The sequence below is a fragment of the Zea mays genome, chromosome 7 (assembly GCF_902167145.1).
Source record: "Zea mays cultivar B73 chromosome 7, Zm-B73-REFERENCE-NAM-5.0, whole genome shotgun sequence".
In the NCBI taxonomy this organism is placed as follows: Eukaryota; Viridiplantae; Streptophyta; class Magnoliopsida; order Poales; family Poaceae; genus Zea; species Zea mays.
Genome location: NC_050102.1, coordinates 138,593,892 through 138,665,980, shown reverse-complemented (window position 1 = coordinate 138,665,980; position 72,089 = coordinate 138,593,892). Strand labels below are relative to the sequence as shown.

At 44.4% G+C, this 72,089-nt stretch overlaps 2 protein-coding genes and 1 long non-coding RNA gene across 7 annotated transcripts; all 3 read left to right on the top strand.

The window, feature by feature from the left end:
- The first annotated feature begins 20,754 nt into the window (after positions 1 to 20,754).
- On the top strand, positions 20,755 to 22,132 carry LOC100282777 (polygalacturonase inhibitor 1). Its single transcript, NM_001155683.2, has one exon. It carries the CDS (start codon positions 20,849 to 20,851, stop codon positions 21,926 to 21,928), a length of 1,080 nt encoding a protein of 359 aa, NP_001149155.2. The 5' UTR covers positions 20,755 to 20,848; the 3' UTR covers positions 21,929 to 22,132.
- Positions 22,133 to 28,467: 6,335 nt separating this feature from the next.
- On the top strand, positions 28,468 to 37,024 carry LOC100501430 (O-fucosyltransferase family protein). 5 transcript variants are annotated; one of them, XM_035960701.1, is made up of 15 exons: positions 28,468 to 29,217; positions 29,624 to 29,669; positions 30,013 to 30,147; positions 30,301 to 30,889; positions 30,973 to 31,086; positions 31,341 to 31,605; positions 32,228 to 32,388; positions 32,806 to 33,258; positions 33,385 to 33,466; positions 34,168 to 34,223; positions 34,372 to 34,541; positions 35,775 to 35,939; positions 36,120 to 36,287; positions 36,375 to 36,547; positions 36,630 to 37,011. In XM_035960701.1, the coding sequence occupies exons 11-15, from the start codon at positions 34,416 to 34,418 to the stop codon at positions 36,790 to 36,792; spliced, it is 795 nt and encodes a 264-aa protein (XP_035816594.1). In that variant the 5' UTR covers positions 28,468 to 29,217; positions 29,624 to 29,669; positions 30,013 to 30,147; positions 30,301 to 30,889; positions 30,973 to 31,086; positions 31,341 to 31,605; positions 32,228 to 32,388; positions 32,806 to 33,258; positions 33,385 to 33,466; positions 34,168 to 34,223; positions 34,372 to 34,415; the 3' UTR covers positions 36,793 to 37,011. The 5 variants fall into 5 exon arrangements, with proteins under 5 accessions (XP_035816594.1, XP_035816593.1, XP_035816592.1 ...); XM_035960700.1 differs by having other exon boundaries at positions 31,341 to 31,616; XM_035960699.1 differs by having other exon boundaries at positions 30,973 to 31,189; positions 31,341 to 31,616.
- A 2,178-nt stretch (positions 37,025 to 39,202) lies between these two features.
- On the top strand, positions 39,203 to 40,286 carry LOC103632937 (uncharacterized). The gene is made up of 3 exons (XR_556229.4): positions 39,203 to 39,724; positions 39,822 to 39,891; positions 39,980 to 40,286. It is a non-coding gene; the product is annotated as an uncharacterized lncRNA (long non-coding RNA).
- The last annotated feature ends 31,803 nt before the right edge of the window (positions 40,287 to 72,089 follow it).

Below are 72,089 nucleotides of genomic sequence, written 5' to 3'. Positions count from 1 at the left end.
CAACTCCTCCACGAAGATTTCTGACAACAGGATGGCTATAGGACCAACGTCAAGTCCGCTTTATGCCATATGGGGAGAATTACCATGCACTTATCACCATACTTATCACTGTTTGGACAGCACCTCCATCAGACAGGCTCAGGTACGTGTCCGAGCCCCAGATCCTGGCCTCGGCTCTCTGCTCGGTCAAGATGCAAATACAGGGACCGGACGTCCTCCTCCTGGTTCAAGGGTTCGGACTCGCCTCCTCTCCTTACATGACAAACCATGGCGCTCCTAGGATCTGTTCATGAGGCTATAAAAGGAGGAGTCCATGGCTTCATTTGGGAAGGAGAACACTTCATGAGTTTTCACCTCCACGATTGGTATTGGCACTTGCCTCAATCACCACTAGGGACTTGGGATCCTCTCCCTCTCCCGACTAGCTTATACCCCCTACTACAAGCACTTGGGTGCAAGATAATATAAGTCTCGTCCTCCCTCTGCTGGAAGTACAACCTTCTCTTGCCCGAACCAGGATAAAAGCTTGTGTCTTCTTGCATCACCCATCTGGATATGGGCACACAACACTGATTCACTAGTTGGTAGGTCTCTCGGGTCAACACACCGACATTTACTATTGTGGAAAAGTTGTCAACCGTCAGCATACACCGAACAGTCTGGTGCCACCAGACCGCACCACATCTATGCCACATTAGCCGACTGTTGGTCCTATTGCTGGTCTAGTGCTCACTAGACCTCAGTCTGGTGCTCCATTTGACTAGTATATCAAATCAAGCTCTCTAGAATTTGGGTCCGGTGCACCACCAGACTTGATCTAGTGTGTCAAGTTGTCTGTGTCCAAAAACAAGTGCTTTAGTCTAGCGCGCCAGTGTTTGATTTCTCTCAACTCCTCTACAAATTTGGTTCGGTGCACCCAGAACAACCCAACTTAAGCTAATTTTGGGCTTTTTTTGTCTTTAATAGACTATACTCTTGAAAAGTTCTGTGACTTAGACAAACATCTCCTTAGTCTATCTAAACACTCTAAGTCATATGTCTTTATTGTTTTGATCCTCGTAGGTCCATATGCTCATTTTCCCTCAAACTTAGCTTCTTTTGACCCCTGTAACACCATTTTCTAATTCTAGTCATTCTAACCACTCTAAGGTGTTCCAAATTTTTATGACCTTTTAGAACTTATCCAGACACTCAAACCAATCAAATGTTATTTATTCTAAATTATGACCTTCTTCACTAAGTTTTAAGTTGTTCCTCACTTTAAATCTTCATATTCATTCTTATGAACCTGTGACCATAGACTTAGCAAACTAGTTAGTCCACAATGCTATGATAGTCATCAAACACCAAAACAAATATAGAATTGAATTAAAGCCCATTGACCTTTCAACAAGGACTAAAAAGATTGCTATATGACCATTCATATTCATGTATATTATAAACAATGAGCTTTGGAATTGTTGATCAATTAAATAACATCATAATCTTAAACATTAGTCACATTATATGCACTTGTTATGAAAGATGAAACTCTATTTTATACCTTACTCCTTCTAATACCTTCAAAGGGATGGAGGATTCTCAAATTGGTGGAGTTGCCCTGTTGTTGTTCTTTCTAGAATTTTGATAGGTACCTAACGTTTGGTGCCGACCTTCGATCAACTCATCAACAACCACGATCATGTGAAAGGGAAATAGGCTCAAACCTTTTCCCAAATGATTTTTGTGGTTGAATTGCCCAACACAAATTATTGGACTAACTAGTTTGCTCTAGAATATATGTTCCACAGGTGCCAAAGGTTCACAACAAACCAATACAAAGTTATAAGAAAGGGTTCAAATGAAAGGAGCAAAGAAAACCGAAGGCTGCTGTGGTCTGGCGCACCGGACAGTGTCCGGTGCACCACCGGACAGTGTCCGGTGCACTAGGGTGGATCAACTTCAACTTGCTAGCTTCGGATTTTTAGGGAGCCTCTCCTCTATAATTCACCGGACTGTCCGGTGTAGCACCGGACTGTCCGGTGCACCATGCGGAGCAATGGCTACAGCGCCAACGGTCGTCTGCAAAAGGTGAACAGTTGGCTACAGTGCGCGGACAGCGCGCGTAGAGTCAGAGCAGGCATCAGATGGCACACCGGATAGTGAACAGTGACTGTCCGGTGCACCACCGAACTATCCGGTGGCCCCACATGTTAGAGCTCCAACGGTCGAACCCTAACGGTTGGGTGACGTGGTTGGCGTACCGGACAATGTCCGGTAGCGCACCGGACTGTCCGGTGCGCCCATCGACATCAGCCTTCCCCAACGACCACTTTGGTGGTTGGGGCTATAAATACCCTCCAACCACCACACTTCAAGGCATCCAAGTTTTCAGCCAACACATTCAATACAAGAGCTAGTGCATTCAATACAAGACACAATTAGAGTGAATCAGAATCTCTCCGAGTCTCAATTCCACTCAAAGCAATAGTGGCTATAAGAGAGAGTTTTGTCGTGTTCTTTTGAGCTCTTGCGCTTGGATCGCTTTTATTCTTCCTCTATTATTGTTCCCAAGACATTTGTAATCAAAGAAAGAGACACCAATTGTGTGGTGGTACTTGTGGGGACTAAGTGTCCCATTTAATTGAGAAGAGAAGCTCACTCGGTCTAAGTGACCGTTTGAGAGAGGGAAAGGGTTGAAAGAGACCCGGTCTTTGTGACCACCTCAACGAGGAGTAGGTTTGCAAGAACCGAACCTCGGTAAAACAAATCACCGTGTCATCCGCTCTTATTTGCTTGTGATTTGTTTTCGCCCTCTCTTTCGGACTCGATTATATTTCTAATGCTAACCCCGGCTTGTAGTTGTGCTTAAAGTTTATAAATTGAAGATTTGCCTATTGACCCCCCTCTAGGCGACTTTCAATTGGTATCAGAGCTCGGTACTTCATTAGAGCCCAACCACTCGAAGTGATGTCGGGAGCACATGCCAAGAAGGAGATGGTGACCGTCGAGAAGCCCGCCACAAGCCACAGGAAAGCTCCATCGGGGGAGTCCGGCAACAAGAAGAGGGAGGAATCACCTCCCCGCGTTAAGTCGCATCGGAGTGGCGATAAGAAGAAGAAAATGAAGAAAGTGGTCTACTACGAGACCGATTCTTCGTCACCTTCCACCTCTGGCTCCGACACGCTGTTCGTCACTTGTAAGCGCCATGAGCGCAAGAAGTTTAGTAAGAGCCCCCTACGCTACCCTCGCATTTCCAAACATACTCCATTACTTTCCGTTCCATTAGGCAAACCACCGACTTTTAATGGTGAAGATTATTATAAGCAACTACTATACTCCTCACCTCTCTAAGTCGAGAGGAGTATAATATGGTGCAAAGGTTGAAAAGTGCCAAAGAGATTTGGGACGTACTAAAGACCACGCATGAAGGAGACGAGGTGACCAAGATCACCAAGATGGAAACGATCGAGGGGGAGCTTGGTCGGTTCATGCTCAACCAAGGAGAGGAGCCTCAAGCCATGTACAACCGGCTCAAGACTTTAGTGAACCAAGTGCGCAACCTCGGGAGCACAAAATGGGATGGCCATGAAATGGTCAAGATTTTTCTTAGATCACTTGTTTTTCTTAACCCTACTCAAGTTCAATTAATTCATGATGATCCTAGATATAAGCTAATGTCTCCCGAGGAAGTTATAGGAAAATTTGTGAGCTTTGAATTTATGATCAAAGGCTCAAAACAAATCATTGAGCGAGGCGCTACCTCCACACCCGAGGTACGACCCGTCGTCTTCAAAGCGACGGAGGAGAAGAAAGAAGAGTCAAATCAAGTAGGCTCCCCATCGACGCCTCCAAGCTCGACAACGAGGAAATGGCGCTCATCATCAAGAGCTTCCGCCAAATCCTCAAGCAAAGGAGGGGGAAGGATTACAAGCCCCGCTCCAAGAAAGTTTGCTACAAGTGTGGTAAGCCCGGTCATTTCATTGCTAAATGTCCGTTATCTAGTGATAGTGACAGGGGCGACGACAAGAAGGGAAGAAGGAAGGAGAAGAAGAAGTACTACAAGAAGAAGAGCGGCGATGCCCATATTTCTCGGGAGTGGGACTCCGATGAGAGCTCCACCGACTCCTCCTCCGACGAGGACGCCACCAACATCGCCATCAAAAAGGGTCTTCTCTTCCCCAACGTCGGCCACAAATGCCTCATGGCAAAGGACGGCAAAAAGAAGGTAAAATCTAGAGCCTTCACTAAGTATGCAACATCTAGTGATGAGGATAACTTGCTTGCTCTTTTTGCCAACCTCAACATGCAACAAAAGGAAAAATTAAATGAATTAATAGGAGCTATTCATGAGAAGGATGAACTCTTGGATAGCCAAGAGGACTTCCTAATTAAAGAAAATAAGAAGCATGTTAAGGTTAAAAATGCTTATGCTCAGTAGATAGAAAAATGTGAAAAATTGACTAGTGAGCTAAGCACTTGCCATGATATTATCTCAAACCTTAGAAATGAAAATGCAAAATTAATTGCTAAGGTTGAGAAGTTAGATATTTGTGATGATTCAATTGTTAGTCTTAGAAATGATAATGATAGTTTGATTACTAAGATTGACAAGTTGAATGCATCTCTCTCTAGCCTTAAGATTGAGAATGAAAAATTAATTGCTAAGGCTAAAGATTTGAATGCTTGCAGTGTTTCTATTTCCAATCTTAGAAATGAAAATGCTATATTACATGCTAAGATTGATGAATTAAATGCTTGCAAACCCTCTACATCTAGTGTTGATCATGTCACTATTTGTACTAGATGTAGAGACATTAATGTTGATGCTATTCATGATCACCTAGCTTTAATTAAACAACAAAATGATCACATAGCTCAACTTAGTGCTAAAATTAATGAGCATGACTTAGAAAATGAAAAATTTAAATTTGCTAGAAGCATGCTCTATAATGGGAGACGCCCTGGGGTTAAGGATGACATTGGCTTCCAACAGGGAAACAATGTCAAGCTTAATGCCCCTAAGAAATTGTCTAACTTTGTTAAGGGCAAGGCACCCTTGGCTCTGGATAACGAGGGTTACATTTTATACCCTGCTGGTTATCCCGAGCGCAAAATTAGGAGAATTCACTCTAGGAAGTCTCACTCTGGCTCTCATCATGCTTTTATGTATAAGAGTGAGGCATCTAGTTCTAGGCAATCCACTCATGTTAAATTGCCTAAAAAGAAAACTCCTATTGCATCAAATGAGCATAACATTTTATTTAAAACTTTTGATGCTTCATATGTTTTAACTAACAAATCAGGCAAAGTAGTTGTCAAATATGTTAGGGCCAAACACAAGGGCTCAAAGACTGGTGTTTGGGTACCCAAGGTGCTTGTTTCTAATGTCAAAGGACCCAAGACTGTTTTGGTACCAAAGAACAAGGCCTAAATTTGTTTTGTAGGTTTATGCATCCGGGGGCTCAAGTTGGATTATTGATAGCGGGTGCACAAACCACATGACTGGGGAGAAAAGGATGTTCTCCTCCTACGAGAAAAACCATGATCCCCAAAGAACTATCACATTCGGGGATGGAAATCAAGGTTTGGTCAAAGGACTTAGTAAAATTGCTATATCACCTGACCATTCTATTTCCAATGTTTTTCTTGTAGATTCTTTAGATTACAATTTGCTTTCTGTTTCTCAATTATGCAAAATGGGCTACAACTGTCTTTTTACGGATATAGGTGTTACTGTATTTAGAAGAAGTGATGATTCAGTAGCATTTAAGGGAGTGTTAGAGGGTCAGCTATACTTAGTTGATTTTAATAGAGCTGAACTCGACACTTGCTTAATTGCTAAGACTAACATGGGTTGGCTCTGGCATCGTCGACTAGCCCACGTTGGGATGAAGAATCTTCATAAGCTTCTAAAGGGAGAGCACATTTTGGGACTAACAAATGTTTATTTTGAGAAAGACAGGATTTGTAGCGCATGTCAAGCAGGGAAGCAAGTTGGTGTTCATCATCCACACAAGAACATCATGACGACTGACAGGCCGCTTGAGCTACTCCACATGGATCTATTCGGCCCGATAGCTTACATAAGCATCGGCGGGAGTAAGTACTATCTAGTTATTGTGGATGATTATTCTCGCTTCACTTGGGTGTTCTTTTTGCAGGAAGAATCTCAAACCTAAGAAACCTTAAAGGGATTCTTGAGACGAGCTCAAAATGAGTTCGGCTTAAGGATCAAAAAGATTAGAAGCGACAATGGGACGGAGTTCAAGAACTCACAAATAGAAGGCTTTCTTCAAGAGGAGGGCATCAAGCATGAGTTCTCTTCTCCCTACACACCACAACAAAATGGTGTAGTGGAGAGGAAGAATAGAACTCTACTTGATATAGCGAGGACCATGCTTGATGAGTACAAGACTTCGGACCGGTTTTGGGCGGAAGCAATCAACACCGCTTGCTACGCCATCAACCGTCTCTACCTTCACCAAATCCTCAAGAAGACATCGTATGAACTCCTCACCGATAAAAAGCCCAATGTTTCATATTTTAGAGTCTTTGGTAGCAAATGCTTTATTCTTGTTAAAAGAGGTAGAAAATCTAAATTTGCTCCTAAGGCTGTAGAAGGCTTTTTACTTGGTTATGATTCAAACACAAAGGCATATAGAGTCTTTAACAAGTCCACTGGACTAGTTGAAGTTTCTTGTGACATTGTGTTTGATGAGACTAACGACTCTCAAGTAGAGCAAGTTGATCTTGATGAGCTAGATGATGAAGAGGCTCTGTGCGTCGCGCTAAGGAACATGTCCATTGGGGATGTGTGTTCTAAGGAATCCGAAGAGCCTCCACAAGCACAAGATCAACCATCATCTTCAATTCAAGCATCTCCACCAACCCAAGATGAGGATCAAGCTCAAGAGGATGAAAATGAAGATCAAAAAGATGAGCCACCTCAAGAGGAGGACAATGATCAAGGGGGAGATGCCAATGATCAAGACAACGAAGATGATGAGGGTCCAAGGCCGCCACACCCAATAGTCCACCAAGCGATACAACGAGATCACCCCGTGAACTCCATCCTCGGCGATATTCATAAGGGGGTAACCACTCGATCTTGTGTTGCTCATTTTTTTGAATCATTACTCCTTTGTGTCTTCTATTGTGCCATATAGGGTAGAAGAAGCATTAAGGGATTCAGATTGGGTGTTGGCGATGCAAGAGGAACTCAACAACTTCACAAGGAATGAGGTATGGCATTTAGTTCCACGTCCTAATCAAAATGTTGTAGAAACCAAGTGGGTCTTCCCAACAAGCAAGATGAGCATGGTGTGGTGACTCGAAGGTTTGGATTTCGGTGAAACCTATGCACCCGTAGCTAGGCTTGAGTCAATTCGCATATTACTTGCCTATGCTACTTACCATGGCTTTAAGCTTTATCAAATGGACGTGAAAAGTGCCTTCCTCAATGGCCCAATTAAGGAAGAGGTCTATGTTGAGAAACCTCCCGGCTTTGAAGATAGTGAGTACCCTAACTGTTGGCCTAGTCCTTAAATGCTATGAGTTAAGAACAAGGCAACACAGAAATTGTTAAACGGTAAGGTCCTTCGTCCTTCGAAACATTATTTCCCTTGAGATATAATGAGTTTCGGACGAAGGTTATGAAGGACATACCTTCATCAGTACAACAAATAATGAAGAAGGATTCAAACAAAGTATGATAAATAACATAAACACTTAAATATTATTATTAACTCATTTTTATTTTATTATTATGGAAAATAGAAATGATAACAAATTACAAATGTACCTTCGGCTTGAAAGAAGGACAAAGTACAAGCATGACGCAAAAGCAAATGTCAAGTCAGCGTGAACAGTACGGGAGCACTGTTCATCTATTTATAGGCACGGGACGCAGCCCATGTAAAATTACACCCATGCCCTTTACATTTGCTAATAACTCTATAGTAACCCATCGAGGTCTAAATAGCCTTTTTATCTTTAAGTCGGTTTCCGTTTCCGCCATCATGCCGAAGCTCCCCTGCGCATAGCTTCGGCCCTGCATCATCCTCCGTATTCCTTGTACTTCTTCACACTGTGGTTTTGATCCAAGTCCGAAGGTACCTGTTCATGTATTATACTCCAGAAACATTGTTAAATATGTTTTTGAGGACCTTCGGTAGCCGAAGGCCCCCAACGGTAGCCCCTCGCAATATTAATTTGTTAGAATAATAAATTCAGATTGCGATATGGACGAAGGCCCTAAGCTGAAGGTCCGAAAAAACACCTTCCCTTTGCTAGAATAACAACAGTCAATGACAAGCGGGGCCCTCCTGTTTTCAACGTACTAGGCGTATAAATAAGAGCACACCACGAGCTCATTTGGCACGCTTTTTTGCCATCTGCTCTTGCTTGCTCAAATTTTTAGCTCTTGCGCACCAACACTTGCTTGGTTTTTTAAATTTTCTAAGCTTCGGCTTTGGGAGCACTATTTCCGAAGATGTCTCAAGATAAAGAAGCTGTTGCTGAAACGAAGCTGAGCCTTTCTGAGGAGAAGAATCTTGGTTTTCTTGAATCAATAGCGAAGACAAATACAGAGAAGATTACTAGAGAGATTTTAGAAGGTTTATCTGAAGACACCGGTGATAGTGACAGTTATGATGTGGAAAGCGGTGGTGAAGACTCCGAAGATCGACCTTGGCGACCCAGTCATACAGTTTTTGGAAAATCAACTATTAAATAGAGTCATCTCGGCAATATGAGGGGAAGATATTTTCGAGATGTGTCTGTCGTGAGGGCTGACAACGGAGACAGGACTTCTCCTGCTCCCGAAGAGAATGAAGTCGTGATGTTCCGAAGCTTCTTCAAGGCTGGGCTTCGGTTCCCCCTAAGCAATTTTGTGGTTGAAGTTTTGAAAATATATCAAATTTACCTTCATCAAATTACTCCCGAAGCAATCATAAGGATGGGGATCTTTGTCTAGGCCGTGAGGAGTCAGGGCTTGGAGCCAAACGCAAAAAGTTTCTGTAGTATGCACAAACTGTTATATGAGACGAAACCTTGGGGCAAAGAGCAATACCATAATAATTTCGGCTGTTATAGCTTCGTTGCTCGCTCTGGGTCAAGCTGCCCCGTGCCGACTTTTCGGAAGAGATGGCCCGGAGATTGGATGAAGGAATGGTTCTATGTGAAAAATGATTTAAAAGCACGAGAGGATATTAAGGAGATCATTATGCACCCTATCTGGCAGCATTTCGACCTTCGAAAACCGAAGGTGGAAATTGATGAAGCAGCCGAAGAATGCCGAAAGGCCTTTGGCATAGTTTGCTCTTTTATCGAGATGAGGGATTTAGTCCAGGAGCATATAGCCTTCAGAGTGTGGCCACTGTAGAGAAATGGGAAATGCCAAAGAAAACTATCAGCAAGTCTGACGAAGGTGGGCTGGTTAGGTTGAAATACACCTTCAGATATGAAGGTAAGTTTGTTGAGCCAGATGACGATTGGCTGAAGTGCATCGAAGCTACAAGCGACGAACTGCTTGGGCCATATTCAAAGGCAGAAGATAACACATTATCTGCGGCCTTCGGAGGCCAGAAGAAGAAGAGACTGAATAGAGTTTTCGATGCTATTGGGTTTATGTACCCTGATTACCGCTACCCGCTGAAAGGGCAAAAGAGAAAAAGTGCAACTTTTGGGAAAGGTGATGCTTCAGCTGCTCTAAGTGAGCCCGCGCCAAAGAGGAAAAAGGTGAAGGTCCTTACTCACCGACCGCGCTTTATTGAACCGGCCACAGTGCCCGAATTTGGTGGTGAGACCTCTTCGGCTACTGAAGCCAAAGGACCTGCTCTTACGCAGAAGAATGAAGAGCCGGCTATGATGCCGAAGGCCGATAATATTGAAGAAATAGAGGCCGAGAAAACAAAGATATTAAAAGTTACAAGCCCTTCGGCAGGAATGACAGTGCCGAAGGCACAAAAAGATCTCACGGCAACTCCCAAGAGAAAAAGGATGGTCAATGTACTAGATGTGCTGGAGACAATAAAGTCTTCAAGCACCACTCCGAAGAAAACTATCGAAGCGCCGAAAACGCAAATTGAGACAAAACCATCCGAAGACGAAGCTGCAAAGAGCCAGATCGAGGCCGAAGCTGGGCCTTCAGAGCCCGCCAAGGAGAAATCCTTGGAAACTGGAGAACAAGAAACGAAAAAAGAGGCTACAAAGCAAATTCTGCCTGAAAAAACTCTCTTCAACTCCCGAAGCATCTTCTAGAGTGCCTGATTATATTGTACGACATGCTTCGGGCAAAAGGCTATCTGAAGAGGAAAAGCGAGAAGCTCAATATTATGCCCAGAAATTAAAATATCCAAAGGGGGCATTAATATTCAACGGCAGTGGAGAAGAAGATTTCTTGTATTGTCTCCCAGACAACAAGGGAATTTCTGTCTGTCGGGAGATGAGCAAAAGCTTCGGATTCCCGATGCTAGAAGATGGGCTTTCAGTGCTATTGAAAGATGAACTGGCTTACAGCATAACATATAATAGCATAAAGGTATGATAATTTTTTTTGTATTAAAAAACCAAGATTTGTTTTATTTGCTTATACTTAATACCACACTTTTTTTGCAGGGCCTGATTCTTAGCAACGCCCTCAGGGCGCAAAAAAGTGCTGAAGACGAAGGATGCACTATAGCTTTGAACAACCTTCGTTCCGAAGTAATTGAACTAAGGAACGAAGGTCTTGAAAAAGATAAAATATTAAACTCATTGCTGAATAAAATAAAAGAAGACGAAGCTACTTCCAAAGCCCAAGCTGAAGCCCAGAAGTGCGAAATTGAAGATCTTCAGAAACAGCTGGCTGAAGCGAAGTTAAAATGTGCTATCGCCGAAGCTGACCGAGACGCCAGTGACTACTAGAAAAATTACTGGGAAAAACAGCCGTGGAGCTTCGTTCTTCAAAAGAAAGATGCTATGAAAAATCTGTAGCATGTGTACAAAAGATAAAAACCAGCTTCGCCAATATTGGCGCATATTCGAATGAAGACAACTTCGTACTGGGCGATCCCGAAGGTCCAATCGAATGGATCAACGGCGAGGCCGAAGCCTTTGAGGAAGTTTTGAGTGGCCGTGGAGATGACTGCGCCTTCTCAGGTGCCAGGGGAATTGTGGCTATTTTGGAGAGGGTAGGATGCGAACATGTGAAGATTCTGGCCCAAGCCAAAGCTGCGTTCTCTATTGAAGATACAAAAGACCCCTCGGCCGAGGCAAGCTTAGTTGGCGGAAAGTTTTTCACCGACATCTGAGAAAATGGCGGCCGAGGGATGGCCCACGAAATTATAAAGAAAAGTGAAAAAGATACTCACGATGCTAGAGAAGCGGCAAAGGCAGCATAGAAAGCTGCGGAACTCGAAAGACGAATAGGTATTGCCTAATTGTTTTTAACTTTACGTTTTATTTTTGTGACTTCGAACTTATTTATGTTTTGTATCGCAGCTGAACTATCTCCTCCCCCGGAGCCTTTCGAGTCATTGGCCGACCCCGAAGCAAAAAAGGAAGATGAAATTACTAAGATGGCCGAAGCTATTATGGACGAAGCTGTGACTCAACTACTAAACGAAGCCGCGGAAGCAGTTTTAAAAGAAGAATAACTATTGTTGTAAAAACATTCAGAATATTGATGTAATATTTGCTGAACAAAGTGTGTAATATTTTATAGTTTTGAATGTAATATATAAGCTGTTTGTAATTCAGTTCTTTACGATGCATGAAACTTTACGTACAGACCGTTTTTGAGCCTTCGGCAAAAAAACACCTTCCCTTCTTTTCATGCTTCGTGAAGAATATCCATATTCCATGAAAATATTATGCTTCGTAAGCAATAGATCTCCTTTGATATTAAAGTTGATAAAGTTGTACTTCTTCAAAACTTATTTTGTGCCTTGGCACTTCTTCGAAACAATTTCCGAAGATCAACATTGTATCCCCTTCTTGTGCCATTAATGCAATATGATGTATGATGTCATGTTATGCGAATGATGTGATGATGTTATGGTATGCGAATGATGTTTGTGCCGAAGATACACACACATTCCCACAGTAGAACACACAATCTCTTTGTCGTTTACTTTTCGGCTTCACCGCTTATTTTTCGGTGTATAAGCGCTGACTTTTTGCTGTAAGCCTCCCTTAGGAGCTTCTTCGCCTTCTATTTCGGCGGTATTCGCGTTGACTTTTCGCGCTTCACCTTATACTTCGGCGGAATCAGCGTTTATTTTTCGTTGTAAGCTCTGCATTCCCTTTGGAACGACTTTTGAGCAGAAAACTTACGCTGCCTCCCTTAGGAATGACTTTTTGTTGTTTCGGCAAACTTACACTGCGTTCCTTAGAATGAGTTTTTGTTGCTTCGGCAAAACTTGTAATATAATTGTGAACCCCGCGTTCTCTTGAGAACAACTTTCGTGCTTTACTGACTTTTGGAACTTCGTGAGTCTGTGAAGAAGGTATATTATATCATGACAATGACGAAGCTATTTCAAGAAATTGAAAACAACAAAAGAACTAGGCTTTCAATGATTGTTCCTTATTAAAAAAGAAAACGATGACAAATGCAAAAACTGTTTTAAAGGTAGGATATCTCTTAGTAGATGTGCTTCGATTCTGGCACGGTACTGTTGACTGTGCGAGCTTCGGACTGCTCCCTGAAGTCTCGCTGCTGGTGAGCGTGCTGGCTCCCTTCTGGCTGCTGGCCTTGGGGATATGCGGGTTGCATTGGTGGTGGAGGTGGAGGCTGTTGCCAAGATGCCTGAGGTTGGCTTGCCGAAGCAACAGAAGCTGCAGGATGGTTACCCATATACTCTGGTATGTACGGTGAATGATACGAAGCAATATGCATAACTTGCTTCGGCTGGTTTTGTTGGGCTGCAGCTTTTGCTATCTCCTTCTGTTTCTGAATGGTGACATGGCACATCCTTGTAGTATGGCCCTTGTCCTCACCGCAGAATAGGCAATAAATTTTCCTAGGCTGATCCCCAAACCTTCCACCGAAGCCCCTGGCGCCTCTGTCCCTTGGAGCTGGAGGCCGAGGATAACTTTGTTGCTGCCCCGAAGCCTGGGAGGAATATTGCGGCCTCTGCTGCTGACCTCCTCTGTCGTCATTCTGAGCAGAGTGGATTGATCTGACGTGCCTTGGGTGGACTCTCCCTCTGAAGCCCCTGGTCATTTCGGAGAACCTGTAAGCTTCCTCCCTTCTCTGCCGAAAGTCATTATCAGCACGGATGTATTCATCCATCTTCTGAAGCAATTTCTCCAGGGTCTGAGGGGGCTTCCTGGCGAAGTATTGGGCCGTAGGTCCTGGCCGAAGCCCCTTGATCATGGCCTCAATGACAATTTCATTGGGCACTGTTGGCGCTTGTACCCTCAGACGTAAGAACCTTCGGACATACGCCTGAAGGTACTCTTCGTGATCTTGCGTGCACTGGAACAAAGCTTGAGCAGTAACCGGCTTCGTCTGAAACCCTTGGAAACTGGTGATCAGCATGTCCTTCAGCTTCTGCCATGATGTGATTGTTCCTTGCCGAAGAGAGGAGTACCAGGTTTGTGCAACATTCTTGACTGCCATGACGAAAGACTTCGCCATGACTGCAATATTGCCTCCATATGAAGATATGGTAGCTTCGTAGCTCATCAGAAACTGCTTCGAATCTGAGTGTCTGTCATACATGGGGAGCTGGGGCGGCTTGTAAGACGGGGGCCAAGGTGTAGCCTGCAGTTCTGCTGACAGAGAAGCATCATCAAAAGCAAAATTTCCATGATGGAAATCCTCATACCAATCATCCTCGTTGAAGAAGCCCTCTTGGTGAAGCTCTCTGTATTGGGGCCTTCGGTTTTACTCATCTTGAGTGAGATGGCGTACTTCTTCAGTGGCTTCGTCAATCTGCCTTTGTAGGTCAGCTAGCCGAGCCATTTTTTCCTTCTTTTTTTGTACTTGCTGATGAAGCATCTCTATATTCCTGATATCTTGGTCCAACTCATCCTCTTGGGGTGTTGGACTAGTGGCCTTCCTCTTCTGGCTTCGGGCCTCTCGAAGAGAAAGAGTTTCCTGGTTCGGGTCTAGCGGCTGCAGAGCGGCAGTCCCTGTCGCTGAAGCTTTCCTTGGCGGCATGACGAAGGTCGATGCTTGCCGAAGGTGGTCGAAAAGGGTTCACCGGAGGTGGGCGCCAATGTTGGCCTAGTCCTTAAATGCTATGAGTTAAGAACAAGGCAACACAGAAATTGTTAAACGTTAAAGTCCTTCGTCCTTCGAAACATTATTTCCCTTGAGATATAATGAGTTTCGGACGAAGGTTATGAAGGACATATCTTCATCAGTACAACAAATAATGAAGAAGGATTCAAACAAAGTATGAGAAATAACATAAACACTTAAATATTATTATTAACTTATTTATATTTTATTATTATGGAAAAATAGAAATGATAACAAATTACAAATGTACCTTCGGCTTGAAAGAAGGAAAAAGTACAAGCGTGACGCAAAAGCAAATGCCAAGTCAGCGTGAACAGTACAGGAGCACTGTTCATCTATTTATAGGGACGGGACGCAGCCCATGTAAAATTACACCCATGCCCTTTACATTTGCTAATAACTCTATAGTAACCCATCTAGGTCTAAATAGCCTTTTCATCTTTAAGTCGGTTTTCTTTTCCGCCATCATGCCGAAGCTCCCCTGCGCATAGCTTCGGCCTTGCGTCATCCTCCATATTCCTTGTACTTCTTCACACTGTGGTTTTGATCCAAGTCCGAAGGTACCTGTTCATGTATTATACTCCAGAAACATTGTTAAATCATGTTTTTGAGGACCTTCGGAAGCCGAAGGCCCCCAACACTAACCATGTCTATAAACTCTCTAAGGCGCTTTATGGGCTTAAGCAAGCCCCAAGAGCATGGTATGAATGCCTAAGAGATTTCCTTATTGCTAATGGCTTTAAAGTCGGAAAAGCCGATCCTACTCTCTTTACTAAAACAATTGCAAATGATTTGTTTGTATGCCAAATTTATTTTGATGATATCATATTTGGGTCTACTAACAAATCTACTTGTGAAGAGTTTAGTAGGATCATGATTCAAAAATTCGAGATGTCTATGATGGGGGAGTTGAAGTATTTTCTAGGATTTCAAGTCAAGCAACTCCAAGAGGGCACCTTCATCAGCCAAACGAAGTACATTCAAGACATACTCACCAAGTTTGGGATGAAGGATGCCAAGCCCATCAAGACACCCATGGGAACCAATGGGCATCTCGACCTCGACACGAGAGGTAAATCCATAGATCAAAAGGTTTACCGGTCGATGATAGGATCTCTACTTTATTTATGTGCATCTCGACCGGATATTATGCTTTCCGTATGCATGTGTGCAAGATTCCAAGCCGATCCTAAGGAAGTTCACCTTAGGGTCGTAAAACGAATCTTGAGATATTTAATTTATACTCCTAAGTTTGGCCTTTGGTACCCCAAGGGATCCACTTTTGATTTAATTGGATATTCAGATGCTGATTGGGCAGGGTGTAAAATTGATAGAAAGAGCACATCAGGGACTTGTCAATTCTTGGGAAGATCCCTGGTGTCTTGGGCTTCAAAGAAACAAAATTTTGTAGCTCTTTCTACCGTCGAAGCCGAGTACATTGCCGCAGGCCATTGTTGCGCGCAATTGCTTTGGATGAGGCAAACCCTTAGGGACTATGGTTACAAATTAACCAAAGTTCCTCTCCTATGTGATAATGAGAGTGCAATCCGCATGGCGGATGATCCCGTTGAGCACAGCCGCACTAAGCACATAGCCATTCGGTATCACTTTTGGAGGGATCACCAACAAAGGGGGGATATCGAGATTGCATATGTTAGCACCAAAGAACAATTAGCCGATATCTTTACCAAGCCATTAGATGAGAAAACTTTTACCAAACTTAGGCATGAGCTAAACATTCTTGATTCTAGAAATTTTGATTGATATTTTGCACACATAGCTCATTTATATACCTTTGATCATCTCTCTTTCATGTGCTATGACTAATGTGGTTTTCAAGTGTATTTCATGATAAGTCATAAATTGAAAGGGAAATGGAGTCTTCAGCGAAGAACAAGGCTTCCACTCCACTCCATCATGATATTTACCCTTCGTCGTCACTCCACATCGCTCTTCACTTTAGTATAATCCTTCACTCATATATTATTTGCCAAAGGGGAGAGAGTTTGAAAAGGGCTTATATTTCACTCACAAGTATCCGTTTTTGGCGATTCATGCCAAAGGGGGAGAAAGTATTAGCCCAAAGCAAAAGGACCGCACCACCACCCATTTCAAAAATTTCGGAAAGTTGTTTTCAAATGGTATTTTTCAAATTAGTATTCCTCAAAGAAATTCTATCTCAATTGGTATATTTTAAAGAAGAGTTTTTCAAAAAATTAGTATCTAAAATATTTGATCTTCTTTCAATTTGAAAAACCTCTTGAACATTAAGAGGAGAATTTCATTAAGGGGGAGTTTTGTTTAGTCAAAGGAAAAGCATTTGAAACAGGGGGAGAAAATTTCAAATCTTGAAAATGCTTCTCAAAATCATATTCATATACCTTTTGACTATTTGCAAAAAGACTTTGAAAAGAATTTCCAAAAACATTTGCAAAAACAAAACAAGTGGTGCAAGCGTGGTCCAAAATGTTAAATATGAAGAAAGCAATCCATGCATATCTTATGAAAATGTAAATTGGTTTAATTCCAAGTAACCTTTGCACTTATCTTATGCAAACTAGTTCAATTCTGTACTTATATATTTGCTTTGGTTTGTGTTGGCATCAATCACCAAAAAGGGGGAGATTGAAAGGGAAATAGGCTCAAACCTTTTTCCAAATGATTTTGGTGGTTGAATTGCCCAACACAAATTATTGGACTAACTAGTTTGCTCTAGAATATATGTTCCACAGGTGCCAAAGGTTCACAACAAACCAATACAAAGTTATAAGAAAGGGTTCAAATGAAAGGAGCAAAGAAAACCGAAGGATGCCCTAGTCTGGCGCACCGGACTGGTGTGCCACCGGACATTGTCCGGTGCACCAGGGTGCATCAACTTCACCTTGCTAGCTTCGGGTTTTCAGGGAGCCTCTCCGCTATAATTCACCGGACTGTCCGGTGTAGCACCAGACTGTTCGGTGCACCATGCGGAGCAATGGCTACAACGCCAACGGTCGTCTGCAAAAGGTGAACAGTGAGCTACAGTGCGCGGACAGCGCGCGCAGAGTCAGAGCAGGCGTCAGATGGCGCACCGGACAGTGAACAGTGACTGTCCGATGCACCACCGGACTGTCCGGTGGACCCACATGTCAGAGCTGTAACGGTCGAACCCTAACGGTTGGGTGACGTGGCTGGCGCACCGGACTGTCCGGTGCACCCATCGACAGTAGTCTTCCCCAACGACCACTTTAGTGGTTGGGGCTATAAATACCCCCCAACCACCACACTTCAAGGCATCCAAGTTTTCAGCCAACACATTCAATACAAGAGCTAGTGCATTCAATACAAGACACAATTAGAGTGAATCAAAATCTCTCTGAGTCCCAATTCCACTCAAAGCAATAGTGACTAGAAGAGAGAGTTTTGTCGTGTTCTTTTGAGCTCTTGCGCTTGGATCGCTTTTATTCTTCCTCTATTCTTGTTCCCAAGACATTTGTAATCAAAACAAGAGACACCAATTGTGTGGTGGTCCTTGTGGGGACTAAGTGTCCCATTTAATTGAGAAGAGAAGCTCACTCGGTCTAAGTGACCGTTTGAGAGAGGGAAAGGGTTGAAAGAGACCCGGTCTTTGTGACCACCTCAACGGGGAGTAGGTTTGCAAGAACCGAACCTCGGTAAAACAAATCACCGTGTCATCCGCTCTTATTTGCTTGTGATTTGTTTTCGCCCTCTCTTTCGGACTCGATTATATTTCTAACGCTAACCCCGACTTGTTTTTGTGCTTAAAGTTTATAAATTTCAGATTTGCCTATTCACCCCCCTCTAGGCAACTTTCATCATGCCACCACAAAAAGATAGAGTTGTTGGTAGAACTAATAGTGTCAGCAAACCTAAAGAACAAGATTGCAATGAAGGCATCAACTAGGTTAAAGCTATCAACCAAAGGCAAGAGATGTCAAGATGGAGGGGCTAGAAGCTATCTAGAGACACATCGAGATACAAAAGAAGAAATTGCTCCAGACTGCTCAGCTTTGGTGATAGATAGATGAAGGCTTTGAATATCTTTATCACATCAGAAATGAAGAAGATTTATAATAAAGATAAGAGCATAGTAGATACCTCAACAAAAGCACCTTTTCCAAGAAAACTAAGATTATGTCGGTTTCATTTATGATAGTACATCTATGCTTTCATACAACTAGTCCCTTGGCCTACTACATACAAGCCACCCTAGCTTAAAACCATTACATCCCTATTTCCCGTTTGTTGTTGAAAACAGGATTTGGTGGTTTCTCGTTTGCCAAATATCGACTGGTTTCAAATTTCAAAATAAAAGAATAAATTTTGTTTCCCTGTCTGGTAAAATCGACCGAGAAACCAATAAAATCTATCGTTTTTCAGTGTTTCTCGATAAAACTCATTTTTCTCGGCATAAATAAATTTTAATTTATAAACCAGACGGGAAATTAAAAAATGGTCAAGAAACCGGTAAAACCGACAGAGGAACCACATTTTTTTACGAAATTCATTGTTTTTACTAAAAATACTAAGGAAACATATCTCGTGCACATTCACCTTTGGTGCACATGAACTAATAAAGTTCATAAAAATCTGAAAAAATGCATACATGTTCTTTCTATTGTACTTCTATTATATACAAAATTTCAAATTCGTTATATTTAGCCATAATAAAAAGAACATTTTAGCCGTTTTTCTAATTTAAACTTGTCAAAAAAATATCTTTTTATTACAAGTAAAGTATAATAAATTTTAACTTTAAATTTTGTATATAATTGAAGTAAAATGGAGATAATATGTATGGTTTTTTCAGATTTTTTTTGTGAAATTTGTTAGTTCATGTATACTATATATGCACCAAAGGCTCATATGCACTAGATATGTTTTTAATTATTGTTATTTAAAAAAGTAAAAATTAAACATGGCATGCATAGGATTACTTAGAAAAACATATATTTTTATCATATTTTTCTCTATTTTTATATTTCTTTGAATTTTAAATGATTTTAAAAAAAAATCGGCCGGAAAACTCGGTGGGAACGTGAAACCGGACCGGTTTATCGCCTTCTCGGTGTTCTCGAGCAGGATTATAAACCCTGGACCTCACCCATACTACTTGTATACTCGGTGTCGACCAGTTTCGACAATCATTTGATTCTTACTGCGAAGACTAGAAACACAGCGCCTAGACACTCTGCAACTGATCCTGATCGAGATGTTCGGTGACCTAACCGACCTCTAACTTTCCTGTACTTGAGGAGCGTGCTCAGGCATCTCTGTGGAGCCAGGCACGGCTTGAGCAATTTTCATTGGCCGGTATGCGAATCACGCCCCATGCATGCCAGCTGCTCCGATCCTTCACGGTCAGTTGGTCATAGCGCCTCCTTGGCTTCACATTCTACCCTTTGGGATATAAAAAATACTCAATTTATAATTCACGTTCTACATAAATCCAAGTTTATATACTTCCTCTGTCCTATGTTATAGTCCCGATTTTTGACTTTTTTATCAAATTTGATCGACTGGTCTTATTTTATGCTAAATTATATGCTAAACGATATTATAGTAAAAAAATAACACTAACTATGATTTTTTAATAAGACAAACCGATTGAACTTGTGTAAAAAAAGTTAAATAAATTATAAATTAGAACCGAGTATGACATAAAGCCATTCAACTAAAAAGCTTTACATACGAGATATGGGAAATACTTGTATCGTATGAGATGCACAAGGATGCCCCGGCGCACAAATGACAAATCGAACGTGAGCCATTGATATGTGATCCAACGGATGATACACAAATTGCAAAATTGCTCTCTCATACTCTCTGCAGTATTCTTACTACTTTTTCAAGAAACCCCGCCCGACCCTTTTTACCCAGGCGATGGACATAGGTGCTCTCTGTCTTCCTGTTGCAGGGAGCAACGTCGCCGCCTTTCTATCATGTTGCATGTGTTCCGTTGGCTCATTTGGAGCTAGCAACTCTGAAATGTTGTTTGCACATTCAAGAAAATGGATCTGTACAACTAAAATTCAGTTAATACAGTGCCAAGCTGCCAACAGAGCTAAAATTCAGAGTTGGCTATGAAGATTTGGTTCAAACAGCAGTGCCTAGCACATATTAGTCTCACGTGTTGTTGAGCAATGTCAGCCAACAGATAGTTCCAAAAAAAACAACAAATAAATCTATAAAGTTGTCTCCGTCATCAATTTCTTCGCATTCTTTCCTTTGCGAGGCTTTGGTAGTTCTTTAGCTCTATTGATTCTTTTACTCCTCCCCTTTGATCGAACATTATTTGGAGGATGTATTTGTATTTCTTATGGCATTGTGCAACGAATAAAATTCTCATATTCTTCTTGTACAGGTTACAACGTGCAACATGCATGCTCATGCTAGGTAAAAAGGGTCGCAAAGGTACAACGTGCAGCATGCATGTTCATGCTAGGTACATTTGATCATGCAGCATGCATGTTCATGCTAGGTACATTTTGCAACCAATAAAATTCTCAAATCCATGCAGCATGCATGTTCATGCTCGTCAGATTATTTGATCGATATTTTTTTCTCATTTTCTCATAAATATATTTTCTTATATTACCTCCTAGTAAGAAGTAATATGTGCTAGTGCTATATATGAAGCGCACCACAGATTGTGCGGTGGCGGCCAGAGCAAAGGCGATCACGGCAATGTCGTCGAGCCCATCGCTGATCTGCTGCTCCATGTCGCTCGGCCTGCTCTCTCTGCTGCTGCTTCTCTTCTCGGCCTGTTACACCGCCCCCACCTACGCCACGGACTGCGACCCCGCGGACCGCGCCGCGCTGCTGCGGGTGAAGGCGCAGCTCGGCGACCCGGCGCAGCTCTCCTCATGGCTGCCGTCCACTAACTGCTGCGCGTGGGACCCGGCAGTGTTCTGCAACGCGGCGGGCCGTGTGACGGGGCTGGCCCTCTACGCCCTGCCCGACGTCTCGGCGCGAGTCCCGCCGGCGCTCGGCGACCTCGCGGCACTCGAGATCCTCCAGGTGGACTCTGTGCCGGGCCTGGCGGGCCCCGTCCCGGCCTCCTTCGCCAACCTCACGCGCCTCCTCGACCTCGACATCAACGGCACCTCCATCTCCGGGCCCATCCCGGGCTGCCTCCTCGCCGCTGCCGTCAACCTGAGGACGCTCGTCATCGCCAACAGCAAGCTGGCCGGGCCCATCCCGTCGTCCCTGGCCGCACTCCCCGGCCTCCGGTACCTGGACCTCAGCGGCAACATGCTGAGCGGCGCCATCCCGCCGGAGCTGCTGCACGGGAGCTCCAGGTTCCTGATCCTGTCCAACAACCGGCTCACGGGGGAGATACCCGGAGAGTACGGTGACGGCGACGTCGACACCATCGACCTCTCGCACAACCAGCTCACCGGTGACCCCTCGTCGTTCCTGTTCGGCATCACGAAGCCGGCGGTCAAGATCGACCTGTCGTGGAACCAGCTCGAGTTCGACCTGACGGAGGTCAGGTTCCCGCACCACCTCAGGTTCCTGGACCTGAGCCACAACAGGGTCAGGGGCAGAGTGGCCAAGTCGCTGATGGACGTGAGGCTGGATCACTTCGACGTCAGCTATAACGAGCTCTGCGGCGAGCTCCCGGCGGGAAGGTTCATGTCCATGCACGAGGCAGAGTGCTACGCGCACAACAAGTGCCTGTGCGGCACGCCGCTCCCTCCGTGCAACTGAATCACTGCACTGGTTCAGGCTGTGCAATGATCACTGGTTTAATCTTGTGCGAACAAGTTGTTAGTTGTACCAGAACAGCGAATCAGTTGGTCGGGTATCCACGCTCAATGTTGGCTTTGGTATCGGATAATCTCTCTTGATCTGCACTTGTTTCAATTAGATTAGCTATAACATACGTGCAGGGACGTAAACGGTCGAGAAAACATCTCGTTCTGTTCGATACCGATTTTCATATTTACCCCGCTCAAATTCGTATTTTCGGACAAATGTGAAAACGATACGAAACGGGATAACAAAAATGAAAATGGAACGAAACAATTTAGGCTATATTATATCCAGGTCATTTTCGTTTATCCCGAATTACTCAAATATGGCATATCCAATTTTTACATTTTCATTTAGCCTACTACCCTATCTATAAGGTGTAATCTCATATTTCTACCTGTAAAATTATATCCCATATTTCTGTATATAAAATTATAGTATGACATGGACAGAGAGAAAGGATCCAAAGTAGAATGATTTTTAGCTTGAGTTACAATGTTATATGGTTGAATTTTGTGAACTACCAGTGTGCTTGTGATGTTGACTTGTTACATGTTTTCTAGACCTATTATCAATATATCGAGGTATGTACTTATGTTACTCATATTAATATATAGTTGTTGTTTATTGATGAGATTATGTATTATATGACTGATGTTTTCGTTTTTCGATTTCCGATTGCTATCGATGTATTTCTATTCGGATTAGTTCGCTTCTGTCATCCTGCACATCCCATTTCCGATAATTTCGACCATGAATCTATTTTCGATTTAAAATATAAAAATAAAATCGAGAAATAGTTTATCCAAATCGATTCTGTCTGTTTACATCCCCTACATGCAGTTTCCTAAAGAGCAGTACCCCGAGCCAGTGGCAGAGGACGAAAAAAATTTTAGGTATGACTCTACTCCTCCGCTTGAAGATTCTTAAATTCGGACCCGTTGTCGCTCCTTATCTTCTTCACCTTGAGCTCAAACTCATTTTGAGCTCTCCTTAGAAAGCGCTTGAGGGTCCTTTGGGTTTCAGACTTATCCTGCAAAAAGAACACCCAAGTGAAGCGAGAAAAGTCATCAACAATAACTAGACCATACTTCCTCCTATGCTCAGATAGGCGACGGGTCCGAAGAGGTCCATATGTAGCAGCTCCAGAGGTCTTGACGTGGTCATCACATTCTTGCTATGATGTGCTCCTCCCACTTGTTTACCTGCTTGACAAGCTGCACAAGGTCTATCTTTTTCGAAAACCGTGTAGTATTTAACATACAATCAATCAAATTGTTGAACAAAAACGCACAACATATACTAAATCGTTGATGCACATTCGTACGTGTAATTTATGCACAAAAGCACAATTAACTACACTATACACAGATCTAAGCAGTGAGACAATTAAAAAATAATGATCTATACTATTTCCCAAAAAAGTATCTTTATTTGCCATTCCTAAGTTTCCGTAAGTGAGAACACTATTGTTCAGAGACAACCACCAGAATACTTCAACATTGAGTAGTTTCTACACATTTATAGAAAGGGACTAATATAATCCTAAAACAGGTGTACAGATATATACTACCTTAGAATTGATGTGTATTTCTCAAACTTAGGTATGGCCAAGCTATACTAGGCCACAATAGGTTCTCCACCCCTGCCCCGAGCACATCTCTTAAATTGAATGGTAAAATGCATTTGCAAATTGGCACTCTGTAAAATTTCTGCGCTCGTGAACTACCTTCTTATCATGGTTGCACAAGCACAACTGTGCAAGATATGTGCATGCACGCAGGGTAGTATATAGTGTAAAATTGGATTACATCTTTTCTTTTTAGAAATTTAGCCCTTATATCCATATTATATGATGTGATTGTGATTTCATTCTTATTTTTTAACCTTTTGATTTTATTCTCTGTCTTGATGCGAAGAATCCATTTGCCCATTTACCTCTACTTTACAATCTGTTCGCTTCGGATTAAAGCCGGCTGTTTGAACTTTTGTAGAAGCAGAGCACATTACCTTATCTCTTCTATCATTTTAGAGCAATTCTAATGGAGGGGATTTGGGGGACCAAAATTCCTTACTATTCAATTCTGAATAGTAATGGATTTTGGTTCCCTCAACCCCCTCTGTTACTCTTGGTCTCAAATGAGCCATTAACTAAGGTGGAGGCGGGCCAGCACTCGTCAGCTGCTACTACTAGAGATGGTAAAATTCTTGGTGAGGCAGGCCCTGTAAGGCTCTGATCTATTTGGGTGGATACAAGGACGATTTCTCCCCTGTCGAGTTAACAGAATGGAGACGGGAAAGAAACTACCTTCGAATCTGATAAAAACCCCATAAACATCAATGTAACACCAATAGAAAATAGTTAATTTCAATTCATCACTCATCAATTCACAATTCACATACATGTTCATTTAACAATATATGCTTATTCAGAAACTTAAGCTCTCTAATAGTCACATGATGAAGTGATTATTATGGAGCTTAAGTTTCTGATTTTGTCTTGTTTCAATGATGTTAAGGTGATGTGTCACACCCGGATTTAAGCGACAAAGCCGGGTGCGCCTCATATATACGTCAAAGAAGACAACACATATAATAATAGTGTGTATAGAGATAAATGTCATAATATCATAAGAATACTTATTACATATTGTAAGTCTTACAAAATAAAAGATAAATAAACACGAACTAATGTCCATCCTTGGCGCCATAAAGTCAACTGGGAGACACCATCTAGATCAAATCGAACTCTTCATTGTGTGGCTCCTCTTGAACCACATGTTCTTCTCCTGTAGGGTGTGAGACAGCAAGGGTGAGCTCACACATGTTCATCGCTCAACAAGTTGTGGGGAATAATGTGCATGAACTTACCAAAGGTGAGAGTTTATGTGATGTGTAAGGCTGATCAATGATAGGGGGTTAAAGCTGAGCATTACTTTTAATAAGTTGGTCAAATTTTATTAGCAATTACTAGATGTAAGTAAATACCATACCATAATAAGAATAATAGAACAAAATTAATAAATAATCTCATGCAAAATCATATGACAAATTGAATTTAGTTTCATAATTTAATCATGCGAGAGTCCTGAGCTGCTTTTGACCGTGAGATCGGCTAGTATACCAGTTTTACACTTTACAGAGGTTGTACCATGCACCCACAAGTCGTGTATCCCATGTCGCCAGGGTTAGCTAGACCCTTAGACAGTACCAAGGTGAATGACTAGGGATCCACTACGAGGCCTTTACAAAGTTCCACTAGCTTTTGAAAACCCGGTACAGTTTATGGCCCTGTTTGGCACAACTGCTGCTTGTTAAAAAAGCAGCTTATCTGATAAGCTGATAAAAAAGTAGCTTCTGCTTGTTAGCTGCTTTTAGTTCATTTTGAGAAGCAGCTGAACTGATAAGCTGCTGCAGAAGCTGTCTGTTTGGCAGAACTTCGGCTTAAATTTGTGAAGAAGCTGAAAATAAGCTGTGCCAAACAGAGCCTATGGGAAGAGCACTTGCAGAAATCACTCGTCTGACCGCCATCGCAGCAAAATCACTTGCAGCAAAATCAACTCTCAAATATAATTTGAGATATCCGAATTTGCTATTTTATATCTTCATGTATTTATTATTATTATTATTATTATTATTATTATTATTATTATTATTATTATTATTATTATTATTTTCATATATATTTTGGGCCTTACATGATGTTTGCGTCTAGAATGTGTAATAAGGTAGCACATCATCTCGCTGCTATTGATTCTGATAGTCAAGAGTTGATTTGGATGTATAATTTTTTAGACGTTGTATTAGATTTTGTCGTCAGCGATTTAATGTTGTGCGAAGGTTAATGAAGTTTTCATATTGCTATAAACAAATGTGACGCGAAGCAATCAACGAGTCATGGAGAGAAACATTCTAAGAGTATATATTACTAAATGTACCAATCTAATTACTACTTCATCGTAATAACGCACGATAAATTTTCTAGTACATATGCATATAAAAAAGAAAAGTGATAAATATGCACATTTTATTATTATTATTATTATTATTATTATTATTATTATTATTGTTGTTGTTGTTGTTGTTGTTGTTGTTTGTCACACCCGGTTTTAGAAGGTAAACCGAATGCGAACCATGTACGTGCCAGGATCAGTTATTCACGTACACAGCAGTTACATAATATGGACATCATCACACAGTGCTCAAAATAGTATTAATAAGGGAAATAGTCGATTACATCATACGTCTAAGACGTCCATATAGTTCTTACAATAAATCAAAGTGCGGAAAAGAAACATAGATAACACGGCCTTCACAGGCAGCCGACTGGGGGTTGCCGCTAACCCACACCTAGAACTCGTCGTAATCTTGGAACTCCTGGAAGTCTCCTTCCACAGCCTCATCTTCGCCTGAGCAGTGGTTGCAATGCTGACAACCTGGGGGGGGGGGGGTTTGGTGTGTAGAGCAAGGGTGAGTACACATCAACATACTCAGCAAGTATCCTGTTTGGCTATAGTGGACTAGCTTTATGTGGGGATAAGTCAAGCAGTTGCTTTTAGTTGGTCAGGTTATTACTTACTAGTAGAAAGCCAGGTTTTAACATTAACCCAAGTTATTAACCCGATGTACCCTTTCCAAACGGAAAGAATACCACTTACCAGCACCATAATCATAACCAAAACCATCAATCTCATAACCACCTGTACCACAATGTCTCTGATCAAGTACCACTAATCACTGGAGCTCCCTTGGCCGCTCATAACCGCGAGCACGGCTGATATATCAGTTTCATAACACTCTGCAGAGGTTGTGCACTTTACCCACAAGCCGTGATTCCCTCTTGCCTCGGGCCGATCAAACCCTTAAACACTACCAAGGTGAATAGGCAGGGTTTCACTACGTAGCCTTTACAAAGATTCCCCGGGGCTGTAGCCACCCGTTAGGTTTCCTAAATGCACCGCACTCCTCCCCAAGGGGCGAACCCAAACTTGGCAGAGCGAGCCGCATACACCGAGCCCCATTGACGGCACGACGGCTAAGTGAACTACACCCTGGATCCTCTAATTATTCAGCTAAGGGCACCCCATTCCACCCTCATGGTTGCACTGTTTTCCCGGGCGGTCATCCATAGAACAGGTCCTTACGGAGAGGCACTCGAGAAACCGCTCGAGTCCCCTTGAAAACCACAAGTATAATCATAAAGAAGAACGGGAAAACAGCGTATCATAGATAATCACATCATGTTCATTGATTAGAGTTGAGCAATAGCATCAGACTAAGTAGTAATAATCCGACCCAAATAGGTAAACAAGGACATGGATAACAAAAGCTAGTCAATCCTTAGGTATAAATGTGTAATGCGGGAGGTGAATTAAAGAATGAATAGGACATAGATAGGTCAAAGGACACTTGCCTCCACCAAACGACTGCTGCTCAGGGGCTTCTCCTGCGAATTCCTCGGGCTCTTCGACCGGATCGTTCTCTATGCGAGCGCAAACATACATACATACATCCACATATTTAATACAAAAGAACAGTACACCATACAAGATAACAAATAAAGCGAATATGCATCAAGTATGACATTCGATAACGCATTTGTTATGGTTAGAAAGAAACGGGAAAGGTCTCGCAGGGGGTTAAATCTTATGCACTAATGACACAATTGGTTTTTAACAAAATAATTCTGTTATATAAATTTATATATACTAATGGAAACCTAATCACTTTTAGTTGATCAACATTGCACAGGGTAAACAATTAACTACGTGAATCAATAACATAACGGAATTTTAAATTAAACTTCCTATTTTCCCATAGCATGAACAGTGATCAGCCTACTTAAAATACAGTAACTATGATCACAGAAAGTAAATAAAATAAAATAAAAAAAATAAAAAAAACAGAGGGGGGGGGCGGTTGAACCGGCCCTAGGGCGGTTGAACCGGCCCTAGGCGGGGCGCGCAGGGGCCTGGGCCGGCCGGGGTCGGCCCACGGCGCGGGAGAGAGAGAAAAAGAGGAGAGAAAAAGAGAGGGAGAAAAAAAGAAAGAAAAGATCTTCTCCACGTTTTCGAAATCCGATCTTTCTACATGAATGCAATTGCGCTTTCAAAGCAATCAAAAGAAATGCAAGGTTCGGCATGGTGCATCAAACAACATAAAGTATTTAGGGTTTTTCCTACACGGGAGATCCAAACCGAATCCCGCTTAGAACTTTGGAAAAGGTCAAGGTTTAGCGAAGGGAAAAAGAAAAGGGAAAGGTAACGCCCGAATTTTGGCGAGTAAAGAAAAGAAAAAAAATTCAACTGCAAAAATTCGGGGCGTTACATTGTTGTTGTTGTTGTTGTTGTTGTTGTTGTTGTTACATACATGTATATCTATTACTACCTATTAAGGCTGCAAGGGGTAGGCTGCCTCCCCTGGTTCTGCCTTCGGTGAATGTACACCGTCCAATCGCTTCTGTAAATCTACACCGTCCGCCCCTGCTTACGCCCACGTTCGTCCTCGTCTCCACGCCCACGTTCGTCCCCCGCCTCCCCCTCTCCCACCCCGCGTGAGCCGCCGCCCCTGCTCCCCCTGTTCGCACCCGCCGCCCCTGCTCCCCCTGTCCCGCGCCGCGGTGACAGGATCCGAGAACACCCCTGCGGACGCGTCCAGGATTCAAGGCCTCCCCCTCCCTTCCCCTGCCCTCACCCCCTCGGCGATGCCCGGATTCATGGTGGCGCAGGCGCTGGAGGCGTCCACAGGGGGCGACACCGTGACCCTGCCCCCGTTCGACATCAGCGCTCCTCCCCCCGACCACCGTCGATTTGGTGTCTGAGCCCTCGCTAGATCTCGCACCCTCACCGAAGCCCTCATTGGATTCGACGCCCTCACTGGAGGTTGCACCGCGATGGGATCTAGGAACCGTAGATGGCCTCGACCACCCACGTGGGTTGTTGCCTCTGCGGATGAGACGCAGCGCCAAGGGGCCAGAGGAAACGACGTGATGGACCTCATATCACAGCTCATGTCATGGTTCATGCCTCTCATCGCCTCCCGCCGTGGTTCGCCGAGGCCGCCCCATGCTGCACGCCATGGGCAGCGATGTCGCCTTCACGAAGCTCGGCATGGAGTGCTACCCCAAGGAGGCCACCGCTGTTGGGGTCAAGGGATTCCCCGACATGGAAAAATAACCGACGACGAGATCAATGCCGCCTCCGTCACTTGCTGCCGCATCTACCTCAGGTCCGAGTCTGAACCTGGTGAGCCCCCACCCACACAAGTTCAGAATTCCCAGATTCATCTGTTGCAGTCCTCTTACTTTCCCTGCTCATTTTGGTAGTAAAAGATGGTGCCATTCTGCCTCCAAGGCACACTAATCATAACCACTAATCCACTATTTCGAGGAATAATTCTGAACCATCAACTCAATAGTAAGACAAGCCAACAGTTGCTTTCCCTTCTGGACATGGCTTTGTTGGGCTCACATGTCTCTCACCGATGGTAGGCATCCGATTTGGTAGGAAATCTGGGCGCTGATAGATCCATTGGCAGATTTATTGGGTAATGAAAACAGTGATTGGCGAGAACATGTCATGTAACCTCATGTCAGGTGGGGTGCTATCTGTTTGGTAGGATTAAAAAATAATTGTTCTGTCTTCATCCTAGGTATATCGCAAGTTCTTCGGCGGGTACTGCAACTGCTCATACCATGGTTAGTCTTAGTGAACCTCTCTTGGTGTTCTTAGGTTTACCTATAGCTATTATTTATCTGTAGCTATTATCTACTGGGTTTCTTTCTTGGTGTTGATAGTTTGTTGGAGATTAGGCATTTGATTTCCTTTACAAAATAGGTTCAGTTTGAAATTGCGGCCAAAGCAATGTTTTCATGTGGTTTCATCAATTTTAGTTTCTATATTTACATGTGTTTGATTGTCCCTTGCCCTCGTTTAGATAGAGATTTCTATCAAGAGTATAGAAAGTTGGTGCCTGACAACTAGCTGCTTGCATTCATCCACCCCCTATAGTTTCAATTTACAGCTGAGTTCTTTCTTCAGATTGCAGAGCTGAGAACACCTTGAAGCTAGGAGATGTCATCCAGTACCATGAATGTGGTTACCGCATTCTCTATAAGAAGCGGGCACCGATCCATGTGTAGTACCAGCAAACTTCCCATTTTCTATGACTCCAAGGTCCGCTCAACTGCATTGCCTGTTGTGACATGTTTAATGCATGCACATTCTTTCTATTTCTCTATCAAAGGAATTGCTTTGTATCATCTCCATAGATCTGTTAAGCATGCTCCAAAAGGATTTGATCTTTTAATCAATTATCTTCTAATGAAGGCCTTATGTCATCCAGCAATGGCAGTTGCCGTTCAGTTTGGACTATAGAATTCAATTATGAGTTCAGTTTGTTGATATTAAAGGAAAGATACAGGTCAGCCTCTTTTACTTAACAAGGTAAGAGCTCTAAATTTATGTTAGTATAGTAGAAGTTTTTTTGTTGTAAATATCACTTGCATATACGCCAGCTAGATGCTCACTATTTGTCCTCTCTCAAGGTCTCAATCTGTCTGATGTTTATTCAACCGATTAGCTATCATCATAAACCTGAATAACATTTTGCTTTGTTCATGTTCAGGATTCATACTTAAATACTTAACAAGGTAAGAGCTCTAAATTTATGTTAGTATAGTAGAAGTTTTTTTTGTTGTTGTAAATATCACTTGCATATACGCCAGCTAGATGCTCACTATTTGTCCTCTCTCAAGGTCTGAATCTGTCTGATGTTTTATTCAACTGATTAACTATCATCATAAACCTGAATAACATTTTGCTTTGTTCATGTTCAGGATTCATACTTAAATTTATCTGATGCAATTTTTCAACTGAACGTGAACTTGGCAGGGGTGAGTACGGAGTAGTGTACAAGGTATGTCCATTCTTCTATCGCTCCAATTTTCAACTGATGGAAACAGTAACAGATAATTAATGGCTCACCTACTTGCAATGAAGCGAGTTCTGCATTGAGCTGTCGTAGAGAGCGTAGACAGACACTCTAGCCAACGTTGTTGGCTGGGATTGGAACACAAAAGCGAGACAAGGGATGAGAAGCACAGGAGGAGCCAGGTGAGGTGAGGTGGCGACACACAGGAGTCGGGCAAGCTCAGCTCATCTCATCTCATGCTCTACTAAAAAGGATTAGCCCATCTCAAGAGAAAAGAGTAACATTGTCAGCCCACTGCAATAACCACACTATTACCAGTCTTGAAATTCACTTTTTGTTTGTTTGTCATAGAACCAGGGATTCATGACAGGAAATGATCTCCTTCTCAAGATAAGAAAATTGCATTTAAGTTACTAATCAGTGTATGGTTTACTAGTTTGGCGGAGGCCTCAATCCGGGTCTAGACCAAGGTCATGGTGGCGACGAAGGTGGAGGCCGAGGTGGAGGGTGATGCTTCCACTCTCAGTCTTGGGGTGGGGTCGTGGGGATGACATATGAGAGTGGGGTGCAGTGGTGGCTCGTCGACATCAGCCATTGGCACCCTTCCCCTGCCCAGTTCGATGATGCACCCTCCCTCCTACTACTTCACGATGGCACCACCATCTCCAGGTACCGTGCCGATGGAGGAAAGGAGAAACAAGGTATTTTGAAGGTACCGAAAAATTTAGTTGTCTTCTGTAATTTGAATAGGCCAATGGCCTTTGTTGTTGAATGATTATGTTTTCTATAATTTGAACTAGCCAGTGGCCTTTGTTTAGTTTGTGTTTGTACCATTATGGTGAATGATGTGGTGGATGCACCTAAATTCAGATTGAACTGCATTCATTTTTATTGTCATTTCAAGGCCCTAATTTCAGATTGAACTAGATGCTTCTGTGTTGTCTGTTCATTATGGATGTCTACACACTAATTTAATTTCTGCCTGCTTAAATTTACAGTCGCCAGATACCTAAAACATCAATATGTTTTCGTAGGAAGTATAAGGGCTCTTTTAGTCTGGCATTACCTGTACAGTCATAATTTGAGCACTTCCTATTTTGTTTGGTGGAAAGTACTCTGATCACTTCCCTTGCCTCTGCTTTGTTGTACCATGTGATATATTGTGTTTTTGTTGAGAATAACTCTTTATAAATCAACTACATGAAACAGCATATAAAGAAAACTGAGCTGATTTAATTAAGTATTGTTCATTTCTATAGGCTGTAATTGAATTGATTCTGGGTATTTCAAGAAAACTGCTTGTTTCTTTTAAATTTCCAACAGATTAAGAGTGATGCCACATACTTAGCGATGGGGTGCTTGATATCCTAGATATTGTACTAGCTTCAGACCTCGCCGAATTGACACCTTCGAAGAAATGAAGTCGCCAGATTGGTAGGCTTTGAGTGTTTCACCAGAGGAAGTATGTAGTGCAGTTAAGGAAGGTAAAATCGATTTTCTGCCATTCTAATCATTTACATGGATAGGTCTTCCTTTCTACAATGCTTCTTCTGTGTAATCTTAAATTCTTAATGCATAGTCTTGTAACTGCATATTTATTCTACATTTTTTTAAAGTAGTAGTACTCATTTATGATGCAATGATGTTAACTTCTCCATCTTCTGGTTTACAGCTTCTCTTGTAACATTGGATATAATGACGCTGCTACATGACTATTATTTTGACATCATAACCTACATATAAAGATTAGAGACTAATCTGTTTTTTTCTGAGCTAAGGTGTTAAGACATTTCCAAATATCGAACATCTATCTTTTAGTATGCAAGCATTTTAGTTTCTCAGAGGTATACTGTTCCCCATCTCTGTATTTTATTTCATCCACCGCCCTTGCTAATTTGTAGGAAATGAACTTCCATCAGACTTGATAGACACACTACTAAAGTGGATCCCAAGCAATGATGAGGAGCTTAGGCTTCGACTGTCCTCCCATAGCACCGCCACACCGCATGCGTCCGCGGCGGCGTCCGCCTCGGCGCCGGTCTCGCACACCGCTCCCTAGCTGGGGAAGTTCATCGCCTCCGAGCCCTTCAACGTGGGGGGATTCGATTGGGCGATCTACTTCTACCCCGATGGGAAGAGCGGCGAGGATGGCGTTGTCTACGTCTCGCTCTTCATAGCCCTGGCCAGCGAAGGCACCGATGTGCGCGCGCTGTTCGAGGTCACGCTCGTCGACCAGAGCGGCAAGGGGCAAGACAAGGTGCATACCCACTTTGGGAGGTCTCTCGAGAGCGACCCATACACCCTCAAGTACCGCGACAGCATGTGATGAGTCTATGTACAGGTTGTTTCCTACGGTAAGTCTGTTAAAACTCAATTGTTTGTTTCAATATATTTGGAATTGTGCCTTTAAACTAGAGTGAAATTTCCTCTACTTATTTCTTCTGTTGAAGTGACATGCTCTGAACTGCTCTTGGCTTCAGGTATGCTTATCTATGGTGGAAAGAAAAAGTGATTGACTCATACTTGAAAAGAAAAGATGGCCTTTGCCCATTGACGCCTGAGGTAAGCCATCAAGTTTTCTATTGTATCATCATAGGTCCCTGTGCTTCAAGCGCAATATCAGTGCCTCTACTGTACATATATATTTGTACATTTGAGAGGCCATTGTCATCCCATACATGCAGAATTGAGTATTACATACATGGAACATCACTTTAAGTCCATGTGGATATTTTATCATGTCATATGTTAAACGCATGCTGAAATACTTGGGAATGGATGCAAATTGTGTTTGTGGAGAAAGATATTTGAAATGCCATCACAGACATCATGAGAGTATTGTAGATAAATGTGGATATAAACAAGTTATGCAAATCATCGTTCCTCTCTTTTACAGTTAACTTTGTTCAGCTAGGCCTCTCTCTTTTTCCCTGCATACACTTTTCTTTTTCTTTTCTCTTGTGTGTGTGTGTCCACTAAAGTTATATAATTTTCAGCCTACACTTTGTGGTTCTGTTTTCTTCCTTGATATCGATAATTGTACAACACATAGACTGCATTTCCAATTTTTTCCCTTTCTATACTACTGTATTAAGAACGGAACGTCGACGTCCACACCTAGCGTGCCCCCGCCTCTTTTGCAGATAAAGCTATGCAGTTGTTTCAAGTTTGAATTTAAACCACATCTTCATCTGTGCACATTCATCTTTTGCCTTTGGAAGTTTGCCCCAGTTGACATACTATTGCTCACTGTTTTTTTGCAGACAACCAGAAATTTGCCATGACCTCGTTCCTGACCAAGAAAAACTGTCAAGCACAGGTTAGATTTTGCTTTGTTGCTATTTATGTTTCTATATTTTCTTGTCTGAGATGCACGTGGTATTTATAGTTATGTGCAAAACATAAGGACATAGACCTTCTCCCCACTTAAAAAAACAGCTTATAACTTGACATGATTTTTGACTCAGAATCACAGTTGATATATTGGGATTCCAAGGTATCAGAGGCTGATATGGATGCAATGTGGAAACATCCTGATGTGTATAAGGAGTGGATAAAATCTGGTGAGAGACGTGGAAATGTACGATTCTCCCATGATGCAAAGAACATGCCTTACCTTTCTCGCGTCGAGGTGAAGGTAAATAGGATTATAAATATTTGCAATAACTTATCTGCTTATGTCTAAAATCTTGAGTAATATATGTTCTTGTATAAATAGCATATGTTTTTGCATAGAGTTACAGCCTTGTGCTTGTACATACATTCCCCCCAATTTCTTTTGATTACATTGTTAACTAGGCAGTCAGTCAGATACTCAGATTCCACCTAGCACCAGCACATCCTTTTGAAATAAAGGTAACTTGGATAGTTGGGATATCACGAGAGCCGTAGTCAACTACAAAATGTTGTTGCTTCACTTATGAGTTATTTTTGCTACCATATCGCTAAGCTGAGTTTCTTCTTTTCATCATAATATAGTTCTCCCATTAAGGGGCATATTAGTTTTCTTCTAAGTTCTGTAGAATTGGTCATAAAGATTAGCATATTTCCCATTATTATGCTGGCTGAAGACAATTTTTAATTTAAGTTGTGACTGTTTTGGCCCCAGAACCGATTAAGTTGTTGATGAACATTTCAATACTGTACTCCTGAACTGTTATGATGCAATTGGTATAATGCTTATGATCAGAATAATTCATCAGCACCAGGTGAACTTTGATTTACCTTATAATATGATGGAGCACCTTGTGATTTCGACATTTATCTCTACTACTACTTAAGAAGTTATTGTAGGCGTCCACAAAAGGTTTTGGTGCACGGTTCTGCCCAGGATCCTCGTACGCGATACAATGCAAGTTTGCCGAGGCCGCCATCAACGCCATCCTCCCGCAATCCCCGCCGACTGCCTTGCCTACCCCTTCCATCCTCCTCCCCACCCATCCGCCGACTGCCTTGCCTGCCTCTTCCATCCTCCTCCCCACCCCTCCTTCCATCCTCGCCCCGCGCGCTCCGCACGCGTTCCATCCATGCTAGCCTACAGCAACAGATGAAATTAAAAGACTTTCATGATTGGTAACATCATCAGCTAAGTAAATCTTCAAAATTTTACATATTTTCCACTGAATAATATTACTGCTACATCTTTTGGAGGTGGTTCTGACAACCCTCACTTGCCACACAACCATGAAACGGATCAAGTTGTGTACACTGGAACATTTGATAACGATACAGTTAGTTTCAAAGTTTTTGGTCAACTCAATGCTTATAACGTTTGGGAACCAGGGATCCACCATTATGTATTTGACTCTTGTGGTGTAATATGCTGTCAGTGTGCTGAAGCAAGTGTGCATCTGTTATTATTATCTTGCAGGATATGATTGCCTTCTCATGTTGTGTATATGATGGTGGTGATGAGGAGAAGGAAATGGATGCAGCCAGAGAAATAGGTTGGAGAGGGAAATTTACTAAGAGAGGACGTGTAATAAGACCAGGAATTATTAGAATGAGTGGAAAATGTCCTCTTACACCTTTGGAGGTATGTCAGGATCTAAAAGCAGAAGGTAGAACAACTGATGTTATTACCATTTCAGAAATTTGCACTCAAGCACATTTTGAGGGTTCATGCTGTGCTCATTTTTATTTTTATTCGGTATAAAACAAATGATTTAGGATCATGGCATAATTTGTCTTGAGATGCTTATCTCGTGATCTTTAGGTTGGGTTAATGCTTCGTGGAATGGATTTCAGCAATAAGACTGCAATCTTTTTGGCATCTGGAAAGATTTACAAAGCAGAGAAGAACATGGCTTCTCTTCTTGAAATGTTTCCTCTCCTACAGACAAAAGAGACACTGGCATCAGAAGAGGAACTTGCTCCATTCAAGGTAGGAACTGCAGGAATTTTTTGTTCTGTACTTCCATATGTTGATTGTTCTGAAATGACTCAGTATTGCCAGAATTTCTCCTTCTAGATGGCTGCTGTTGACTATAGTATTTGTGCCCAAAGTGAAGTTTTTGTGACCACACAAGGTGGAAATCCCGCATTTTTTATGGGTCACAGGAGATACTTGTATGGTGGGCATTCAAAAACAATTAAACCAGACAAAAGAAGGCTTGCTGTACTCTTCAATAATCCACGTATAGGGTATGATAACACTACTTGTCCATCGAGTTTTAAGCACTTGACCATCTTATTTGTTAAAATAACAATTTTTATTCATCCGCAGGTGGACGGCATTGAAGCGGCACTTGCTTAATATGAGAGCATACAGTGATGTCAAGGGGATCGAAATGAAAAGACCAAACGAATCTATATATACCTTCCCGTGTCCTGACTGCATGTGCCGCTTGAACAGAACAGAACACTCGAAATCCAAACAGAGTAGATAGTATATTTCGTATGTAGACCAAATGGCTAAAACCATCCAATATTTTCATAGACTGAAAATGCAGAGAAAGCAACAAAGGTGTATCAATACAGTCGTACAAGCTTAGTATCGGATGGTTTTTAATTTGTATAGCAAAGCACGGGCACATACCTATATATCTTTTAATGTATGTAAATATTCTTAACCTTTAAAAGATACTAACAAGCAGGTATAACGATAATTAATGTTTCTATATCTTAATATATTTTATCATTATATGTTGATTCCGTAGCAACGCACGGTCATACACCTAGTTTATAAAAGAAATGGCTAAGTAAAAGAAAAGGTCCACGTTATTGTCTCGTAAAGGCCTGCTGTTCTGCAACATAGGCCCATTTTGTGGCGTTGGGCCGGCCTGCTTTGCTGCTTGCTAGGCTGCTGGTTCTGCCAACCGCCAAGTCACCGAACGCCCGCGGTGGTCTTCCCGGCCGAGTCTCGGAAAGTCCGTTCGTTCAGCTTCGATCCTTCCAGGGCCGGACCGGCAAATTCGGATGGACTGTACTAAGGGCTTTTTGGTTCTTCAAGTCAAAAATAAAAAAGGTTAAAATTAAATGTGAACGTATCTGGCTAATTTCTCCATGCAACCGTGTAAATTTCTAATCTGAACCACGTGATGTTGATCTAAGGGAACGTACGGAGGAGTGGGTGGGGGATTTGAAAAAGTGTGATTAGCAGCAGACGGTTAAGTGTAAAATTATTCAAGCGTCCCTTGAATCAACGTCATGTGGTTTAGATTAGAAATTTGCACGGTTATACGGAGGGATTCATTTACACCGGATATGTTTCCAATTAAGTCAGTGGCTAAAGTACCCATCACAAAGGCTAAAACAATTTAACCTCGTTAGTCCATATGTTAGAGCTAAAGTGGGCTAAAATGTTAGATTCCCACCATATAACCTCCCCCACCGTAACAACAAGAATGATGAGGGGGTACTTTGATCTTTGTAGACAATATTTATTGTTTTATTAACTGCTTTAGTAAAATGAAAGCTAAACGGTAGCCTATGTATTTTAGTCCTTTCACTCTAGGCCACGAAAACCAAACAGGGATTAACTTTCAAAACAGAAATTATTTTCTAGAAGCTATAATCGAAATTATATTATGATTGAATATATAAAAAAACATGCATATGTAATTCTGAATTGCAAAAAACTACTAGACAACATTAGTGACTATTTATAATAGATGTATTTAGCTTTTTTGACTCAATTAAATTCTAGAAAATAGTTTCTGTTTTGACGATTATAGTAACTTGGATCATATTTTGTAGATGAATTTTTGGAAGACGTGATTTTTGACGCTCACTGTTTGTACATTTACATATTTAAAAACCAATCAATATTCATTGGGACCTTATGGTAATCAAGTGGCAGCAAGTGGAAGTGTGGAACAAAAAGGAAAGAATTTCTTAAACGTAGAATCACATCACAGCGCTATCAATTCACTTTGTCAGGTTGAGACTGCTCGTAACCACTAGGGGAGAGAATGAATAGGGACCAGTACAAAGCCGTTCCGACTCCCCTTCCCATGTTGGGCCTGTTCAACTTTTTTTTGACCAGTTTTTTCAAGAATCTAGCTACGGGAGAATCTGGTTATGTAGAGAATTTAAGTATCATTAGGATTACGTGCGAAGGAAAATAAAGTTGTCCATGAGGCTCAGGATCTATAAAGTGACGGGTTACTATTATTGCGACGACTCAACCGATTATATGTTTATGTTGATTTTGAATGGTTTTTATCTAAACGAATTTTATAGAAACTGGCTGAAAAACTGAGTGTTTAGCAGTCCGCAGCAGCTTTTGGTGGTCAGAAGCTGCGAAAATCCGAAACAAACAGGGGCGTTATTAGGTTAGACCATCTCCAACCATTCCTCATTTCTCTCACTATATGTACTTTCTATTATATTTTACTATATCGATCTAAAAGATACTCCTCCTACATACATGACATCTCCAATCATTAAAGTTTTAAAAAAACATAGATTATTTATACTACTAGAATACACATTGTTTTCATATTACGATACTTAAAATGAGTTAATGTCACAAAGTAATGGAGTAATTAAAGTGTGGGGAAGATTGAAACTCACCCCATATGGCCATATATGGTGGGGAGTTGCCTCTCTCTCCATGCATATAGAGTGGGCTCTGGGGGAACCCTTGGAGGGGTTTTCGCCCTAAATGTCACCCCCACGTGGGGTGGGGGTACACAGGGGCATCGTTGGAGGTAGGCATGGCGACCCGACGGGTGCGGACGCGGGTGCGTTTTTTCACCCGCGGGTGTGATCCGAACCCGACCCGCACCTTTTCGGGTTCGGGTCCGGGTTTCTCACTTCACCCACGGGTACCCGAACATGAACGCCAACCCATTAGTCTCCCCAGTCTCGAACTGCTGGCCCAAGCCCAATTAGCCAATTCACACAATAACACTCCCGGTCCCGGCCTACAGGAACTGACCAACACCACCGAGACCTAAACCTAATCCCCTCCCAGCAGCTAGCATCCCCACTCGGCCACTCTCTTGCTCGCAGCCGCCGCCCACCGTAAGTCACACCGAGTGACCGCGCCACCGCGGTCAGTCGTCGTCGACCCACCGTCCAGGCGTCCACGCCTACGCCGGAGGCCCACCGTCCACGCCAGCGCCGGAGGTCGTCCAACAGCACATCAGAGTCGGAGGTCGCCCACTCGCTTGTTGCCGGTTGGCCGCTGACCTCGTCGACGGCCGATCTGCTGCCCAGCCACGCGCTGGAGGTCGCCCGCGCCATAGGTCTCTCACCAGCCTGCGCCAAGCACTGATGTGCATGCAAGTGTGGTCACGTGCTGACATGCTAGGTGATAAATCTTGCTTTATTAATGCATTGATGACTTGTTTGGAAGATGAGGAGGATGAAATGGTAAGAACAAACACTTACCCTTTAGCATCTTTTATTGTTACATTTGTTTGTTAAATATTAACATGGATTTATCTATTTTCACTATTTTTACTGTTAGGATGATCCTAATAGTATGATAACTGACTGAAAATTGGAAAGCAAGCAACAAGTCAACAATCTACATTCAGGTCAGTTTTCCCTAGTTTTTTGTTCATTTAATCATTTTTGACCTTCAAGCAGGTTATTAAATTATGCAACATATTTTCTTTGTTGCAGGTCACCTAGAGCTGGAGTGTATTGTGGACTGTTGTTGCTGCTATGCTTGAAGTATGGGTGTATCTGTGTATGATGCCTGAAGCAGAAACTCTCTGTGTTTGTGGGGTGTGGACAGTGGAGAGTGGACTGCTGCAGTGCTGCTGCTATTGTGCTTGTTGTGTCTTATTTCATCCAAGCGACCAAGCCAATTAGCCAAGCACTCAACTGCTATGTTTGTGGACAACTACCTGTAACCTGTGTGACTGTCTTTGTGAAATGTGAACTCTTTTATGTATTATCTGTCTTCAGTCTGTGTTTAATTGTTTTATTAGTGGACTCGCCTGCTGTCTTCAGTCTGTGTTTAATTGTTTACTAGGGGAGTGTCCGTGCGTTGCAACGGAAACATATAATAGTTAAGTGCTCGTACGCTGTGACTTTTTTAGGAGTTACAAAATCAGGTTGTCTATTCTCGATGTATTAGCGTAACCATGGTTATCATGAAGATGCTTTATATAATACCATCAATTGCCGAACTATCATCTAGATGCAATGCAACCACCACCATCTACCAGTTTACTACTGTCAACACATAGTAGTTGTAAAGCCAAGGAACTTCGGCAAAAATTCAATCATGAGTATCATACAAGCATTTTTTAGGTGGAGGGGAATGGGTGTAAAAAACAAAAGTGTTGGTATCTTTACATGTACATGTATCATAGGTTGCACATTTTTCCCTCATTCCAGTCGCTTGCATCTTCTGTTTCTGTTCTTTACATCGTCTGGCTTACTGACGTGGAATGCTCCACCTAGCACATCACATAACATGGTAAACTTCTCGGAGATTAGAATGTCAAAGAGAGAGTTGTAGCACATTGCCTTGTTGGCTTCCAAAGATGAAGATGTTTCCATCTTTAACTTAAGAAGCAATGATAATGCAGAAAATGGAAAGGATGCAAACTATTGGTGAACTGCTCAACTACAACAATAGATTCGATTTAGTGCTCCATGAAACGATTAAAATAAAACTGACCTTCTAGAAAGTGAAAGAAACTCACATTGAATTCCTTTTGATGACTTGACCACCCACAACATCGATCTAAAATAAAACTGGGCACAAACATTAGCACATTATTTACATGTTGAATTTGTGCATTGTGAATAACATAGAACGAAGCAGAAGCAATGCATAGGATTGAAGAATACATACTTTATGATGCTATATAGTGATGCCAGGCATAACGACCTTCTCCTGACATCAATAACACGGACTGGATTTTCATTACCACTTAGCCAGCAGCATGGCCAAGCTCCATTTCCAAACCAGCAGTTACCTTCTAGTCATCAACATCCCGGGGCCCTTAGTAGCCAGCCAAATATTCCTGGAGTTGGTGGGCCTTTATATCCTTCCAAGCATCTGCCTAGTGGATCATTCTCTGCTGAGACTAATAACATGGATTTTATGAATTTACCTGCTCAAATGCATCAAGGTAGAGCAGGTACAAAGTACTAGCAAAAGTCAGTTAGTGGTCATGTAGTTCCAAATCATGCTGGTCCATCACCAATTCGACCTCCAATGGGTTCTGATATGGGTAATAGTGATGGACACTTTGAAAGAGATGACCCTCACACTTATGGAAGGTTTGATGGAGCAAAGGCTCTCCAGCATCAACCAAAGCTTACTGCTCTCCTAACTTCACAAAATCCCATGGTAATAATCTTGGTACAGTAGTGTTGAATCTTAATGAAGCGAATAGTTCACTCTTACACTGCCTAAATTTATGTACTACCATAACAATAAGCTATAATTTTTCCTGTACATTGTAAGGTCTGATGATATTTTCACACCATATCATTAAGTCAATATGCTTGGTATTTGAATAGAACTACTTGTTAAAATGTTGGCAACGATGCCCATTAGTTTTCTGATGTATTCAATGCTTTCTATATATTATGCTCATGCTAACCTTAATTCTAAAGGTCTAACATTCACCCTGATTTGCATAAACCTGACATTAATAACAGTGACCGAGGAGGTAAAAATGGCTTTCCTTATGCATTCTAGCTCTTGGCTGCTATCTTCATCAACTCCATTGACCACACTTGGAACACGCCAAGTGCCTTTAGTATATTTTCTAAACTCCATGATGCAAGTTCCAGCCAAAGAAATGCTAAAAATCATTTCCTCAAATGTTGAGTGTGTCTACACCACAAGAATATTCATTTACCTGTAAAACATATGGGCAATTTAATGCATTAGTCTGCTGAGGAACCAAGGGAAAGAATAAGAATTTTGGACCAAACATACATGGCGGGACGATGTCCGGGCAGATCGGCACACAGATCTACCATGCATTGCATTTGCATATCAGCGGTGTTACCGCCGTCGGTCGCCGTGTGAGATCTCGATCAGTTCGTGGAAGTCCATCCCTGCAACCACAAGCCATGCGTGAGAAAACAAGATCACCGACTGAACCCAAGCCAACTCACCCTGACCTTCCAGAACCTAAAAAAGTTCCCACTACTGCACAACATAGCTGCAAGTAATTTCAGAGATAGCATACAAATGGAAGAGTAAGGACAAAAAAATTTCAGATCACATTTACTCTATAGGCTATAAAATGTAATGTAGTGCTTGAAAAGATGGACTGACATTGTCATTTTTTTCCTGGAGACTGAAAATATTATTCCTTTCCTCCTCTAGAACCTTCGCATTTCCTTGCAGCTGCTTCTGTAGACCATTTAAGTTTTCAAGATTTGAGAGACAGATCCTTTTGTTCTCCTCAGCATGAGCCAGAAGTGCAGGTTTTAGTACTGTTTTGTAACCAGTACCTAGCATCTCAGCAGGAGAAGATCCTTTTGAATCTATCATGTACTGAAAAGCAACAGTAGGTTTCAATCTGAAAAGTGGCCCAGAAGTGTGAAAATGAGCACATAATACAAACAGAACTAACAAACCTTACTCATTTGAAGCAAATACAAACAGCAGAATCACAGTAAAAAATTAACATTTCAAACTTGTTTGTTTTTTTTGTTTAGTAAACACAACAACAACAAACATAACACGATGCCAGCTGGCTATTCGAAGCCCCAAAAGTTTAGTGAAATGTTTTCCCAAAAAATTCTTGAAAACTAATCATTGGACTTCAAAATCAGTCAATAAGTTTGAGTGTAAAATTAAAGGATTGAAAGGATTATATAAGAACAACCAATGGTTATATATAGTTTTCTTCATCAGAATTGAAAGGATTATTTGCTACCAAAAAAAGAACCAATAATAGGTAAATAAGAATGGTACGGTTAGCATTGGTTGTTCTTAGGTGTACCTATAGGCAATTTCTAATAAATTGGAGAAATAAAATTTAGAAAATATAGGAGATGCCGCGACATGTTCGTACTGTTTGAGGGCCTGGTTGAACTGATGAGCATGCCTCTCAAGCTCCTCAAGCTTGGTAACCAGCTTAGCTTCAACTTCCCAGAACTTATCCTCCAGTGCTGCTTTCCCCTTCTCGGTGTTGGCAATGTCATCTTCAATAGCCTGCATCTCCCTACGCAATCTATCCACATCCTTCACATTCACCGGCTGAGCATCCACTTGTTTCAATAGATCCTGAATTTCAGCAGCAGCGCACTGGGTGTCCGACACTTTTGCCTCCAACTCTTTCTCCAAATCCCCAACGATTGTTCCCTTTCATTGTCCATGCAATTACATTTGTAGTGGGTGCAAGGGCTGCTCCGACCGTACTACTTGACTTAGGGCTCGTTTATTTGGTGCGCTGGCCTGGTGATGCCGGCAGATAGGTCCATCTAGCTATCAGGTGTCCGAAATGGACGGACTTGAGAAGCTCACGACATCTCCATTGTCACGCTTCAGCAGTACATGCTTTTGAAGTCTCCCACCTGAGTCCTGCATGTTTAAAGAGAAGGTTAAAAGGCAGAGGCTTAGTAGTATATTGATGATATTAAACCAATAAGATGGTAAGCAAAAGCTAACAATCAGCAGTGCATGTTCTAATATTCAATTGTGAAAATGATTATGTGGTCCTTGTATGTACAGTTGTACACCTTGGTCTTTTGGCCATCCAGTTCTGCAGCAGGTACACTGGAATTCTATGAGCGAGCAACTTCACCACATCAGATTCAGTCCACCTCAAGCGACGGGCTGTAACCACAGACCATACCAAAATACTATATGCATCAGGCTTGCGCGTCACTATTACCAGCTGCAGCATGCATGCATGCTTCAGAATTAGATAGGGCCGCCGGCCGGCCGGGCACAGCAGGTACGTACTGCACTGAGGAGTGGAGAAATACATGCATGGCCAGAGCAGAGCAAGAGCACCTCATCAGCTGTGTGTGGCTTGCTTTGCTTGACGATCCATCATCTCCATCGTCGTCGTCCTCGCTAGCTGGTCCATGTCCCATGGCTCTCGATCAGCTCTATGCCCGGTGTCCAAATTCAAGGACAACTAAGAAAATATTGAATGTGGTAATCTGCACACGACAAAAGAAAGTTGGAGAATTAAGGACACAAAAAATGCTAAGCCATAACGACAATTGCATCGCATGGTCATTTACCTATCCTCTAATAACCTTAAAATATCTAAATAGTATGCGCCTTCCAGTTGGTGTTTTATGCAACCAGTGTCGATAACCAGTTCTAAAAGATGTGTACTCCTTTTAGCTGAACATAAAGTTCTTATCTTCTACATGAACTGAATAATTACAGCTTCAGTATTGTTGGCAGACATGTTCCTAGGAAGAACGACATTGCACAATAGATCAGAGACACCATCAGTATACAGAATACAAATAGGGTATCTTGTGAAAAATGTGCCAAAAGATATGTTTATTCAGTTTCAGTTGCAAAAGGCTCCGAAAGGCTTCTTACTGTAGTCTAGCATAAGAGCAGTGCAATTTGTTTGAAACGGCTAACTTATTTACTTGAAAATGCTAACATATTACTTCTGTGTTCCAAATTATCTTACCCACTGCTATACTTGTGATCCATCAGTGACTTCTGATTCTCTGTTTGTTGTTTAGGTTATTGTTTCGCCAGGCACACCTTTTTTATTAGCTTATTTACTCTGCATGGTTAATGATCAAAATGCAAACTGAACATCATAAAGAATCTTTGGTAAACTCAAATTATTAACATGTAGGAAAAGCAACAACAAGCAGAACCTTTGTAATTGACCAGACCTGTGTTGTGACCAGAGTAAGGACCAACATCGCAACAGGATCCCTTTCACGTGGACCTGGACCCACTCGGTTCCTGGATTTATCACTCAGCTAAGACTACACGGCCGCCATCAAAATGGATCTTGTAAAACAAGCAAGGAAATGATACCGCGCCCACTGCCGAGAAGGCCCAGCAGCTGCCGCACTGCCGCTGGTCCTTCACGGCGGTGACGGCTCCGTGGTCTCTCCAGTCTGTAATGCAGAATAAATTAACGGCATTCACGGCGGAGGCGGCCAGCTGTGACACGACTCGTCGCTGGACGACACGCGCACTAAACATAATAAGCATATCAAAGGGAAGCATTAGTGTTACTAATCCAAAGCTCGTATACTATATGGTTTGATTCGCTCATGCAAACAAACAAATGAGATATGACCTCAGGTACACATTGCATAAGGTACAAATATATTTGAACATCGACCAATGGCTAAACAAAGCAATCAGTGTTACTAATCTTATGTCAGAGCTCCAAGATATATGCAAGCTGAACTTAGTTCTAGCTCCTCCAACAGCCGAAATAAAATGCAAGATGCACTCAGTTCTCAATAGAAAACTCTACGTTAAATTAGCTTCTCACTGGAAAATGCACTAAGGAAAGACAACAACTCAGACTCAAGATATATGGACAACCAACAATGGATAATAGTTTCATATTTTTTAAGGATGTCATGATAATAGTTGTAGCAGAACAAATTAACCAAGAGAAACTGCTTCTAATTATTAAATATACAATTTGGATTTAGGATTCTGGATTCCTATAAAATTTTCAAGTAGCATTTCTCAACTAACATGCACCACATAAAACCTATTTGTTCTTGTTGTTTCAAATGACTTATTTCCATTGCACCACAACCCCCCGCCATAATAATGCGACCACAACCCCTGCCATAATAATGCGACCAACCTATCAGCAAACAACATGAATTACTGTTCGTTTAAAAAATGAAAGGAACGGTTTAATAAAGGAACCAGTAAACTTCTTGTTAACGATTTACTCTCTTTTGGAATGACATTGATATTTGAACCAAGATCAAAGTTTCTCAAGCAAAATAGAAGGAGCTGGTAACTTACAATTGTTGGCCCAACCAAGTAGTCGAATTTTGTGGACAGAGATTTGTGCATGGTTGAAGCTGAAGCCAGGAGCTGGTAGCTTACAAATGCTTGTTTGATCGAAAAAATAAGTGTAGTTTCTGCACTTAACTGAAAACCTTGGATAAAACAGCAGAAGCTGCTAACCACTGATTCATTATAGGTAGCCAACAAGCAAAACCCAACCTATCAAACATGACAGTTACAAATAGATCAATATTATTTTATAAAGCCCTCTAAACTTTCCCATCATGGCACTATTCAGATTCGCATTGTTCTTATCAGAGGCCTTATAAATAAGGTTGAAATCTTTTATTCCTTTGGTAAAAACCCTAAACAAGCTACGAGTAAGCCTTTATACATACAGGCATCCCCTTTATTTCCTTACATAAAGAAAGCAATCGCACATCTAAGAAAACCCATTTATAGTATAGTATTAATCTGCTATCTCCCTGCTGCTATCCATATCTGAAGGCTGACAGCCTGTCACTGATATTGCAACCCAACAAAATTATCTATAACATTTCCCCCTTCCCCAATTCTGACCAAAAAGAACTTGTAAAAACTGTATCTCTATCACTAACAATAGAACAAGGGAGACCATGTAACCGGACAATGCTGTCAAAAAATGCTTGGGATACTGAGGCAGCCGTGTAAGGATGGCCCAACGGAATGAAATGGGCAAATTTAGAAAATCTATCAACAAATATCACTGATTTACCACCCACTTCCGGAAATCCCTCAACAAAGTCCATAGAAATATCACTCCAAACCTTAGAAGGCACTGGAAGAGGCTGCAACAACCCAGCTGGATGTAAGTGCTTAGATTTGTTTCTTTGACATATGTTGCAACCTCGGACAAATTCCTTAATTCAGACAACCGTGTGTGAATTATAAAATGAAACTCGAGACCAATTTAAGGTCTTTTGGACACCCTCATGGCCACTGTCATGAGCGTCTGCCAAAAGAGTAGCCCATAATTCCGAAGCATCAGGAATGAAAATCTTCCCTTTAAACAACAGCAAGCCATCTACCTCTGTCCAACCAGCCCGCATGGTACCATTAGCCAACTTAGTACGTATTTCAGCTGCCTGTGTATCAGTAGTCAGTTCTGCTCGTAATTTGTCAAATAACAGAAACGTCGGCAGAGTCAAACTGAATACCGAAGCAAGTTCCTCCCTTCTGGACAAGGCATCTGCAGCACCGTTTAGGTTTCCCGGCTTGTACTCAACCACCAGATCATATCCGAATAACTTACTGACCCATGTATGTTGTGGAATAGTTGAAAGCCGTTGATCAAGGATGAACTTTAAACTGTAATGATCAGTTCATACTGTAAATGGCCGACCCCATAAATAGGGTCTCCAATTGCAACTGCCTTGACAAGACCAATAAGTTCTCTCTCATATGCTGGCAATTTCTGATGATGTGGTGCTACTGCCCTGCTGAAGAATGCAATAGCCCCCATCCCCTTGATGTAGAATAGTGCCAAACCCCATTCCTGATGCATCACAGTCCACAATAAAACGTTTGGAAAAATCTGGCATATGTAGTAGTGGTGCAGTCATCAAAGCTTCTTTCAACTGAAGAAAAGCAGCTTCTGCTGCATCAGACCAATGAAAAGCCTCCTTCAGTAGGGCTGTTAGAGGTCCTGCAACCTCTCCATATCCAGCAATAAACTTTCGATGATAACCGGTGAGGCCCAAAAATCCTCGTAAAGCCCGTAGAGACTTAGGTCGTGGCCACAGTTTTACCGCAGCAACCTTCTCCAGATCCATTGCAACGCCCGCTGCTGAGGTAATATGACCAAGATAAGCCACAGATGTCTGACCAAAGGAACACTTGGACCTTTTCAAGGCCAGGTGGTGTTCCCGCAGCACTTGGAAGACTTGCTTAAGGTGCTGCAAGTGTGCTGCCCATGATCTACTGTAAATTAAAATGTCATCAAAGAAAACAAGGCAGAATTTGTGAAGAAACTGGTGCCTCTTGATGTTACTTTCATCTGTTCCAACCGAAAGGAGGAGCTATTTCTATCTTCCCCCTCAGAAACAGGTTTGATTTCCCTCGCGCATCCAGCTTCCAAATTGTGGATCAGCTACAAATGATATTATCTATCAGCACGTAGAGAAACATGGACAACATCCAGATGAACTATTTCTACGTAAACACAAAACGTTAAATGGCACCTTCAATGTATAAGGATCATTCCACGGCCCTTTGTTCGACCCTAGACAACCACCCTTGTCACTACATGTGCATGAACCGCCAAGGAATTTTGGTAACTCACTGAGAAAAAAAACAAGCAATATTAAATGTTGGTATCCTGAAGCTAGGAAACAGCTAAAGGGAACAAGTTCAGCTGAACACAGCTACGAGTACCTCGAATCTATTACTTCAAGAAGCCTGCTCTGGTGTTGGAACTTGCTATCAGTCGCAAGAAAGCCAACAGGGGTGAACAGTGTGGACAGTAGGGTTACGCGTGAGATGGCAAATAGCTCTATTCACCAGGCCTCTCACGGGCACTATGCGGGGGTATTTATAGGTACCTGAACGCCCAGCGCCTTGTGTTAAGGACGCATGTGCCCTCAGCTACCTAGGTTATCCCCGGAATATTCCCATAAAGCAGGGTTACAGACTGTAATTACAGGGATGCCTTTACAAATTAGGCCCGTAACACGCGGCGGCCACGCAGGGCCCGTTACAATGGGCCGGATCGCACGTGGGCCTCTGAGCTGGACGAGACCGCACTGTGGGAGGACCTCGTCGCAGGCCTTCGTCTGGCGTCGTACCGAGCGAAGGGTGTCCCTGCCCGTTTTGTCTTCGTCGGACCGGTGGCACCGGCGAGGACTTCGAGCGGAGGGTGGCGGCTATGCCTTCGCCCCAACATCTGGTAGATCGAACCAAGCACCTACAAGAAGAAACAAAAACTAATGATTGTGCTACCAAACAAGTGTCCACTAAAGGATGATATACAATTTATGGGCCTTACATGAATCTTGGATGAAGTTTTTGGGTCAAGGAAGCCCTTCACGCCGTTCCAGATTCACTTAAATCCACTGCCAGCGTTCACAACAAACATTTGGTGGAGTGTCTACATTCATCACATATTACCTAACTGGATCAACAGGGAAAATACCATAACATATTACCCATTGAAAAGAATAATTACCTCGGGATATTAGTCGCTATCAATCTTTTGCATCCGGTGCACAAGTTCTCTTGCAGTCTTGGAGAAATTCTTAAACCCCTGAAGAAATCAATAACAATCAAACTGAATAAACTACAAACAGATTTGTATTCTGTAAGCACGAGTAACCTGAACCAAACCGTGAGTTTCAAGCACTGGCATAGTGGCATTCAACAAACCGCGTCCAAATGCAGCGCATGCAAGGAAACAGAGGGGTGGACTTTAATGTGACCTGAGCATCATGTGGTAGTCACCGTGCTTGTTGGGGAGGAGGCCGTGCGCGGCGAGGCGGTCCCGAAAGGAGGCGATGGCGCGCTCCTCATCGGCGTCGCGAACGTCCTCGATGGAGATGGCCGCCGGCGGGAAGCCGAAGTCGATGTGGCGCCTCCCTCGCTTCTTGAAGGCGTGGATGGTGAAAGAGAATTAGGCTTACACCTATTTCCTAAATGATTTTGGTGGTTGAATTGCCCAACACAAATAATTGGACTAACTAGTTTGCTCTAGTGTATAAGTTATACAGGTGCTAAAGGTTCACACTTAGCCAATAAAAAGACCAAGTATTGGGTTCAACAAAGGAGCAAAGGGATAACCGAAGTGTGCCCTGGTCTGGCGCACCGGACAGTGTCCGGTGCACCAGGGGACTTCACGCCGAACTCCTCGCCTTCGGGAAAATCCAGAGGCGCTCCGCTATAATTCACCGGACTGTCCGGTGTACACCGGACAGTGTCCGGTGCCCCATGGAAGAGCGACTCTAAAACTCACCAGCCTCGGGAAATTGCTCTGCTATAATTCACCGAACTGTCCGGTGTACACCGGACTGTCCGGTGAACCAGCGGAGCAACGACTACTTCGCGCCAATGGTCACCTGCAGGCGCATTTAATGCGCGCCAGAAGCGCGCAGAAGTCAGGCACGCGCGAGACGGTGCACCGGACAATCTACAGTACTTGTCCGGTGTACACCGGACAGCCAGGCGGGCCCAGAAGTCAGAAGCTCCAACGGTCGAATCCCAACCGTCTAGTGACGTGGCTGGCGCACCGGACATGTCCGGTGTGCACCGGACTGTCCGGTGCACCATACGACAGTCAGCCACCACCAAACGACTAGTTTGGTGGTTGGGGCTATAAATACCCCCAACCACCCCACATTCAAGTCATCCAAGTTTTCCCACTTCAACTACTTACAAGAGCTCTAGCATTCAATTCTAGACACACCCAAGTGATCAAATCCTCTCCAAACTCCACACAACGCCCTAGTGATTAGTGAGAGAGATTTGCTTGTGTTCTTTCGAGCTCTTGTGCTTGGATTGCTTTCTTCTTTCTTTGATTCTTTATTACGATCAAACTCACTTGTAATTGAGGCAAGAGACACCAATCTTGTGGTGGTCCTTGTGGGAACTTTGTGTTCCAAGTGATTGAGAAGAAAAGCTCACTCGGTCCGAGGGACCGTTTGAGAGAGGGAAAGGGTTGAAAGAGACCCGGTCTTTGTGACCACCTCAACGGGGAGTAGGTTTGCGAGAACCGAACCTCGGTAAAACAAATCCACGTGTCTCACTCCTTATTCGCTTGCGATTTGTTTTGCACCCTCTCTCGCGGACTCGATTATATTTCTAACGCTAACCCGACTTGTAGTTGTGATTATTTTTGAGAATTTCAGTTTCGCCCTATTCACCCCCCCTCTAGGCGACTTTCAATTGGTATCGGAGTCGGTGCTTCATTAGAGCCTAACCGCTCGAAGTGATGTCGGGAGAACTCGCCAAGAAGGAGATGGTGACCGGCGACAAGCCCGCTACAAGCCACGGGAAGGCTTCATCGGGAGAGTCCCACAACAAGGAGAAGAAGAAGGAGAAGAAGAAGGAGAAGAAGACTTCTTCTCACAAGTCGCACCGGAGTGGCGACAAAATAAAGAAGATGAGGAAGGTGGTATACTACGAGACCGACACTTCATCACCTTCTACCTCCGGCTCCGACGCGCCCTCCATAACTTCTAAGCGCCATGAGCGCAAGAAGTATATTAAGATCCCCTTACATTATCCTCGTACTTCTAGACATACTCCATTACTTTCCGTTCCATTAGGCAAACCGCCAACCTTTGACGGTGAAGATTATGCTAGGTGGAGTGATTTAATGAAATTTCATCTAACCTCACTCCACAAAAGTATATGGAATGTTGTTGAGTTTGGAGCACAGGTACCATCCGTAGGGGATGAGGATTATGATGAGGACGAGGTGGCCCAAATCGAGCACTTCAACTCCCAAGCCACAACCATACTCCTCGCCTCTCTAAGTAGGGAGGAGTACAACAAGGTGCAAGGACTAAAAAGCGCCAAGGAAGTTTGGGACGTGCTCAAGACGGCGCACGAGGGTGATGAACTCACCAAGATCACCAAGCGGGAAACGATCGAGGGGGAGCTCGGTCGCTTCCGTCTTCGCCAAGGGGAGGAGCCACAAGATATGTACAACCGGCTCAAGACCTTGGTGAATCAAGTGCGCAACCTCGGGAGCAAAAAATGGGATGACCACGAGGTGGTTAAGGTTATTCTAAGATCTCTTATTTTCCTTAACCCTACTCAAGTACAATTAATTCGTGGTAATCCAAGATATACATTAATGACTCCCGAGGAAGTAATCGAGAATTTTGTGAGCTTTGAATTTATGATCAAGGGCTCACGGAAGATCAACGAGCTTGACGGTCCCTCCACGTCCGAAGCTCAACCGGTTGCATTCAAGGCGACGGAGGAGAAGAAGGAGGAATCTACACCAAGTAGACAACCAATCGACGCCTCCAAGCTCGACAATGAGGAAATGGCGCTTGTCATCAAAAGCTTTCGCCAAATCCTCAAGCAAAGGAGGGGGAAAGATTACAAGCCCCGCTCCAAGAAGGTTTGCTACAAATGTGGTAAGCCCGGTCACTTTATAGCTAAATGTCCTATTTCTAGTGACAGTGACAGGGGTGACGACAAGAAGGGGAGAAGAAAGGAGAAGAAGAGGTACTACAAGAAGAAGGGCGGTGATGCCCATGTTTGTCGTGAGTGGGACTCCGACGAAAGCTCTAGCGACTCCTCCGACGACGAGGACGCCGCCAACATCGTCGTCACCAAGGGCCTTCTCTTCCCCAACGTCGGCCACAAGTGCCTCATGGCAAAGGACGGCAAAAAGAAGAAGGTTAAATCTAAATCCTCCACTAGATATGAGTCTTCTAGTGATGAAAATGCTAGTGATGAGGAAGATAACTTACGCACTCTTTTTGCCAACCTAAACATGCAACAAAAAGAAAGGTTAAATGAATTAATAGTGCCATCCATGATAAGGATGACCTCTTGGACTCCCAAGAGGACTTCCTAATCAAGGAAAACAAAAACCATGTTAAGGTTAAAAATGCTTATGCTATAGAAGTTGAGAAATGTGAAAAATTATCTAGTGAGCTAAGCACTTGCCATGAGACTATAAACAACCTTAGAAATGAGAATTCTAATTTGTTAGCTAAGGTTGATTCTATTGCTTGTAATGTTTCAATTCCCAATCATAGAAATGATAATGATGATTTGCTTGCTAAGATTGAAGAATTAAACATGTCTCTTGCTAGCCTTAGGATTGAAAATGAAAAATTATTTGCTAAGGCTAAAGAATTAGATGTTTGCAATGCTACAATTTCCGACCTTAGAACTAAAAATGATATATTGCATGCTAAGGTTGTAGAATTAAAATCTTGCAAACCCTCTACATCTACCGTTGAGCACACTTCTATTTGTACTAGATGTAGAGATGTTGATGTTAATGCTATTCATAATCACATGGCTTTAATTAAACAACAAAATGATCATATAGCAAAACTAGATGCTAAGATTGCCGAGCATGACTTAGAAAATGAAAAATTTAAATTTGCTAGAAGCATGCTCTATAGAGGGAGACGCCCTGGCATTAAGGATGGCATTGGCTTCCAACAGGGAGGCAATGTCAAAATTAATGCCCCTCCTAAGAAGTTATCTAATTTTGTTAAGGGCAAGGCTCCCATGCCTCAGGATAACGAAGGTTACATTTTGTACCCTGTCGGCTACCCTGAGAGCAAAATTAGGAGAATTCATTCTAGGAAGTCTCACTCTGGCCCTAACCATGCTTTCATGTATAAGGGTGAGACATCTAGCTCTAGGCAACCAACCCGTGCTAAGTTGCCTAAGAAGAAAACTCCTAGTGCATCAAATGAACATAACTTTTCATTTAAAACTTTTGATGCATCTTATGTTTTAACTAACAAATCCGGCAAAGTAGTTGCCAAATATGTTGGGGGCAAGCACAAGGGGTCAAAGACTTGTGTTTGGGTACCCAAAGTTCTTGTTTCTAATGCCAAAGGACCCAAAACCATTTGGGTACCTAAAGTCAAGAACTAAACATGTTTTGTAGGTTTATGCATCCGGGGGCTCAAGTTGGATTATCGACAGCGGGTGCACAAACCACATGACAGGGGAGAAGAAGATGTTCTCCTCCTATGAGAAAAACCAAGATCCCCAACGAGCTATCACATTCGGGGATGGAAATCAAGGTTTGGTCAAAGGATTGGGTAAAATAGCTTTATCTTCTGACCATTCTATTTCCAATGTTTTTCTTGTAGATTCATTAGATTACAATTTGCTTTCTATTTCTCAATTATGCAAAATGGGCTACAACTGTCTATTCACTGATGTAGGTGTCACTGTCTTTAGAAGAAGTGATGATTCAATAGCATTTAAGGGAGTGTTAGAGGGTCAGCTATACTTAGTGAATTTTGATAGAGCTGAACTCGACACTTGCTTAATTGCTAAGACTAACATGGGCTGGCTCTGGCATCGCCGACTAGCACATGTTGGGATGAAGAATCTTCATAAGCTTCTAAAGGGAGAGCACATTTTAGGATTAACAAATGTTCATTTTGAGAAAGACAGGATTTGTAGCGCATGGCAAGCAGGAAAGCAAGTTGGCGCTCACCATCCACACAAGAACATCATGACGACCGACAGGCCACTAGAGCTCCTTCACATGGATCTATTCGGCCCGATTGCTTACATAAGCATCGGCGGGGGTAAGTACTGTCTAGTTATTGTGGATGACTATTCTCGCTTCACTTGGGTATTCTTTTTTCAGGAAAAATCTCATACCCAAGAGACATTAAAGGGATTCTTGAGACGGGCTCAAAACAAGTTCGGCTTAAGGATCAAGAAAATTAGAAGCGACAACGGGACGGAGTTCAAAAACTCTTAAATTGAAGGCTTCCTTGAGGAGGAGGGCATCAAGCATGAGTTCTCTTCTCCATACACCCCACAACAAAATGGTGTAGTAGAGAGGAAGAATAGAACTCTATTGGACATGGCAAGAACCATGCTTGATGAGTACAAGACTTCGGATCAGTTTTGGGCCGAGGCAGTCAACACCGCCTGCTACGCTATCAACCGGTTATATCTACACCGAATCCTCAAGAAGACATCCTATGAACTCCTAACCGGTAAAAAGCCCAATATTTCATATTTTAGAGTCTTTGGTAGCAAATGCTTTATTCTTGTTAAAAGAGGTAGAAAATCTAAATTCGCTCCTAAGACTGTAGAAGGCTTTTTACTAGGATATGATTCAAACACAAGGGCATATAGAGTCTTTAACAAGTCCTCTGGACAAGTTGAAGTTTCTTGTGACGTTGTGTTTGATGAGACTAACGGCTCTCAAGTAGAGCAAGTTGATCTTGATGAGATAGGTGATGAAGAGGCCCCGTGCATCGCGCTAAGGAACATGTCCATTGGGGATGTGTGTCCTAAAGAATCCAAAGAGCCTCCAAATGCACAAGATCAACCATCCTCTTCCACGCAACCATCCCCACCAACTCAAAATGAGGATGAGGCTCAAGTTGATGAAGGAGAAGATCAAGAAAATGAGCCACCTCAAGATGACGACAATGATCAAGGGGGAGATGCAAATGATCAAGACAAGGAGGATGAAGAACAAAGGCCGCCACACCCAAGAGTCCACCAAGCAATCCAACGAGATCACCCCGTCGACACCATCCTCGGCGACATCCATAAGGGGGTAACCACTAGATCTCGTGTTGCACATTTTTGTGAACATCACTCGTTTGTTTCCTCTATTGAGCCACATAAGATAGAGGAAGCACTTCAAGATTCGGATTGGGTGGTGGCGATGAAAGAGGAGCTGTTGGGGGCCTTCGGCTTCCGAAGGTCCTCTAAAAAATGATTTAACAATATTTCTGGAGTAAAGTACATTGTCAGGTATCTTCGGACTCGGATCAGATCCACGGTACGAAGAAGCACAAATAACACGAAGGTTGGCGCAGAGCCGAAGCTGTGTGTAGAAGAGCTTCGAAATAGCGGCGGAAAAGGAAACCGACTTAAAGATGAAAAACCAGATTGGACCTCGAAGAATTATCATAGAGTTATTGATAAATGTGAGGGGCATTAATGTAATTTTACATGGGCTGCGTCCCGTGCCTATAAATAGATGAACAGTGATCATGTACTGTTCACGCTGAGTTGGCATTGGCTTTTGCGTCACAATTGTAATTTTACCTTCTCACGAGCTGAAGGTACATTTGTAATTTAATATCATTTTTATATTTTCATTATAATAAAATGAAAATAAGTCAGCAATAGTACACAACTGTTTATGTTATCTTCATGTTTCATATGTTTCCTTCATTATTATATTTTGTGCTGATGAAGGTGCATCCTTCATAACCTTCGTCCTGAAAATCATTATATCCTTGGGGAAATAATGCTTCGAAGGACAAAGGATATTAACATTTAACATTTTCTGTTGCCTTGTTCTTGACTCATAGCATTTGAGAACAAGTCCCCAACATTGGCGCCCACCTCCGGTGAACTCACTTCCATTTCTTGACTTTTGAACAACTTCGGCAAGCATCACCTTCGTCATGCCGCCGAAAAAAGCTTCAGCGACAGGGGCTGGTACTTTACAGCCACTGGATCCCAATCAGGATGTCCTTTCTCTCAGAGAGGCCCGAAGCCAGAAGAGGAAGGCTGTTAGTCCAACACTTCCGAAGGATGACCTGGATCAGGAGATCCAAAACCTGGAGATCCTTCAGCAACAGGTGCTACACAAGAAGGAGAAGATGGCTCGTCTAGCTGATCTTCAGAGACAGATAGACGAAGCTTCTGAAGAAGTTCGTCATCTTGTTCAAGATGATCAAAGCCGAAGGCCTCCACGCAGAGAGCTTCATCAGGAAGGCTTTCACAATGAGGACGACTGGTATGAAGATTTCCACCATGGAAACTTTGCTTTTGATGATGCTTCTTCTCTCTCAACAGAATTGCAGGCTACACCATGGCCCCAGTCCTACAAGCCACCACAGCTCCCCATGTATGACGGTCATACAGATCCCAAGCAATTCCTGATGAGCTACGAAGCAACCATATCTTCGTATGGTGGCAATACGGCAGTCATGGCAAAATCTTTTGTCATGGCCGTCAGGAGTGTTGCTCAGACTTGGTACTCCTCTCTTCGGCCAGGGACAATCACTTCTTGGCAGAAATTGAAGGATATGCTGATAACTAGCTTTCAAGGGTTTCAGACGAAGCCAGTCACCGCTCAGGCTCTCTTCCAGTGTACCCAGGACCATGAAGAGTATCTTCAGGCGTATGTCCGAAGGTTTCTGCGCCTAAGGGCACAAGCACCGACAGTGCCCAATGAAATTGTCATTGAGGCCATGATTAAGGGGCTTCGGCCAGGACCGTCAGCGCAGTACTTTGCCAGGAAGCCACCACAAACGTTGGAGAAGCTGCTCCAGAAGATGGACGAATACATTCGAGCTGACAATGACTTTCGCCAAAGAAGGGAGGAAGCATTCAGGTTCTCTGAAATGACCAGGGGCTTCGGAGGAAGATTTCACCCGAGGCATGTTAGGTCAATCCATAACTCTGCTCAAACTGATGATCGAGGGAGCCAGCAGCAAAGGCCACAACACTCTTCACAAGCTTCAGCCCAACAGCAGAGTTCTTTTCGGCCGCCTGCGCCGAGGGGCAGAGGCGCCAGGGGCTTCGGGGGAAGGTTTGGAGACCAGCCAAGAAAAATATATTGCCTATTCTGTGGTGAAGACAAGGGCCATACTACCAGGATGTGCCATGTTACCATCCAGAAGCAGAAGGAAATAGCGCAAGCAGCAGCGCAACAGAGTCAACCGAAGCAGGTCATGCATACTGCTTCGTATCACTCACCTATATTCCAGAGTATGTAGGCAATCACCCTGCAGCTTCTGTTGCTTCGGCGAGTCAATCCCAAGCATCCTGGCAGCAACCTCCACCGCCACCGCCGACCCAGCGAGGGCAACAGTCAGAAGGGAGTTAGCACAATCATCTTCAGAGGGATTTCAGAGAGGAATCCGAAGCTCGCACAGTCAACAGCACTGTGCCAGAGTCGAAGCACATTTATTGACAAATATCCTACCTCAACAGCAGTTCTTTTGCATTTTCTACATTCACTATTCCCCTTTTGTCAATAAGAAACAATTACGAAGCGTTTTAATGTCTTTTCGTTGAATTTCAATTCCTTGTAATATTTTCGTCTTTTACCATAATAAAGATATGTTTTTCCATAGGCTCGAGTTGCCGAAGCATGCGAACTTATACTGATTTGGAGGACCTTTGAATTATCAAAAATTTGATCTAACGGACACAGTACAAATTGTTCGAAACAGTAAAAAGTCGTTCCTAAGGGAGCGCAGTGTAAGTTTTCTAAACTTACAGCGAAAAATAAACGCTGATTCCGCTGAAAGTAAAAGGCGAAGAAGCTCCTAAGGGAGGCTTACAGCGAAAAATAAACGCTGATTCCGCTGAAAGTAAAAGGCGAAGAAGCTCCTAAGGGAGGCTTACAGCGAAAAGTCAGCGCTGATGTATAGTGTGTGCTTTATTACAGGGATATGTATCTGCGGCATAAAAATCATTTTGCATAACATAACATCATCACATCATTTTTGCATAACATAAGCATCATACAGGATGCTGCATCTGGAACAAGAAGGGGATACAATGTTAATCTTTGGAACATATTTTGGAAAAGAGAAAATCGTGCTAAGGCACAAGACGAATCAAAGTAAAGAGAAGCTTCGGAGGATAGTTCACGAAGCTTGGATGTTTTTATCAGAGAAGTAAACAAATTCTTGTGATATAGAAAAGATTTTCTTCACGAAGCATGAAAAGAAGGGAAGGTGTTTTTTTTCGCCGAAGGCTCAAAAAATGGTATGTACGCAAAGTTTCATGCATCGTAAAGAATTAAATTATAAATAGATTATATGTTACATTCAAAGTTACAATATATTACACATCTTATATTCCAAATGTTTCTACAATAACGATTTAATCCTCCTTGAGAACTATCTCTGCAGCTTCATTCAAAAGTCGGTTGACAACCTTATCCATAATGTCTTCAGCCATTTTTCTAATTTCATCGTCCCCCTTCGGGTGGGGACCCGGAGATGCCTCGGCAGGTTCTGAGGGAAGAAAAGATACGGCTATATTACCATTACAAGCCGAGAACAGAGTCTGGAATTAAAAATTACAGCATGATAAAAACCACTAATTAATACCTATGTGCCCTTCGGGCTCTGTACTTTTCTCGGCAGCTTCCGCTACTTTTCTAGCATCGTGGATGCCTTTTTCACTCCTTTGAATAATTTCTTGTGCCAATTCTCGGCCGCCGTTATCCCAGATATCAGTAAAGAATTTCCCGCCGACCATACTTGCTTCGGGTGAGGGGTCTGTAATGTCTTCAGTAGACAAAGAAGCTTCGGACTGCGCTAAGGATTTTACATGCTCGCAGCCTTTCTTCTCCAAAACAGTAGCAATCCCTCTAGCACCCGAGAAAGCGCAGATGTCGCCGCGGCTGTTCAGAATTTCCTTGAAGGCCTCTGCTTCGTGGCTGATCCATTCCATTGGACCTTCGGGATCGCCTCTTGAAAAATTCTCTTCGCTGGAGAATGCACCAACGCTGGCGAAGCTGGATTTTATTTTCTTGACGCACTCTATGGATTTAACATAGTATTTTCTCTGGGATGCCCGAAGCTCTTTAACGCTTATCTCCAAATGATTGGCCAATTGGTCACTAAGCTCTCGTTTTGTCTCTTCAAGTATGCGTTCTTCTTTAGCTCTAGCTAGCTGTTTCTGAAGATCTTTAATTTCACGTTTTTGAGCTTCGGCCTGGACCTTTGAAGCAGCTTCGTCCTTTTTTACCTTGTCTACCAATGTAAGCATAATTTTATCTTTTCCAGAGCTTCGTTCCTCAGTTTAATAACTTCTGATCGTAGATTGTTGAACGCAATTTCATAGCTCTCGTCTTCGGCACTCTTTTGTGCCCTCAGTGCGTTGCTTAGAATTAAACCCTATATGAAAAAGAGTTTGTATAAGAATAAAAGAATGACTTACGAATTATAAAATTTACAAATGCCTAATTCCCATACCTTCAGGCTATTATACGCAAGACTGTCCGCGAGATCTTCTTTCGTCATAGCGCATAAGCCAGCTTCGAGCTTCGGAAACCCCATACTTCTAGCCATCTCCCGACAGACGGACAATTCTTTGTTGTCTGGGAGGCAGTATAGGAAATCTTCTTCGTTCGTCCCATTGAACACTAGAGCCCCCTTCGGATATTTCAGTTCTTTGGCATAGTGGTTAGCTTCAAAAGCTTCTTCCGATAACTTTTTCCCCGAAGCATGACGCACAATATAATCGTATATTTTGGAAGTTGCTTCGGGGGCAGCAGTATCAATTTCTTCGACCAAACTAGGCTCTGACATTTTCATTTCTTCAGTTGATCTTGCAATTTTTGCTTCTTCTGCTTCTAAAGGTATTACCTTGGTTGATTCTGAAGGCCCAGTTCCAACTTCAGTCTGTTGCTTCGGAGCCTCAGCAACGGATATTTCAGCAAGCGCCTCAGAAGTCTCAACAGTCTTCTTTGGGGTTGTGCTTGGAAGTTTAATTGTTTCCAAAACATTCAATACGTTAACCATTCTCTTTCTTTTTGGGGTCACTGTTGGCCCCTTTTTAATTTTTGATGGTGCTTCTTCCATCTTTTCTGTTGATGGTGCTTCGGCCAACTCTTTGGTTTCTGGTAACAGAGTCTGTGGCTCCTCCAATTCTTTTGTTGTTGGCGCTTCAGCCAACTCTGTGGATCCTGGCAGTAGAGTTGATCCCTTAGCTTCGGGAGCCGTAGATGTTGCGCTGCCGAATTCAGGCACTGTGGCCAGTTCAATGTAGCGTGGCCGGTGTGTGAGAACTTTCATCCTTTTTCTCTTCGGTGCTGGCTCGCTAGGACCAGCTGAAGCGGTTTCTTTTGCAGAAGCTGTACCTTTCCTTTTCTGCCCCCGCACTGGATAATGGTAGTCGGGGTACACGAACCCAATTGCATCAAAAACTCGGTTCAGTCTTTTCTTTCTTCGGCCTCCGAAGGCTGCTGACATTGCAGTATCTTCGGCCTTCGAATATATCGCAAGCAATTCATCACTTAAAGACTCAATGCTCTTTAACCAATCATCATCGGGTTCAACGAATTTGTCTCCATACTTGAATGTATACTTCAGCCTGACTAGCCCACTTTCGTCAGTTTCTCTAGCAGTCTCTTTCGGCATTTCCCAATTATTTGCAAGAGGCCATACTCTGAAGGCAATGTGTTCTTGTACCAAATCCCTTGTCCCGATAAAAGAGCAGACTACGTCGAAGGCCCGTTGGCATTCTTCGGCTGCTTCATCCATTTCTACCTTCGGTTTCCGGAGTCCGAAGCGCTGCCAGATGGGGCGCATGATGATATCCTTAATATCTTCTCGAACCTTCAAATTATTTTTTACATAGAACCATTCTTTCATCCATTCTCCGGGCCATCTCTTCCGAAAGGTGGGCACGTGACAGCTTGATCCAGAGCGAGCACCGAAGCTGTAGCAGCCAAAGTTATTATGATATTGCTCTTTGCCCCAGGGTTTTGTTTCGTATAACAATTCATGAATATTGCAAAAACTTTTTGCACTTGGCTCTAGGCCCTGACTCTTCACAGCCCAGACGAAGATTCCCATTCTTATTATTGCTTCAGGGGTAAGTTGATGAAGGTAAACCTGATATGTTTTCAGAACTTCTACCACGAATCTGCTTAAAGGGAATCGTAGCCCAGCTTTTAAAAAGCTTCGGAAGGTAACGACTTCATCATCTTCAGGGACCGGCATAGTTCTTTCTCCGGCATCTGCTCTCACAATGGACATATCCCGAAAGTATCTCCCCTTCATGTTTTCAAGGTGATTTTGCCCGATAGTTGATTTCCCGAAGACTGAATGGCTTGGTCGCCATGGCCGGTCTTCGGAATCTTCACCCCCACTATCTGCATCGTAACTGTCACTCTCACCAGTATCTTTAGATAAACCTTCTAAAGTCTCCCTTGTAATCTTCTCCGTATTCGTCTTCGCCATTGACTCAAGAAAACCCAGATGCATCTCTTCAGAAAGGCTCAGCTTCATTCCGGCAGCAACCTTCTTCTCCTCAGACATTCCTTCGGAATTCTTGCCTCTCGCCTCCGAAGCTTGAAACTAGAGAGGCAACCAAATTTTTGTAGGCAGAAAACTATTTGAGCAGGAAAAACAGATGGCAAGAGAGCGTGCCGAATAAATTGTGGCAAGCCCGTATTTATAAACCTATTATATCGAAGACTGGAGGGCCCCATTTGCCAGAGACTGTTGCTATTCTAGCAAAAGGAAGGTGTTTTTTCGGACCTTCGGCTCATAGCCTTCGTCCATTTCGCAATCTGAATTTATCATTCTAGCAAATTAATATTGCGAGGGGCTACTGTTGGGGGCCTTTGGCTTCCGAAGGTCCTCTAAAAAATGATTTAACAATATTTCTGGAGTAAAGTACATTGTCAGGTATCTTCGGACTCAGATCAGATCCACGGTACGAAGAAGCACAAAGAACACGAAGGTTGGCGCAGAGCCGAAGCTGTGTGTAGAAGAGCTTCGGAATAGTGGCGGAAAAGGAAACCGACTTAAAGATGAAAAACCAGATTGGACCTCGAAGAATTATCATAGAGTTATTGATAAATGTGAGGGGCATTAATGTAATTTTACATGGGCTGCGTCCCGTGCCTATAAATAGATGAACAGTGATCATGTACTGTTCACGCTGAGTTGGCATTGGCTTTTGCGTCACAATTGTAATTTTACCTTCTCACGAGCTGAAGGTACATTTGTAATTTAATATCATTTTTATATTTTCATTATAATAAAATGAAAATAAGTCAGCAATAGTACACAACTGTTTATGTTATCTTCATGTTTCATATGTTTCCTTCATTATTATATTTTGTGCTGATGAAGGTGCGTCCTTCATAACCTTCATCCTGAAAATCATTATATCCTTGGGGAAATAATGCTTCGAAGGACGAAGGATATTAACATTTAACATTTTCTGTTGCCTTGTTCTTGACTCATAGCATTTGAGAACAAGTCCCCAACAGGAGCTCAACAACTTCACTAGGAACGAGGTATGGCATTTAGTTCCACGTCCTAATCAAAATGTTGTAGGAACCAAATGGGTCTTCCACAACAAGCAATATGAGCATGGTGTGGTGACAAGGAACAAAGCTCGACTTGTGGCCAAAGGATACTCCCAAGTCGAAGGTTTGGATTTCGGTGAAACCTATGCACCCGTAGCTAGGCTTGAGTCAATTCGAATATTATTAGCCTATGCTACTTACCATGACTTTAAGCTTTACCAAATGGATGTGAAAAGTGCCTTCCTCAATGGACCAATCAAGGAAGAGGTCTATGTTGAGCAACCTCCCGGCTTTGAAGACAGTGAGTATCCTAACCATGTCTATAAGCTCTCTAAGGCGCTTTATGGGCTCAAGCAAGCCCCAAGAGCATGGTATGAATGCCTTAGAGATTTCCTTATTTCAAATGGATTCAAAGTCGGAAAGGCCGATCCCACACTCTTTACTAAAACTCTTGAAAATGACTTGTTTGTATGCCAAATTTATGTTGATGATATTATATTTGGGTCTACTAACGAGTCTACATGTGAAGAATTTAGTAGGATCATGACACAAAAATTCGAGATGTCTATGATGGGGGAGTTGAAGTATTTCTTAGGATTTCAAGTGAAGCAACTCCAAGAAGGCACCTTCCTAAGCCAAACGAAGTATACTCAAGATATTCTAAGCAAGTTTGGGATGAAGGATGCCAAACCCATCAAGACACCCATGGGAACCAATGGACATCTCGACCTCGACGAGGGAGGTAAATCCGTCGATCAAAAGGTATACCGGTCGATGATAGGTTCTTTGCTATATTTATGTGCATCTCGACCGGATATTATGCTTTCCGTATGCATGTGTCCAAGATTCCAAGCCGACCCTAAGGAAGCTCACCTTACGGCCGTAAAATGAATCTTGAGATATTTAGTTTATACTCCTAAGTTTGGGCTTTGGTATCCTAGGGGATCCACATTTGATTTGATTGGTTATTCGGATGCCGATTGGGTAGGGTGTAAAATTAATAGAAAGAGCACATCGGGGACTTGCCAGTTCTTAGGAAGATCCTTGGTGTCTTGGGCTTCAAAGAAGCAAAATTCCGTCGCTCTTTCTACCGTCGAAGCCGAGTATATTGCCGCAGGCCATTGTTGCGCGCAACTACTTTGGATGAGGCAAACCCTTAGGGACTATGGTTACAAATTAACCAAAGTTCCTCTTCTATGTGATAATAAGAGTGCAATCAAAATGGCGGATAATCCCGTCGAGCATAGCCCCACTAAACACATAGCCATTCGGTATCATTTTCTTAGGGATCACCAACAAAAGGGAGATATCGAGATTTCATACATTAATACTAAAGATCAACTAGTTGATATCTTTACCAAGCCTCTTGATGAACAAACCTTTAACAAACTTAGGCATGAGCTAAATATTCTTGATTCTAGGAACTTCTTTTGATATCCTGCATGCATAGCTCATTTATATACCTTTGATCATATCTCTTTCATGTGCTATGACTAATGTGTTTTCAAGTGTATTTCAAACCAAGTCATAAGTGTATTGAAAGGAAATTGGAGTCTTCGGCGAAGACAAAGGCTTCCACTCCGTAACTCATCCTTCGCCGTCACTCCGAGCAACTCTCCATCTTTGGGGAGAAAAGGACTTCGTCTTTGGTATAATCCTCACTCATTTATTTATGACCAAAGGGGGAGAGAGTAATTCCAAGGGCCCTAATGACTCCGTTTTTGGTGATTCATGCCAAAGGGGGAGAGAGTATTAGCCCAAAGCAAAAGGACCGCACCACCACCTAATTTTAAAACTAAGGTTTTTCAATTGGTATGATTTTTCAATTTGGTATCTCCTTGTGTTCAAAAAGGGAAAGAGAATAGTATCAAAAAGGGAGAGAGAATAGTATCAAAAAGGGAGAGAGAATAGTATTTTCAAAATCAATATCCTAAAACCCTCTTGAACACTAAGAGGAGGATTTCATTTAGGGGGAGTTTTGTTTAGTCAAAGGAAAAGCATTTGAAACAGGGGGAGAAAATTTCAAATCTTGAAAATGCTTCGCAAAATCTTATTCATCTACCTTTGACTATTTGCAAAAGGACTTTGAAAAGAATTTACAAAACAATTTGCAAAAACAAAACATGTGGTGCAAGCGTGGTCCAAAATGTTAGAAATGAAGAAACAATCCATGCATATATTATAAGTATTTATATTGGCTCAATTCCAAGCAACCTTTGCACTTACATTATGCAAACTAGTTCAATTATGCACTTCTATATTTGCTTTGGTTTGTGTTGGCATCAATCACCAAAAAGGGGGAGATTGAAAGAGAATTAGGCTTACACCTATTTCCTAAATGATTTTGGTGGTTGAATTGCCCAACACAAATAATTGGACTAACTAGTTTGCTCTAGTGTATAAGTTATACAGGTGCTAAAGGTTCACACTTAGCCAATAAAAAGACCAAGTATTGGGTTCAACAAAGGAGCAAAGGGATAACAGAAGTGTGCCCTGGTCTGGCGCACCGGACTGTCCGGTGTGCCACCGGACAGTGTCCGGTGCACCAGGGGACTTCATGCTGAACTCCTCGCCTTCGGGAAAATCCATAGGCGCTCCGCTATAATTCACCGGACTGTCCGGTGTACACCGGACAGTGTCCGGTGCCCCAGGGAAGAGCGACTCTGAAACTCGCCAACCTCGGGAAATTGCTTCGCTATAATTCACCGGACTGTCCGGTGTACACCGGACTGTCCGGTGAACCAGCAGAGCAACAACTACTTCGCGCCAACGGTCACCTGCAGGCGCATTTAATGCGCGCCAGAAGCGCGCAGAAGTCAGGCACGCGCGAGACGGTGGACTGGACAATCTACAGTACTTGTCCGGTGTACACCGGACAGCCAGGCGGGCCCAGAAGTCAGAAGCTCCAACGGTCGAATCCCAACGGCCTGGTGACGTGGCTGGCGCACCGGACATGTCCGGTGTGCACCGGACTGTCCGGTGCACCATACGACAGTCAGCCACCACCAAACGGCTAGTTTGGTGGTTGGGGCTATAAATACCCCCAACCACCCCACATTCAAGTCATCCAAGTTTTCCCACTTCAACTACTTATAAGAGCTCTAGCATTCAATTCTAGACACACCCAAGTGATCAAATCCTCTCCAAACTCCACACAACGCCCTAGTGATTAGTGAGAGAGATTTGCTAGTGTTCTTTCGAGCTCTTGCGCTTGGATTGCTTTCTTCTTTCTTTGATTCTTTATTACGATCAAACTCACTTGTAATTGAGGCAAGAGACACCAATCTTGTGGTGGTCCTTGTGGGAACTTTGTGTTCCAAGTGACTGAGAAGAAAAGCTCACTCGGTCTGAGGGACCATTTGAGAGAGGGAAAGGGTTGAAAGAGACCCGGTCTTTGTGACCACCTCAACGGGGAGTAGGTTTGTGTCGGGGACCATAATTAGGGGTACCCTCATTATTCCTAATTCTCAGCTGGTAACCCCCATCAGCACAAAGCTGCAAAGGCTTGATGGGTGCGATTAAGTCAGGGATCGGTCCATTCGAGGGACTCGATCACGCCTCGCCCGAGCCTAGCCTCGGGCAAGGGCAGCCGACCCCGGAGGATCTCCGCCTCGCCCGAGGCCCCCCTCCAGCGACGAACATACTTCCGGCTTGCCTGAGGCCCAGTCTTCGCCAAGAAGCAACCCTGGCCAAGTCGCCACGCCAACCGACCAAATCGCAGGGGCATTTAATGCAAAGGTGGCCTGACACCTTTATCCTGACGCGCGCCCTTCAGTCGACAGAGCCGAAGTGACCGCAGTCACTTCGCCGCTCCACTGACCAGCCTGACAGAAGGACAGCGCCGCCTGCGCCGCTCCGACTGCTGCGCCACTCGACAGAGTGAGGCTGACAGGCAGTCAGGCCCGGCCTCAGGCACCATAGGAAACTCCGCTTCGCCCGACCCAGGGCTCGGACTCGGGCTCAGCCCCGGAAGACGGCGAACTCCGCTCCGCCCGACCCAGGGCTCGGACTCGGGCTCAGCCCCGGAAGACGGCGAACTCCGCTCCGCCCGACCTAGGGCTCAGACTCGGGCTCAGCCCTGGAAGAAGGCAAACTCCGCTCCGCCCGACCCAGGGCTCGGACTCGGGCTCAGCCCCTGAATACGACGAACTTCGATTCGCCCGACCCTAGGGCTCGGACTCGGGCTCAGCCCCGGAAGACGACGAACTCCGCTTCGCCCGACCCCAGGGCTCAGACTCAGCCCTGGCCTCCGCCGATGGTCTCCGCCTCGCCCGACCCAGGGGCTCGAACTCGAACTCGGCCTCGGAAGACAGACTCGACCTCGACTTCGGAGGAGCCTCCACATCGCCCAACCTAGGGCGCGGACCGACCACGTCAACAGGAGGCGCCATCATTACCCTACCCCAAGCTGACTCAGGCTACGGGGAACAAGACCGGCGTCCCATCTGGCTCGCTCCGCCAGATAAGCAATGATGGCACCCCGCACGCTCTGTGACGACGGCGGCTCTCAGCCCCCTTACGGAAGCAAGAGGACGTCAGCAAGGATTCGACAGCTCCGACAGTTGTCCTTCCGCCAGGCTCCAGCGCTCCTCCGACGGCCACGACACCACACGAACCGGGTGCCAAAACCTCTCCGGCTGCCACGATGGCATGTACTTAGGGCGCTAGCTCTCCTCCGCTAGACACGTTAGCACTCTGCTACACCCCCATTGTACACCTAGATCCTCTCCTTACGCCTATAAAAGGAAGGACCAGGGCCCTCTTACAGAGGGTTGGCCACGCGGGGACGAGGATGGGACAGGCGCTCGCGTGAGGCCGCTCGCTCCCTCTCCCGCGTGGACGCTTGTAACCCCCTACTGCAAGCGCACCCAACCTGGGCGCGGGACGAACACGAAGGCCGCGGGATTTCCACCTCTCTCACGCCCGTCTCCGGCCGCCTTTTTCCCCCCTTCGCGCTCGGCCTCGCGCCGACCCATCTGGGCTGGGGCACGCGGCGACATTTCACTCGTCGACCCAGGGACCCCCCCGGTCTCGAAACACCGATAGTTGGCGCGCTAGGTAGGGGCCTGCTGCGTGTTGACGAACAGCTTCCCGTCAAGCTCCAGATGGGCAGTCTCCAGCAACCTCTCCAGCCTGGGACGGTGCTCCGTTTCGGGAGTCTTGAGTTCATGTCCCTCGACGGCAGCTACGACATGATACTCCTTCCCCCGCCGTGCGACAGCGACAATGGCGGCCGACAGCCCGCCCGCCGGCGGCGGAATCGACGACGCCTTCCCCATGTGGTGGAAGAACAACATTCGAGCTCACCCCGCCCTCTCCCCCGCCGACGGAGGAGGAGGCGGGGCAACCAAGGCCAAGCAGGAGGCGGCACCTCGTCGGCTGTCGAGCGAGTCGACGGCGCCGGCGCCCCAACGGGGGGCGCGTCGGGCATCGACCTCGCGTTTGAGACAAAGACGAGCGCCGTCTCCCCGCAACACGCCAATTCCGAGCGAATGGACGACGCCAGCACGCTCGCAAAAGGCTTGCTGGGCGTCACCCTCGTACCTGAGACGACGGTGCAGTCAGTCCCTGACGTGACTTCATCGCCGCCCGTCGACCAAGAGGTACCGACCGATTCCCATCTCACGCCCCTTGGATTCAGCCTCGACCCGCCAAGCGGCTTCGCTTTGGCGGACACTCTCGTAAAGGCAAGTCCAAACCCTCTGGGGTTTCGTATGCGGTCACCCTAGGACCGGCTGACGGACGTCTCGACCTACGGGCCCTCGGGGTCCGAGGAAGATGACGAGCCCGACTTCTGTTGGGATTTCTCCGGACTTGGTAACCCTAGTGCCATGCGGGACTTCATGACCGCATGCGACTACTGCCTTTCCGACTGTTCCGACGGTAGCTGCAGCCTCGGCGACGAGGACTGCGGCCCAAGTCGTGAATGTTTCCACGTCGATCTAGGGGGTCCCTCCGAAGGCAACCATCTTGGTATGCCAGAGAATGGTGATCTCCCTAGGCCTGTGCCTCGCGTTGACATCCTACGGGAGCTAGCAGTGGTCCCCGTTCAGGCGGGGGGTCATGACCCACAGCTCGAGCAAATCCGCGGGGTACAGGCCAGGCTAGACGAGGGAGCAGGAACACTTGAGCCAATCCGTCGGGACGTCGGGCAGGAATGGGCGGGCCAACCTCCGGCTGGAGAAATGCGTCATTTACCCCAGGGTTTCCAGCACCGCATCGCCGATGATGTCAGGATGAGGCCGCCACCCGCTTCCAGTGGAGTCGGCCAGAACCTGGCTGCAGCGGCAATGCTCCTCCGTGCGATGCCGGAGCCATCAACCACCGAGGGGCGGCGAATCCAGGGAGAGCTCAAGAATCTCCTGGAAGGCGCCGCGGTCCGGCGGGCCGAAAGCTCCGCCTCCCGAAGGCAGGGGTACCCCTTGGAACATCGCGCCGCGACTTCCCGATTCATGCGGGAAGCCTCGGTCCACACCGGGCGCACGCGCAACACAGCGCCTGCGGCCACGGGTCGCCTCGGCAACAAGCACCATCACCACGACCGTCGGGCCCACCTCGACGAGAGGGTGCGCCGAGGCTACCACCCCAGGCGTGGAGGACGCTACGACAGCGGGGAGGATCGGAGTCCCTCGCCCGAACCACCCGGTCCGCAGGCTTTCAGCCGCGCCATACGACAGGCGCCGTTCCCGACCCGGTTCCGACCCCCGACTACTATCACAAAGTACTCGGGGGAGACGAGACCGGAACTGTGGCTCGCGGACTACCGGCTGGCCTGCCAACTGGGTGGAACGGACAATGACAACCTCATCATCCGCAACCTCCCCCTGTTCCTCTCCGACACCGCTCGCGCCTGGTTGGAGCACCTGCCTCCGGGGCAGATCTCCAACTGGGACGACCTGGTCCAAGCCTTCGCCGGCAATTTCCAGGGCACGTACGTACGCCCTAGAAACTCCTAGGACCTCCGAAGCTGCCGGCAGCAGCCGGGAGAGTCTCTCCGGGACTACATCCGGCGATTCTCGAAGCAGCGCACTGAGCTGCCCAACATCACCGATTCGGATGTCATCGGCGCATTCCTCGCCGGCACCACCTGCCACGACATGGTGAGCAAGCTGGGTCGCAAGACCCCCACCAGGGCGAGCGAGCTGATGGACATCGCCACCAAGTTCGCTTCTGGCCAGGAGGCGGTTGAGGCTATCTTCCAGAAGGACAAGCAGCCCCAGGGCCGCCCATCGGAAGATGCCCCCGAGGCGTCAACTCAGCGCGGCGCCAAGAAGAAGGGCAAGAAGAAGTCGCAAGCGAAACGCGACGCCGCCGACGCGGACCTTGTCGCCGCCGCCGAGTACAAGAACCCTCGGAAACCCCCCGGAGGTGCCAACCTCTTCGACAAGATGCTCAAGGAGCCGTGCCCCTATCATCAGGGGCCCGTCAAGCAAACCCTTGAGGAGTGTGCCATGCTTCGGCGCCACTTCCATAGGGCCGCGCCACCCGCGGAGGGTGGCAGGGCTCGCGACGACGACAAGAAGGAAGATCACCAGGCAGGAGAGTTCCCCGAGGTCCGCGACTGCTTCATGATCTACGGTGGGCAAGCGGCGAACACCTCGGCTCGGCACCGCAAGCAAGAGCGTCGGGAAGTCTGTTCGGTGAAGGTGGCGGCGCCAGTCTACCTAGACTGGTCCAACAAGCCCATCACCTTCGACCGAGCCGACCACCCCGACCACGTGCCGAGCCCGGGGAAGTACCCGCTCGTTGTCGACCCCATCATCGGCGACGTCAGGCTCACCAAGGTCCTCATGGATGGAGGCAGCAGCCTCAACATCATCTACGTCGAGACCCTCGGGCTCCTGCGCGTTGATCTGACCTCGGTCCGGGCAGGCGCTGCGCCTTTCCACGGGATCATCCCCGGGAAGCGCGTCCAGCCCCTCGGACAACTCGACCTTCCCGTCTGCTTCGGAGCACCCTCCAACTTCCAAAGGGAGACCCTCACGTTCGAGGTGGTCGGGTTCCGAGGAACCTACCACGCAGTACTGGGGAGGCCATGCTACGCGAAGTTCATGGCCGTCCCCAACTACACCTACCTCAAGCTCAAGATGTCGGGCCCCAACGGGGTCATCACCGTCGGCCCCACGTACCGACACGCGTTCGAATGCGACGTCGAGTGCGTGGAGTACGCCGAGGCCCTCGCCGAATCCGAGGCCCTCATCGCCGACCTAGAGAGCCTCTCTAAGGAGGTGCTAGACGTGAAGCATCACGCCGGCAACTTCGAGCCAGCGGAGACGGTTAAGTCCGTCCCCCTCGACCCCGGCGGCAACGCCTCCAAGCAGATTCGGATCGGCTTCGAGCTCGATCCCAAATAGGAAGCAGTGCTCGTCGACTTCCTCCGCGCGAACGTCGACGTTTTCGTGTGGAGTCCCTCGGACATGCCTGGCATACCGAGGGATGTCGCCGAGCACTCGCTGGATATTCGAGCCGGAGCCCGACCCGTCAAGCAGCCTCTACGCCGATTCGACGAAGAAAAGCGCAGAGCCATAGGCGAGGAGATCCACAAGCTAATGGCGGCAGGGTTCATCAAAGAGGTATTCCATCCTGAATGGCTTGCCAACCCTGTGCTTGTGAGAAAGAAAGGAGGGAAATGGCGGATGTGTGTAGACTACACTGGTCTAAACAAAGCATGTCCGAAGGTTCCCTACCCTCTGCCTCGCATCGATCAAATCGTGGATTCCACTGCTGGGTGCGAAACCCTGTCTTTCCTCGATGCCTACTCAGGGTATCACCAAATCAGGATGAAGGAGTCCGACCAGCTCGTGACTTCTTTCATCACGCCCTTCGGCATGTACTGCTATGTCACCATGCCGTTTGGCTTGAGGAATGCGGGTGCGACGTACCAGCGGTGCATGAACCATGTGTTCGACCAACACATTGGCCGGACGGTCGAGGCCTACATCGATGACATCGTAGTCAAGACGAGGAAAGCCTCTGACCTCCTTTCCGACCTTGAAGTGACATTCCGATGTCTCAAGGCGAAAGGCGTGAAGCTCAATCCCGAAAAGTGTGTCTTCGGGGTGCCCCGAGGCATGCTCTTGGGGTTCATCGTCTCCGAGCGG

What these genes read in the sequence shown, in the direction of transcription:
- LOC100282777 (NM_001155683.2), top strand. Translation starts at nt 20,849, where the DNA reads ATGAAGCGCACCACAGATTGTGCGGTGGCGGCCAGAGCAAAGGCGATC.
- LOC100501430 (NM_001196146.1), top strand. Translation starts at nt 34,416, where the DNA reads ATGGATGCAATGTGGAAACATCCTGATGTGTATAAGGAGTGGATAAAA. An exon ending in TTTCTCGCGTCGAGGTGAAG is followed by an intron (nt 34,542 to 35,774) that starts GTAAATAGGATT and finishes ATTATCTTGCAG; the next exon opens with GATATGATTGCCTTCTCATG. An exon ending in AGGAACTTGCTCCATTCAAG is followed by an intron (nt 36,288 to 36,374) that starts GTAGGAACTGCA and finishes TTCTCCTTCTAG; the next exon opens with ATGGCTGCTGTTGACTATAG.